Below are 72,089 nucleotides of genomic sequence, written 5' to 3'. Positions count from 1 at the left end.
CACGACTGAAGTGATTTACCAGCAGCAGCAGCAGCAACTAAGATGATTTAGTCATTTACTAACTAACACATTGCTCTAGGAACAGCCATTGGATATTGGTCATGCCAGTATCAAGAGGGTGCCAGGTGATGTGCAGTGGTGAATACTCACGGGAGAGATTTAGAACAATGGCTTTTTATTAATTATAATGAAACTATTTTAATATTTTAGTTGACAGTGTCTCTATACTAGCTGTAACTGAACATTTTCAGCCCTGTACATAGCACACAGCGGTATGCTCAGGGAAGAATGTTTGACTGCGTAAAGCTGCTCAGTACAATGTTACATGATGCACAGCCAAAGGAACCAGAGAAGTTTATTCCAGAAAAGGGAAGACTTGGGTGATGGGGGCGGGCATGAAGGCTGTCTTCAAATATCTGAAAGATTGTCAGGTGGAAGACAGACTAGACTTGTTCTGGGTGGCTCCAAAGAGTTCAATCAAGCACAATTGATGTGTGAAAGCTTTAGGGCATGAAAGTTCACCTCCACACAAGGATACGTTTTCAGAACTCAGATCAGTTTAAGCATGGCTGCCTTCATGAAGTGCTGAATTCTCCATTATTTAAAGATATTAAAAAAGAGAACAGTCAAGTGATTGGAGTGGGTGCTGTAAAAGGAAATTCAACTATTGGACAGTCAGTGTTAAAGGTTCAACTCAAAGATTCCTTCGTCCCTGAGTCACTTTGATTCTCTGACCAAGAGGCAAGAGTGTCAGTGGTAATTCTTTCATTCCTGTGAACTACTTACATACATTATGTCAAGTTTATTCCCCTCTTTAACCCCCAAAATAAAATGAGAGCAGAGAACTGCATACGTTAACTAGTGAGATAAGCTGCTGCTAAGTTTGACTACAAGTTGAATACTTCTTTACTCCTGAAGGCTACTAACCAAAGAGAGACAAATAAAAACAGAGGTGTACCATCATCAAGGTGTACACAGCAACTCAAACCTAACTAAGTTCAGCTCATTTTTAAGAAGATTGTCTAAAGCTTGGCTACTTGCCTGGCTCTTTTGCCTCTCTTTATTTCCTAACTTCTGCTTCATGAATCTATCCACTTATAGGAGGTTTGAGTTTTTCCTCTATAAATGGAATGGATTGAGTAAGATACTCTGTTTATTCATTTTGCTAGCATTTATGAAGTAGTTCCTTGGTGGCAGGCATTGCACTAGTTCTTTGTGATGCAAAAGGACACATCCTGGCTCACCCTCAGGTGCTCTGAGCCCACATCAAGAGAGCAACAAGACAGCCAAGGTCCTGGACTGCCAACACTGTCTTTAAAAAGCTCCTCACTGGACTCGGCCTGAAATGATTTGGTTCATTCATATCAAATGAATGACTGTAGAAGACTGTGAACACTGGAACTCTCTATCTATACACATACTTTTATTATCCAAAAGCCTGTGAGCAGAGTGATTAGACATGAGAAAGAAAACAAATCACTGTTGAATGTCTTCCACTTTCCCCTTAAGGATAACTATGAGTTCTGAGTCCTGTCATTTTGTTACTCAATTTTTATTTCTCTCTCAGGATTTGGGATAGAAAAAGTGGTAAGCTCCTTCTTAAAATTGGTTGCAAAAGCCAGCCTCAGGCATGAATTTTATTCTCAGCCATAATCTCCTGAGAACATAGCCTGGGAGATATTCCCCATTAAATTATGTCTTCTACTCTAGATAGTAAAATCTTTAGGCTTTTAAGTGTACATTAGCTCTTTCCCTCAAAACCAGCCTTTTATAGAGGTTGATAGAACTTTTCCACCCCTTTAGTCTTTCTGATCCTTGACTTTTAGTGAGAATGTATTGGTTTTATTAGACAGCTCTTTTTTTTTTTTTTCATTAAAAAGGCAGACAAGTGTAAAGATTGTTGCAAGTCTACCCATGAATGCCAGACTGAAGAATTTTAACAAAGGGGATTCAACATTGGAATATTGTAAAGTGAAAGAAGTAAAGCCTTTTAATTTCCCCCCTTATTCACAGCAACAGGTCTGGTCTGTTTTGAGAGCATGTATTAGACACTAGTCACTGAAATCTCTGGATAGGATCTTATTAAACCCTTGCAAGAGGCCTCTGAGAGCACATTCTATCAGGATCTTAGTTTTTCAGATCAGAATTGTGACTTTCATGGGTTAAATGATTTGCCCAAGAGCTGCTGGTGAGGAGGCACACTGAGGGATGGGATGGGGGGGTCTGTCTACTTGGCTAGAATCTGCTGCTGCTTTTAAGTCACTTCAGTCGTGTCCGACTCTGTACGACCCCACAGACGGCAGCCCACCAGGCTCCACCGTCCCTGGGATTCTCCTGCAAGAACACTGGAGCGGCTTGCCATTTCCTTCTCCAATGCACGAAAGTAAAAAGTGAAAGTGAAGTCGCTCAGTCGTATCTGACTCTTAGCGACCCCATGGACTGCAGCCTACCAGGCTCCTCCATCCGTGGGGTTTTCCAGGCAAGAGTACTGGAGTGGGGTGCCAGGTTCCTAAAAAGGTCAAACCAGTCACATCCTGTCTGATTACATGCTCCTCCTCTGTTGATGCTTTCTGCTCTGGGATATCTGACCCAAAATATTTACCCCCACACTAGTCAGAGCTGATCTATAAAACCCTCTATGTGAAGACTATATTAGCCAATGTGTATTTTACTGAGAGGTTCTGTCCAGTGAACAGCCAGAAGCGTGAAGACCAGAATGCTTAGGAAACAGTTTTTTGTGGCACCATTGAGCTTTTCATTTCATTTTCGCTTAAACTCTGCCCGTTTGCCAGTAGGTGGCGTCTTCTAAAGCAACGCTACAATCTGACACTATAGAAAACCAGACTCAGAACACCCAGCTCCTGCATCCCTAATTGTTGCTATTGTTTAGTCGTTAAGTCGTGTCAACTCTTTTGCAACCCTATGGACTGTAGCCCGCCAGACTCCTCTGTCCATGGGATTTCCCAAGCAAGAATCCGGAAGTGGGTTGCCATTTCCTCCTACAGGAGATCTTCCCAACTCAAGGATCAAACTCTTGTCTCCTGCACTAGTAGGCAGATTCTTTACCACGGAGCTACCTGGGAAGCCCTCATACTTAATTTAAATAGATAAAAACAGATTTATGAAATAAAGACAAACAAGGGATCAGAGATATATTGAAATGAATTTTTACTGTGACATTCTAATGCCAGAAACTTCTATTGCCAGCTTAAATCTTGTATATACAACATAGACCATGAACCAGGTGGTGTGCAAGGATCTGACAACGTATCATTAATAAGTAGCATTGTTGCTATTATTCAGCTCTCACTATATGTCAAGCACTGTACTGGGTGATCCACATGTATTTTGTTACGTGATTTAATCTCAAAAACTCCATGAGCTAGGCATTCTGCAGATGTTCTGAAGTTCTAAAAGTTGCAGGCATGGGGGAAAGAATAAGCTAAGAATGGAAATGGGAATCACATTTGGTAACATGGAATACTTTTCGGTGGCAAGTGTAGAAAAAAAAAAGGGACAATCTGGGTGGGACTGCCCTGGTGGCTCTGTGGTAAAGAACCCACCAGCCGATGCATGGGATGTGGGCTTGATCCTTGGGTTGGTAAGATCCCTTGGAGAAGGAAATGGCAACCCACTCCAGTATTCTTGTCTGGGAAATTCCATGGACAGAAGAACTTGGCAGGTAGAGTCTATAGATTTTTGAAGAGTTGGACATGACTTAGCAACTAAACAACAACAAGCTGGGGTGATTAATCTGAAAAGTTGTGGTGTTATTTTGCAAGGAACTGGTACTGCATATGACATGCACTGGAACAATGAGCCAAAGCTGAGTTTCTCTGTGTGTGATTGTGCAAAGAGAAAATCTTTTAAATCATGTTTCTGTTGAACCTCTACTATGAACCAGATAATGTAACTGGGATTTACTGTATTATCATTTGGAGGTGGGGGACAGGGGATTGAAAACTGGAGTTGGGGACCAGTTAGAAGACAATTATAATGGTCCACATCACTTGGTTGTAGAGATCCTGTAAACTGAGTGTCTGTTCTTCTCCTACGTATGGTTCCTGAGGTGCATTTCCCTTTTGACTTCAAGTTCTGGGGGTAAATGTACTAATCACTAAACAGAGCTTTCAAATTATTGCTCTCCTTACCTAAAGGTCAGGAGAATCTTCACAGCTGTCCGATGATCCTCATCTGGATTCAGCACAAGGCTTTACAAGAAATTCTAATCTCTCTGCAGATGCCTTTCTCTCATTGAGAGTGTGTGAAATTTTCCCGCTTACCCTGAGATAGAGTCTTCTGAGCTAAATGACCAGTAGCGTTTTAGGATAAATTATATTTTTTCCTGGTCACATCATAGCACCTTGTTACAAAAAGCAGAGATGACTTGTTTTTCCTTTTCCTGAAGAAAAAATGTGTTTAATTATTTTGTTGCCTTTCTTCTCTGAAAAAAACGAACAAACAAAATGTCATGCTGCCTTAAATTCTTAGTGACATTCAAAATAGTTCAGGAGGGATGCTGCTGACAGTAATATGAGCTTCATACAGCTCTGCTTCCCCAGGAGGATGATAAAATGATATCCAACTACCAAAGAGTGTGTATGCCTCTACGGTTAAAGTTCTCTTTCTGTGGTTTTATAAACACCTGCACAAATTACTTTTCTATCCCACTAACATATATGGAGTATATGTAAATAAAGAAATTGAATATAGAAACCATTCTTTCCATCAAAGTGCATAAAAAATCCCACTGTAAGTAACGCAGGATTATAATTGTCTGGCTAAAAGCTCTCAAGAGCCCAGCTCACTGGGGGCACTTCTTCATGTATCTAGGAGAGAATACTCTTAGAACAGGACGATAGAGTGAAATGATTTCATTTCATGGGGCTTCCCCTTCATCACCTTGTGTGATTGCTCTCCAACTCTCAAACATAATTCATTTTCTAGTGCAAGGACAGTGTGAGGGAGAGAGATCTCGGGATCAAGGTTTTCATAGTCACCTAGTATTTCACACACGTTAGGGACAGTTTTCACCAAGTCAATGTGTTGGGGTATTTGTAGTGGCCATAGTGGCTCACACACTAATCCCAATTTAAGGCAGAAAGGATGAAGCCATGGTACTCATACAGGTGTGGAACAGAAACCACTACTCTTTGCAATGACCGCCCCCCCCCCAGCCCACACATACCCCCAAGTCATTCTAAAGGGTGTTGGTGACTGAAGTCTTCCCAGGGACTATAGGAAGGGAGAAGAAGGGAGCCGCATTAGATCTAAACTAGACGTATGTGTGTCAGTCTCAGGAGCAGCCCCTGCATTGCTTCCCGAGTGAAAAAGGCCTTTCAATCATCTAATGCTACCTATCTCCAAAGCCAAATTTCAGAGTTTGGTTTGTAAAAAAAATCTGTGCATGTGTAGGTAAGATTGGCTTTCTTTCTCAGATAACAATAAAAATGACATCTCCTCTTCATGATTCTCTCTCATGTGCCTCCTTGTGCTAGGCACCTGGTACACATTAACTTGCTTTTTATTGTCACGTGACAAGGAATGTGTCATCAGTTCTATTAATATGAAGGAATAGGCTCAGGTATGTTAAGTGGCTTTTCCAAAGCTACAAGGTTAGCAGTCATAATAATAGTACCATAACTAACAGTAAAATAATAAAAAAAAAGAATGAGTATCTACTGTGCCACACTGTGCTAAACAGTTTCACTGAATTAACTCATTTAGTTTTTACAATTCTAGGATGAATATTTTATTAGAATCTATCATCTACTGATGAAAGATTGGAATCTCTTCAAGAGGTAGGCATGTGCCAGTGTCTGGCTTTTGTTTGTTCTATAGTCCTTTTCATTGATTTTACCAATTTTTCTGCTCAAGAGTGGACCCCTGATCCAGACATGGCCCGTTGGAGGATTCTATCCCCAAGTTACAACAGTTGGCTCAGGAGTTAACCTATATCCCAAAATGACACAGTGAGGGCTATCCCAGGGACTTGAGCTGGAATTATGGGAAAGAAGTGCACCCTTGTTTTACATGAATATGTATCTTGATAATGCAAGCTTAGGGTGGCCAGGGAAATATTTGTTATGAAAGCTCAACATTCAGAAAACTAAGATCATGGCATCTGGTCCTATCACTTCATGGGAAATAGATGGGGAAACAGTGGAAACAGTGTCAGACTTTATTTTGGGGGGCTCCAAAATCACTGCAGATGGTGAGTGCAGCCATGAAATTAAAAGACACTTACTCCTTGGAAGGAAAGTTATGACCAACCTAGACAGCATATTAAAAAGCAGAGACATTACTTTGCCAAAAAAACTCCATCTAGTCAAGGCTATGGTTTTTCCAGTGGTCATGTATGGATGTGAGAGTTGGACTGTGAAGAAAGCTGAGCGCTGAAGAATCGATGTTTTTGAACTGTGGTGTTGGAGAAGACTCTTAAGGGTCCCTTGGACTGCAAGGAGATCCAACCAGTCCATTCTAAAGGAGATCAATCCTGGGATTTCTTTGGAAGGAATGATGCTAAAGCTGAAGCTCCAGTACTTTGGCCACCTCATGTGAAGAGTTGACTCATTGGAAAAGACTCTGATTCTGGGAGGGACTGGGGACAGGAAGAGAAGGGGAAGACAGAAGATGAGATGGCTGGATGGCATCACCGACTTGATGGACATGAGTCTGGGTAAACTCCGGGAGTTGGTATTGACAGGCAGGCCTGGAATGCTGTGATTCATGGGGTCACAGAGTTGAACACGACTGAGAGACGGAACTGAGCTGAGGGAGTATTTACGTGAGGAATAAGAGGAAAGCAGAACAATAAAAAACACAGAAAATATTTCCGGAAGCTAGAATAATTCTTTCTGTGGAATTTGTCTTCAATTGAATCTCTTTCACTTTCCGCCAGTGAAACATTATATGTCAAAGAAATGGACACAAAGAATGAAAGGCAGATTATAGACCTTAAGATGTGGGATTGGATCACTAGGAGTGATGAGAAGCAATGAGAATTCTCTCAGTCCTGATTGGGCAACTGACCATCATCACTTCAAATTGTTCCCCTCGAATCTTGATGCAGACCATTTCCTACTAAAGACTGAATTTTAAGAGACCTGATAGAAAAATAGCAGGATGCTGGGGAGTTTGTAATTTTCTGATAGTTCTTAGAAAACTGCTTAAAAAAACAACAACAAAATCTGTACTGATGGACAGATGAGAGAGAAGAAAGTACGATCTTATTATGAGAATATGAGAGGCCTTTTCAGCCAGTATGAAGTAATCCAAGGTAACTGAGATTCAAAAATATATGCCCCATGAATAGTTGGAAAAGATGAATTTTCTGCTCAATCAATTTTTCATTTCAATCAATTAAAATAAAGGCAGAGAAAGAAGCAGCTCCATGTATTAGCTTCTTACTGTTGCTGTAACAAATTATCACAGATGTAATAGCTAAAGACAGTACAAATTTATTCTCTTTTGGTTCTGGATGTTGGAAGTCTAAATCAAGGGTTGTTTTCCTTTCAAGACTTTGTATTCCATTTCCCTGCCCATTTCAGCTTTTAGAGACTATCCATGTTTCTTAGCTCATGATCCCTTCCTTTTATAACTCCAGCCTTTTGCTTTCCTGTCACCTTCTTATGTTTGTGTGCTAAGTCACTTCAGTTGTGTGTGACTCTTTGCAACCCTATAGACTATAGCTCTCCAGGCTCCTCTGTCCATGGGATTCTCCAGGCCAGAATACTGGAGTGAGTTGCCAGGCCCTCCTCCAGGGGATCTTCCTGACCCAGGGATTGAACCCACATCTCTGATGTCACCTGCATTGGCAGGTGGGTTCTTTACCAACAGTGCCACCTGAGAAGCCCCTAAGCCTGTGTCATCTAACATTGCCTTCATTTTAGCAGACTCTTGTGATTATTACATTGGATTCAATCTGATAACCCAGGATAATCTCCTTATCTCAAGATCCTTAATTTAATTTAATTTAATTTAATTTAATCACCTCTGCAAAGTCTGTAAGGTAACAATTCACAGAGTATGGGAATTAGGGCTTGGACACAAGTAAGGGGTGGTCATCATCCATCCTATTGCACTCAGCTGGAGATCTTATGGGACCTAGAAAAAAATTTCACCTAAACACCTCCTAATAGTCACCGTTTCCTTGGAACTGAGAGAGAAAAGTTACCTGTGACATTGTTTAAATCTTCAGACTGAAACAAGTATCAGTACAAAGCCAATTCTGGACTTTCTAATGAAATGGTCTGCTAAATTCATAAAGTTGGAGATTCTTTGAATTGAATTTCTGAAATCTGCAACCTGAACACGCGTGATTTGTACACCTGCTCAGGATTACAAAAGAGCAGAGCTAGGATTTCACAGCAGGTCATTTGATGCCCAGAGTCCATCCTCTTAATCACTGCAGGGGTCACTGATGATAATGTTCATTAGCCCTTAATTTGAGTGCTATGCTGTGTATAGTCATCACTCAGTCATGTCTGACTGTGACCGCATGGACTGTAACCCGCCAGGCTCCGCTGTCCATGGGGAGTCTCTAGGCCAGGATACTGGAGTGGGTTGCCATGCCGTCCTCCAGGGAATCTTCCTAACCCAGGGATCAAACACAGGTCTCCCAGGTTGCAGGTGGATTCTTTGCCATCTGAGCCACCAAGGAAGCCTCCTTATTTACAATTCTTGGTTGGTGCTCTCCCTCCTCACCCCTACCCTGCCTGCCTTCGTCACAGGGATTTACTTTGTGGCTTCTTTGTTCAGGGATACACTCTCCTCTAATCCTCACCAAATTCCTAGCCTGTTTCTTCTGGTACTTAAAAAAAGTGATAAACAGTGACTCACTGGGAAGACCAGCCCCAGATTCTATGGCTGCAAATATATGTATCTTTCCTGGGATATAAAAAAGACTTTAATAGTTAACCATCCCCTTCCAACCTGACCCACCACCCAGACTGGAAAACATGCTCTTAGTCAGACACAGTTGAAGTTTCATATTTTGTTACTTTAAATTCTTAAACCTCAAGTACCACCCATGACTTCTTGGCTGCCTGGAAGACACCATCCTTTACTATAAGACCTTCAGTTCAGTTCAGTTCATTTCAGTTGCTCAGTCGTGTCCGACTCTTTGCGACCCCATGAATCGCAGCACGCCAGGCCTCCCTGTCCATCACCAGCTCCCAGAGTTCACTCAGACTCACGTCCATCGAGTCAGTGATGCCATCCAGCCATCTTATCCTCTGTCGTCCCCTTCTCCTCCTGCCCCTAATCCCTCCCAGCATCAGAGTCTTTTCCAGTGAGTCAACTCTTCACATGAGGTGGCCATAGTACTGGAATTTCAGCTTTAGCATCATTCCTTCCAAAAGAAATCCCAATTGCCCAAATAAACAGCTGATGCTTCACAGTAGCTGAACATGACATCTTCACATGAAGATGGCACAAGATCGTCACTTAACCTAATTTATGCTAGGTAGTAGACAATTGATTTTTGAAGTGAGATATGTGATTACTGATTTATTTTATGATGTTATGATACTTTGTACTTCTGTAACAGTTCACGTTAGCTGGGTTGTCCCTTCAATCTGGAATATTGGTCCCTTAAGTGAATCAAATTAGGTTATCCTATCTCCTTAGCTGGACCTAATATAGCCTTAACATTAATCATTTGGCATTTGACAAGTGAAATGTGGGTATTCACATAAAGTAATTTTGATATGTTTTACATTCCCATGTGAAGATTCTTTCATTATCACATTTCATTATATATTTCAGGATGGTTACATTTATATGACATCCTTTACTAAGAATAAGTAAAGAAAAAAATACTTCAGTAAATTCTTTTTTAAAAAGTTATGTTTACATATGTTTTCTAAGAGTCTCCTTTCTAAGGAAAAAAATACAGATGCAAAAGATAATTTGACCATATTTTTAAACTCAAAATGGGTGATTTTGCACTATGAAGTATACAGAATTGCTTTAGGCTTTGTTCTGACTAACATACTGGAAAAGCATCTTTTATACATCTCTTTTGAGAAACCATATAGACTTACTTTTGAAAAGCGTTATAGAAAAAAGTGTACATGGAAAAATCTCACAAGTACTTGAAACAAAAATATATTTTTCTGATTCTTAGATCAGCCGTGAAATTGGTATATTGATGTTAATTGAGGCTTGATATAATCATACTATATTCTGACTGAAGTGAATTTATTTTTCTTCACTAGTTTGTAGTTATAATCTGTTCAGCTGTGGCCTAGACCAAGCAGATTTTACTTATTACAATATATGCACAATCTAATAAAGCAATGTTGGATATACTAGGATTAAAGGGGAAAGAGAGGTAAGTCAGTTAAAACACTTGGAAATGATGCTAATAAAAACATTTGACTTTTCAAAAAAATAAAAAAGTCATGTTTCATGCAGTGAAGATTATGCAATAGTATTTGAACTGAGAATCCTTAATGTAAATTCTAACACACTTAAAATCATAGGTTGTTACAAACAATGGTGACAGCATGCGTCTTGTATAAAATACTCTACATTTTATTTGGTAGTTAGACTTGTCTTGGAGCTACATGTTTCTTCTGTTGCCAACTTCTTGTAGGAAAACTTACACGTTACCAAACATTTTAGCTTCTGTTTTATAGAGGTGAACACACTGGTTAGCTGAGGCTGATAGAGCTCTAGATCATTTTTCTATATTTATAAATCTAAAATAATGCTAATGCCAGAAGAATTAAACACAAGGTTTAGAAAATACATGATCCTTGGCCCCTAAATTTTAATCCCCATAAAAACTAAGCTATAAATTGCAAGTTGTTACAAGATCATTGAAATCTAAGAGTAAGAGAGAGAGAGACCAAAATCTGCTGTGTTCCTGAACTGAAGTGCTTAGCAGTCTCGGAACTGACAGACAGAGACAAAACTTTATGGCTAATGTGAGCAATTCTTTACTTCTGTGTTTGCTGCTGGGAATTCGGTTGAATTAGTACTGCCCTTCAGGATCTCACAATCTAATATGAACCCACATACTCCTAGCGTTAGGTCTTAATCTCTGCATCCCCTCATCTGATTCCCCTAATATTTTCTTCTTGCCCTAGATTCTGGACTGTTCTAAATTAGTGAAGGTGGGCAAACCTGGTCCTGAAGCTCTGGACTCTGATTCTTGAATTAAGAGACTAGCTCTGTCATACCTGGTGGGAGAAAATTCCCTGATCCTCCCAACCCTTCTTGAATTAAGAGACTAGCTGTGTCATACCTGGTGGGAGAAAATTCCCTGATCCTCCCAACCCTATCCTCAGCACCTGGGTGTCTGTCTCAGGAAGGTCTTGATACTACTTCAGGTCATCTGTTGCCCTTTCCAGGCTAGAACTGCTTCTGCAGCCTTGGCAGTTAATTCATTAGGTTGGTGGAGCCCAGTGGTGGAGCTCTTAGCGGCCCAAGGAAACATCAGCACCCAGACCAGAGATGGTTCTGAGCTTCATCTAAGTTCCAAACTCTCAACAGTAGGTTTACTTGAGCTGTGTGACCTTGAGCAAGTTTCTTAATCTCTCTGCACTGAATTTTTCTGTTCTGCATATTGAGGCTAAAAATAGTACCTCCCTTACAGAGCTGTTTTGAAGATCAAATGTGTTACTATTTGTGAAGCAGTTGAACAGTGCCCGCCGTATAATAAATGCTATGTGAAAGTTTGTAAATAAAAATATTAAAAAAAAGAAGAGCATTAGAATATGCCATCCCAAAATATGTCTCTTTGACATAAGTATTATTTTGAGCTAATTATTTTTGAGAAGTAACAGACACTGGAGAAGCTCAAAAAATAGAATGCTATCTTTTGTAAGGGAAATTGACACTTTTAAAGATCTCCCTTTGTAGAGGTGTCTCTATACCAGGAAGAGAAGAATGACTCTAAATCACAACAGACTCTTTGTCAATGGAGAAGGCAGCCACTTCAATCTGCACAACAAGCCATACCCCTTTTTACTGTGCCTTTCCGGGCCTCCCTGCTCCACCCCCAGCACACACCTTTCTCTCTTTTGACTTCCTCTGGAGATGGCAATTAAGGGAGTGATTTAGGTTATCTTAGGGACTAACTTGGTCTCCCTGGGTCTCTCCCACATGTCTTCATGATCATCATTGACGTGTGCACAGTCGTGTCTGACTCTTTGTGACCCTGTGGACTGTAGCCCACCAGGCTCCTCTGTCCATGGGATTCTCCAGGCAAGAATACTGGACTGGGTTGCCATTTCCTCTTCCAGGAGATCTTCCCGAACCAGGGATCAAACCCATGTCTCCTGCGTCTCTGCATTGGCAGGCAGATTCTTTACCACTGAACCACCTGGGAAGCCCATATGAGGCATTATTGTTAAAAGGCTTCCCAGGTGGCACAGTGGTAAAGAATCTGTCTGCCAGTGTAGGAGATGCAAGAAACACCAGGTCCATCCCTGGGTTGGGAAGATGCCCTGGACTAGGAAATGGTAATCCACTCCAGTATTCTTGCCTGGGAAATCCTATGGAGAGAGGAACCTGGTGAGCTACACACACAGCACATACATTGTTAAAGTAATTAAACAAGGTGGCCCTTGGACTAATGCGGGTCTAGTGTCTGGTGGCCTACATAAGCAAACCAAAGTAAAAGCGTGTAAATGCTTCAAGCCTACAAGATCAAAATGTTAAGGACAACCAGTCACAAATAGCCAAATAGGTGTGAAGCTATGAAAGTGTGAAGATGTTAGTTGCTCAGTTGTGTCCAACTCTGCGACCCCATGAAATGTAGCTTGCCAGTCTTCTCTGTCCGTGGAATTGCTATATGGCTCAGGAAACTCAAACAGGGGCTCTGTATCAACCTAGAGGGGTGGGGTGGGGAGGGAGATAGGAGGGAGTTTCAAAAGGAAGGGGATATATGTATCAGTTCAGTTCAGTTCAGTCGCTCAGTCGTGTCTGACTCTTTGCGACCCCATGAATCACAGCACCCAGGCCTCCCTGTCCATCACCAACTCCCGGAGTTCACTCAGACTAACGTCCATCAAGTCAGTGATGCCATCCAGCCATCTCATCCTCTGTTGTTCCCTTCTCCTCCTGCCCCCAATCCCTCCCAGCATCTATGGCTGATTCATGTTGAGGTTTGACAGAAAACAGCAAAATTCTGTAAAGCAATTATCCTTCAATAAAAAAAAATAAATTAAAAAAAATACTGGAGTGGGTATCCATTCTTTCTCCAAAGGATCTTCCCAAACCAGGGATTGAACCCAGGTCTCCTGCATTGCAGGCAGATAATTTACTATCTGAGCCACCAATCAATAATTTCCTTACTTCCCTTCTGCCTTTTCTCTGTAAAAGTCTCCACGTTTCCTGTCCTGTGCAGTGCTCCTAGCCACTTCCAGTTCAATTAGAATTGGAACGTTACTCAATTAGAATTTATTTTTGCTCAGAAAAACCTCTTAAAATTTTTAAAATGCCTCAATTTACTTTTTAACATGATATTTAAACCTCTATTCCCTTTTCTTATGAATCTGTCTTTTATTACAGATAGATTAATTTGATAGATTACTTGATCTCAGAGGGAAATTTATTTTCCACCTGAACAGAAACAAATGATCAGTGTGTTAGACAGAAAGCAGCTGGAAATGACAAGGGAGAGAATTCTAAAATCTCAGAGATGTCTGCCAAGTATATGGGAGAAAGGGATGAGACCAGAGTGCCTTGTACTTGTCATCCTTGATGTAAATGCTAATGGGCTTAGCCCTAGATACAGTTTTAAAGGTGAATTACCTCTAACCTCTGTTCTTCTTCCCTTTAGAAAAGATCCAAAATGTATCCTCTAGGGAGTAACATTTATTCATTTCCTCAATGGTAGTTTTTTCTTTATTGACTACCCACTTATTTCAAGGAAAATGCTACATGTTGGGGACACAGGTAAAGAAGTTAACCATGGTCCCTGTCCAGATAAAGCTCAGATTCTACTTGGTGAAAGAGACATTAAGCAGATAATTGTGCAATTACTTATTTAATCACAACTGTGAAGAGCATTCTGAAGGACAAGATAATGTGTAACAGGAGTCCCATTTTAATCCTGCGGGTCAGGAAAAGTGACTTTAAAGAAATAGTATTTCAACTGAGAGTTGAGCACTTAGAGCAGCCGGTTAGGCCAGAGGTTTTGCCTTGAGGAAGAGAAGGGCATTCCAAGCTGAGGGAGGAGCATGAACAAAGGCTCTGGAATTATTTTGCACTAGATGAAATTCAGCAAAGAAGAATTAACATAAAAATGGTGCAAATGAACTTATTTATGAAACAGAAATAGAGTTACAGATGTAGAAAACAAGTTTATGGTTACCAGGAGGGAAAGCAGGAAGGGAAAAATTGGGAGATTGGGATTCAAATATACACACTACCATATATAAAATAGGCAACCCTGTTGGCTCAGAAGGTAAAGAATCTGCCTGCAATGCAGGAGACCCAGGTTCGATCCCTGGGTTGGGAAGATCTCCTGGAGGAGGGCATGGCAACCCACTCCAGCATTCTTGCCTGAAGAACTCCATGGACAGAGGAGACTGGCCCGTTATAGTCCCTGAGGTTGCAAAGAATTGGACATGACTGAACAACTGGCTTTTCACATATAAAATGGATAACTAATAAAGACCTACTGTATAGCACTGGAAACTCTATTCAATATCCTGTAATGGCCTATATGGGGAAAGAATCTAAAAAAGAGTGGATTTACTTGTATTGATTCACTTTGATGTACAGCAGAAACTAGCACAACATTGTAAATCAACTACTCTCCAATAAAAATTAAAAAATAAAGCACCATGATGGAATTAAAACAATAATAAAAATAAGAACAGATGATTGTCTATAAGAAATCCACACACAAACTAAGAATTAATATCTTACTTTAAGAAGGAAGGAGTGGTAGGGGACAAATGTTTTATATAATCACCTGTTTCCCGCAAGGGTAGACAGTGTTGGTATCTTATTTTACAAGCATCATGCAACATCAGTAGGGGATATTGAAAGTAATTCTGATTGGGGAAAGGGAAAATTTCATGGAGGCAATTATTCTAGGGTTTTACAGGATGAATTGAGCTATTATAGAAGTGAATAAACTAAAATAAGAAGCTATAGACCAACTAAATTACTCTGAAATGTAAAATATTTGATATTAGCAAAATGGCAGAATTTGTGTTTGTTTTTTCTTGGTCTATTTCTGTGGGTTCCTGAAAGCATACTGTGGAATCTGCTGCCAGAGTGATATACAATAAAGTTGCCTTGTTTACATGTTTTTGATAAGCTGTGTTTATTCTTTAAAAAATAAGAAATGATGCCATTGTCCTTTACAAAATAGCTGAGGTTTTACTTGAGCAAAATCTGTTTGGAAATGTTAAGCTGGTTACACAGAACTAATATGCCTCAAGGTGGTCATTCTCTCTGGATTAAAGCTGTGGAACAATTGTGGCTCCTGTTACAAGGAAAATGACAAAGGACCATTATGAAAAGGGACAAAAATCTCTGTTCCCAGAGGGGGACTGACAAGCTGAAAGTCCCCCTCTACATGCCAACACAAAAGCCTGATTGCCTCGGATTGTTTGCTTATGTAAATCAAAAGACTGCCATTAATTCTGCAAGTGGAACTGCTGAGCAACAAACAAGGTGGTGATTGGCTGGACTCTTGCTCGTGGATTCGTGCAAATCTGACAAATTCTGTTACTTTTGTTCTACTCTCTATCTGGATATCTTTAGGAAAAGAAGCTTGTTATTATGCACTAAAGTAAATAATTTGTGTTCTTAGAGTAGGAGTTGGATTTGAAGGCAAGAGAACTTATCAAGGATCAAGGATCTTCCCCAAAGCTCTCTCCGACTGGGACTCAACTGTACATTATGACAGACGTACCAGTGACATTCAGTCAGGTGGAGTGTAACGGGGATACACCCCCTGAAAACGGTCAACAAAAGATTACCAAAATCACAGAAGAAGCCAGTGACGTGGATGGCACCCCACCATACTGCAGGGTAGAACCTAGACTTGATGTACCCACAGAAAGAAATCAGGAGAAAAGTGAAAAATTACAAGAGGACATACTGCTCAGCTCGTCCATGGATGAGAAGATTCTAAAAGGTAAAGCATTTTCCTTCTCTCTAATTTGCTTTGATTTGATTTGTGAACTCACTCAGGAGTCTTTGGATAAACTGTTATGAAGGAGTAAATGGCACATCCTTCCACTCTTGTCCTTGTCCAAATGTGGCCCCTTATCCTGTTGGGGCTTCAGAGCATAAGGACTAAACCTCTGCCTTGGGTCAAATCCAAGCTCATTTATTTGAGAGTTCTGTCATCCTGGACAACTTTCCTGGCCTTCTGAAGCATTAGTTGTCTCATTAGAAGAAGGCAGATAATAGTACTGATAGTTGTAGAGTTATTGTGAAAATTATTGTTTGTTAAATGTTAACTTCTGTTATTTATCATTATGTGGGCAGCTCCATTATTATTTGGTTAAAGGGAATTCGTAAATTCAATTTTTCTTTCTAAATCTATCTGTAAGTATCAGAATTCATGGTACTATACCTTATACAGACATTGAAGAAAAAATTATCATTATGTTTACAAGTAAAGAACTCAGTGAAGAAATGAGTTCAAAGAGTGAAATAGTTATTTTAGTGACCACAAAAAAAGTCTACCTCATTAGGGTCTAAATTGGTAATTTATTTATCTTAAACTACTTAAATGTTAAAATATTTATCTTATGGGGTTTTTCCCTCCAGAAAAACCAGAAGAGAAGCTCTATGTTGTTCATAAGGCTATCACAGATCTTTCTCTCCAAGAAACAAGTGTTGATGAAATGGCATTGAGAGAAGGTAAGAAGAACTTCCATTTTGTACACAGAAATTGTTTGACTGGATATGGAGGGCAGTTTTTGCATGGGATGTTGTATGAGTGTGGTATTAAAAAAGGACTCCAGAAGTCATTTTGAAGTCATGCTGTTTTAGGCAGATAAGGGAGTCTGGACTTATCTGTGGGTTCTACCTTAGAAAGCATTATAGACTCTTCAAGACTGAAACTGCATGGATCTGTATAATTGCATGGCACACTTTGACTTGATGATATGACATCTGCATCTTAATAAATTAGTCAACAGTATCAACCTTTCCTTTTGATTTAGTGTCTTCAAGTCTGTGTCAGGCACCTTGCAAATTGTAAATGTTTCAAAAATTGATTTATCCTAAAAGTTTACCATTGGCATACAGTTTAAAATAATCTTATAAATTTATTTGATCTATAGGAAAATTCTAGGCCTCTGAGGTAAGTACAAAATGGTTACCTAATTCTTGTCAAAGAAATCTTCCGAGTGATGAAGTTAATTCTAATTGTGTCCTTTCAGAAAACGCCTGAGTAAGAAGAACATGGATTTTTAAATAATTATATTATTTTACAAATAAACTCAAGAGTCTAAGAGACACAAAGTGTTTCAGACTTCTAAGGAAACACTTACATTCAAATAATTTCCAAATAAAGTGCAAGATAAAAATCTATTAATTAATTATTCATATCATCTCTTGCAGGCATAAATATCTTATCTCAAAATTGAAACCAGCTTGGTAGACCTAAGTGACTTAGTTTATTTAGGACCTTAACAAGCAAAACATTGAAGAATTATTGATTGAAATATTAGAACACTATATAAAATAGTAGATGCCAAGGTTGTTGGCAGTTTCCTGAGTTTGTCCACCTTGTCTGGACACCTCTCAGTCTGTCTGCTGACTGCATACAGTGGTCCACTGCATAGTCCCTCATGGAATCATGTCATAAGCCGCAGTCATTGTCATGTTCTTACATTATCACAGTTAATTTATTAAGACCTAAACCCTATGAAATGAACTAAATAATCTCTTGCCCTAACCCTTCTGCTGCCAATGAGCAAGCAAACTGTCAAAGACAGAGATCTCAACTTTTATCTAGAGTCCCTTTCAAGTTTCTGACCAGAAGGTCAGCTGGAGACAATAGTTCTCTAAGATCTTCCATTTTCTTTAAATAAAGAATAAAAGCAGTCTTGAGTTTTAAAAGTGGGTAGTTTCAGGGTGAATTTTTCCCGGCATGAATCCTTTTGTGTTTGGTGGAACATATGTTTCTGCTGTAGGGTTAGAAGGACACATTTTGGTATCTTTTATTTTCACAGTGGCAAACAGCTAAAAAGTCTCTGGAGCAAATACTCTTGGGTTGAAAACTAGGAAAATGTTAAAAATACTGAGAAAAATACTATACTTTAAAGACAGAAGTAATTTCACGCATGACAACTCTATGCCTGAGTCATGAATAAGAGACAAAAGATCAGTTTCTTTGGTTCTTGTGAAAAAAAGAAAACCAAACAAGATTATAGTAAACATTATAATGTGTATTTATAATGTAAAGAATACTGACTGGATGCCAGTGGCCCGATAGGAGCTGAGCACAAGTAATGAGGAGTGATGATCCATCTTTACTTCTATCTGTTTGTATAACTTTACAATTATAGTTGGGAAAATAAAATGAGAAGAGAATGAAAAATCTTCGATGGAAATGGACTTGTTAACATCTTTCCGTGAAAATAGGAAGCTGTGGAGGAGAAAGGCAAACAGAAACAGTGCCTCTCATTTTATTTAAAGACTCTACTATTCTTGTCTGGGCAATCCCATGGACAGAGGAGCCTGGCGGGCTACAGTCCATGGGGTTGTAAAGGAATTGGACATGACTTAGCAAATAAACAACAATGGTGTTGAAAGAGAATAGTAAACATAACCTTGAGTCAGGCACACTGCAGGCTGAAGCTTCTCACTGAAGTCCTTTAGGGGTGAAAGCTCTGAAAACAATCTCTACGCTCTCCTTATTAATTGGTTTTTGCATGCTCAATAAATGTTATTGAGGATATGCTGATAGGATCTGTTTGAAAAGTGAAAATTGCAGTGAATTAAATGAGCCTTTTTAAAGTCACTACATACTACCAAACCACTTGAGTCAATTAGTTGTTCGCTGAGGACGTGTCTAAAACAGTAGGCTAATCTAGCATTAGCTAGATATGACCTCAGTGTGATTTTTAAATCTTGACTCGCTAGCAGTCAGTGGCAGATCCTAGACTATACTGTGTGTCCTTTGGTGGACTTGGTGCCTTGATTAGCCCAGCACCTGTCTCTTGGCCATCTGTGGTTGCCTGCTCCTTCTCTACACCTTGCTATTTTAGGACAGCTCTGAGAAGCATGGTGGCAAATACTGAATTTGCTATTCTGAGTGAGAACAGTCATTGGCAGTCATTATTTCATTATTTTTACTGTCGGAAGGAAGTCTTTTTTCACTGTGAGATATTTTTCTAATTTTCTTTGAGGAATATCCATGTGTGTTTAGGAAACAGGTCCCTGTGTGTGTGTGTTTTAACATATTCATATACCCAGTCATGATAAGCTAGACAGGATTTTTAAAAGTGTCTTATGGAATACCAGTCTCACTAGATATAGTTGTTGTTCAGTCGCTAGTTGTTGTTCAGTTGCTAAGTCGTGTCTGACACACCAGCCTCCTCCATTGGCTCCTCCATTAGCTCCCCGAGTTTGCTCGCATTCATGACCATTGAACCAATAATGCTGTCTAACCATCTCATCCTCTGCCAATCCATTTTCCTTTTGCCTTCAATCTTTCCCAGCACCAGGGGTCTTTTCCAATGAGACAGCTCTTAGGATCAGGTAGCCAAAGGACTGGAACTTCAGCTTTAGCAACAGTCCTTCCAAAGAATATCCAGGGTTGATTTCCTTTAGGACTGACTGGTTTGATCACCTTGCAACAGTCATCCATAACAAAAATTTCCATAGTAAAATGAGGTTGGGTTGCTGGATCCTAATATTCATTAGCATTTTAAAGGTTCAGATAAATTCTGAGGAAGCTTACTTGTGTTTAATGCAGTGTTTTCTGAGATAATTTGATGGGGTAGCCTGTTCCATTGTGTAAAACATATTAATAACCCACAGAACAATATGTCATAAAATATATGCTGGAAAATGGTTGTACAGAAATATAATCTGGAGAATATGTGGGTATTTTGAAATCTCTACACATATCAACTACCAATTGATTTTGCTACAGGGTATCAGTGGGAGAAGATTCCTTTGAGCAGCAGCAACCAAGAAATAAGCAGACAAAAGGAGAGTATTTCTGAACAACCTCTAGAGGAGAGAGAAGATGAGGAGCTGGAGAACACAGCTCTTCAGGCAACTGAAATTGAATGGTTAGGATTTCAGAAACCTAGCCAGGTTGATGCCTCACATTCTAAGCAGGATGAAGAGCAAGAGGTTTGGGATGAAGAAACTAATAACGATGATGATGATGATTGCAAAGATGATGAAGATGAAGTTCGCGTGATAGGATTTAAGAAAAAAAATGAAGAGGATACTCAATTAAAAGAAGAGGGTGATGCAAGTGAGGACTCCCCACTGAGTAGCCCCAGTTCCCAACCTGTCACACCTGATGAGCAGCCGACCTTCGGGAAGAAGGGTGATTTCTCCAGAAATGCTTATTCAAGATACAATACGATATCCTATAGGAAAATCAGAAAGGGGAACACCAAGCAAAGAATTGATGAATTCGAGTCTATGATAAACTAACTGGAACTGAGACATTCTCATGCCCACTAAAGCAAAAGCTAATTTGGTTTTCCTGATATATATCTTTGTTGCCTTATATGAGTTGTTGTCTTTAAAGAAATGGAAGCTGAATCTCTGTTTCACTGTAGAGTAATGTGGAAATAACCCTAGTAAAAATTCAGTCTGGTAATCTCAAGTCAAAAAGCTTTAGGCTCGTTCTTGGACATTTGTTTTTAAAACTTCACTAATATAGCCTTATGTGCTAAGCACTAAACAGCAAGCACCACCAGGAAATCCAACATTTATAAAAGTTTGGCTTTAAAAGTAGCAATGCTGGGAAATGTAGTCATCAAATGAAAGAGTACTATTTGAAATGAAATGTAGTTCTTTTTTGTGTCTTTCTTCCTGAACATTGAGGGGGATAGAAAGTCTGGTATCAAATCTCTCTTTATTTAAGATGTGATTTTATAGACTCTGGCAATAAACTTTCCAGAATACTTTGCCTTTCTTATTACCTTCAGATTTTAAGTTGTTTCTTTTGGTATCCATGGAGTGAAATTCTGTATAGGTCGCCTTCCTAGGTGTTACCATTCACTAAATTTTCTCACTAGAGGGGCTGAGCAATTGTCAGTCAGGAAAATTCTGTTTACTAAACGTTGGCTTTATGCTCTCCAGATGAATTAAACCCATTGTGAGATTGCTGGAAGGAGGGGTTGGAAGATTTTTGGGCAATTGACTAAAGAGTTATATCAGATAGTTTATTTCTGAAACTGAAAACAAAATCTTGTCTAGCACAGTTAAAGTCATTAAACATGAAAATGACAGCTTTAGCACAATTTTAAGAAAATACCCCTCTCTATTACTACACTTTCTCTTATTAACAGAATCTCAGAATAATTTTCTTTCCTTAGAAACCTGAGACAACTCTAGTCATAACTGTACTAGTTACTATGAAAATGGAAATAATTATCTTAGAATATTTTCAAAGTAGAGTGTGAGTGTGTATTTTTAGTGAGAAAGCTCTGATGGTTGTTGGGAATATATAATTTACTGGACCTCAGCCCAAATCAAGATGCTTAAAACTGTGCTTGTGAAGCTTCACTCAAACCAATGTGTCAAATAATGTATTGAATATTTATGAAAAGGGAGAATCTATATTTATATTTTTAGATCCATAATTTTTCATTTCATGCTTCTATATATATTACCCTCAACTTTCTGTCACCACAGATAAAGACATTTTTTTGGCCCTGGGAATAAAAAGACAATTCCTTATTGTCTGAATGTAATACAGTCTTCATTGTACTATTCAACCCTTTGTTTACTTATTTTCATTTTGTGAAAAACCCTGGGTTAGTCCTTCTCAGATTATTGCTTATTTATGTGTAACAAATCCCACACATTCTAAAGGCACTTTCTTTAATTCTCTATTGTCATATAATATGTTTCCATAGTATCATACACTATTATTTAGTGTTTATGAGACTCAATTTTGAATTTTTCTTTTTGTTTTTTTCCAAGCAGATACTTTATAACCTGACCATATCAAAGTCTGTCATGCTTAGTCTATAGAATCTATACATTTTATTCTCAACAATGTAAGTGTTCAGAATAAAGTCAGGAAAATCAGGTCTTTATTGATAAATTTAAGTAGAAGATTGATGCACTAGGACAGTTACCTGTTTATTTAGTGCCTTTAAATCTTTTTACCTGGACAACCTATTTTCTTATTTGGATTACTGGTGACCCCTATAATTTTCTACTTAACTTCAAAGCACAGTATTGTATTATCCACCACAGGACAGGACCAATTGTTAACCTACAATCAACAGGGCCTGCATTTTGAATTATTTCAGCAGAGGTGGCAACTTCCAGTGGAACTTGAGTGAGGTGTATGGTCTGTGGTCATTCGATGTGGCCAATCAACTATCTCTGATTGGGCTCCAAAATATAGTAACTCTGGCCCTTTTAGCTTTGTGATATCTTATCAGATGATTAACCAGCTATGAAAGATTACCACAAGACTATTGCAGGGTATGTTCAATGAGTAAATGCTTAATGCTCACGGAGGAGGCAATGTAGTTGCAGAGCATTAAACTATCATTTGGCATCAGTGCTAATTGCCCCGTGCTGCATGTTGCTGTATACCCCAGAATTAAGGAACCAGAAGCACATAACAGTGATAGGTGGCTCTGTGATTCTTTCTAACTTAGGAAAGACAAAGGTCTGGTTCCAATTGTAGTGGGTGGGTCTTTGACATTTGAAAAGCATATAGGACACATTAAGAATACAAATTGGGAGCGACATGTGAAGGCTTACTGCCTTTGGGATCCAAGGTTCAGGGATGGAAGAAGGACTCTGGTAGCTGTTAGGAGGGAGACCTGATTTATTATGAAAATGCTGATATTCCTTGCCTGGCTTTTTATCTTCCTTAGATGCTGGGTGAACAGGAAGTAATAACAGCTCTATTTCTCTGTCAATATAAAACTTACCCTTCATATAATGCTACCTTTAAAGACACAGCATGTACATCAGACTCTATCGATCTACCTATTAACAGTTTAAACAAAGAACTTCTGTGTTTGCTTGTTCTCAATAAAAGTTTGTATCCTTGTTTTTTTTGGTGTCTAGATTTTACTTTCTCTAGTTGCCTTTTAAAATTTAGAAGGACCCTTGCACATCAGCAGCTATTAAGACCATCAATAAATGCTTTTTCAAAAATCAAGACAACACCTTATTTTAACTCATTTGCATTATTTATTTCAAAAAGGTCTTAAAATACTTGTATATGAAATTGCAAAAACAATTTCTGATGGGTAGATATGTAATGTTCATCAAACATTTCTATTATTTTTACAGGAATTGAACTATTGTTTTAGATGCATCTTAATTCCAACAACTTGAAACATATATACATATATCTTTGAAGTCTCTAAGGTAAAACATTGCTGTAAACTATGCGGACGTTTTTATAGTAATTGTTTTATGTATTTACATGGTGTAGTACTTTTGGAACATTTTCAAATGGAGAATGGGCATTTAAGTTTTTCAAAATGATAAGAAAACATTTAAAATAAGTAATAATAGAGAATTACAGAAAAAGAAGAAACACCAGCATATCATAAAGAAGAAATATGTCTGACCATATGAGAAAGGCACTAGTTCTTTTAAAGCCTAAACTTTCACTGCTCCATAAAATTAAGAGGGCTATAAAAAGTAATGTCAAAAGTATAGCAAACATTTGCTAATATTATAGAGCATCAGACAGTAACATAATAAATATGAATGCCAAAATGTGTGAAGAACACAAGGTAAGTAGAACATCCAATCAGCATAAACACATGGGTAGTAATGAGCAGTGGAAATCACCCAAATATATGCAAAACTATAAAATCAAAGAGCTTTGTAATTAACTACTAGTTTGAAAGAGTTTTGGATATGATTTTGAAAGGTAATTGAACTTTTACTTAGAAACTTAGGTAATCAATAACAAAATTCACTAATTTAACCTTTGTCTTCTCTTTTTCTATGCCAGCCTCTTAGAGCTAATATGCATAAAACTAGGAACATTCCATACAGTAGTCATGTACGAATGTGAGAGTTGGACTATAAAGAAAGCTGAGCACCGAAGAATTGATGCTTTTGAACTGTGGTGTTGGAGAAGACTCTTGAGAGTCCCTTGGACTTCAAGGAGATCCAACAAGTCCAACCTAAAGGAAATCAGTCCTGAGTATTCACTGGAAGGACTGATGCTGAAGCTGAAACTTCAATACTTTGGCCTCCTGATGTGCAGAACTGACTTGTAGGAAAAGACCCTGATGCTGGGAAATATTGAAAGCAGCAGGAGAAGGGGACGACAGAGGATGAGAAGGTTGAATGACATCACTGACTCAATGGACTTGAGTTTGAGCAAGCTCTGGGAGTTGGTGATGGGCAGAGAAGCTTGGTGTGCTGCAGTCCATGGGGTCGCAAAGAGTCGGACATGGTTGAGCCACTGAACTGAGCAACATTCAGGCAGTTGTTTGAAGGAGAATTAAGACATATGTATAAACCTAAACTGAATAACAAGGATCCTGATAATTTAGTTTGTTTACTCCTCACATCTGGAAAATAATAGCCAGAGTAAAAGTCCACAAGAGATTCTTTCGTACAGAAGGCCAGATGCAGACAAAGCTGTGTACTTGAAAGAAACTTAAAAATATCCCAAACATTTAAAAATGTTTCTTTCTTTGTAGAAACTCTTGGTTTTACTTTCTGTCAATTCAAAGTATAAAATATAGAAGCATCAGTTCAGTTCAGTTCAGTCGCTCAGTCGTGTCCGACTCTTTGTGACCCCATGAATCATAACATGCCAGGCCTCCTTGTCCATCACCAACTCCTGGAGTTTACCCAAACTCATGTCCATTGAGTTGTGATACGATCTAGCCATCTCATCCTCTGTTGTCTCCTTCTCCTCCTACCACCAATCCCTCCCAGCATCAGAGCCTTTTCCAATGAGTCAACTCTTCACATGAGGTGGCCAAAGTATTGGAATTTCAGCTTCAGCATCAGTTCATCCAATGAACACCAAGGACTGATCTCCTTTAGGATGGACTGGTTGGATCTCCTTGCAGTCCAAGGGACTCTCAAGAGTCTTCTCCAACACCACACTTCAAAAGCATCAATTCTTCAGTGCTCAGCTTTCTTCACAGTGCAACTCTCACATCCATACATGACCACTGGAAAAACCATAGCCTTGACTAGACAGACCTTTGTTGGCAAAGTAATGTCTCTGCTTTTCAATATGCTATCTAGGTTGGCCATAACTTTCCTTCCAAGGAGTAGGTGACTTTTAATTTCATGGCTGCAGTCATCATCTGCAGTGATTTTGGAGCCCCCCCCCCAAAAAAATAAAGTCTGACACGCTGTTTCCACTGTTTCCCCATCTATTTGCCATGAAGTGATGGGACCAGATGCCATGCTCTTCATTTTCTGAATGTTGAGCTTTAAGCCAACTTTTTCACTCTCCTCTTTTACTTTCATCTAGAGGCTTTTGAGTTCCTCTTCACTTTCTGCCATAAAGGTGGTGCCATCTGCATATCTGAGGTTATTGATATTTCTCCCGGCAATCTTGATTCCAGCTTGTGCTTCTTCCAGCCCATCGTTTCTCATGATGTACTCTGCATATAAGTTATATAAACAGGGTCACAATATACAGCCTTGAAGTACTCCTTTTCCTATTTGAAACCAGTCTGTTGTTCCATGTCTAGTTCTAACTGTTGCTTACTGACCTACATATAGGTTTCTCAAGAGGCAGGTCAGGTGGTCTGATATTTCCATCTCTTTCAGAATTTTCCAGTTTGTTTTGATCCACCCAGTCAAAGGCTTTGGCATAGTCAATAAAGCAGAAATACGTGTTTTTCTGGAACTCTCTTGCTTTTTCCATGATCCAGCGGATGTTGGCAATTTGATCCCTGGTTCCTCCACCTTTTCTAAAACCAGCTTGAACATCTGGAAGTTCACAGTTCATGTATTGTTGAAGTCTGGCTTAGAGAATTTTGAGCATTACTTTACTAGCGTGTGAGATGAGTGCAATTGTGCAGTAGTTTGAGCATTCTTTGACATTGCCTTTCTTTGGGATTGGAATGAAAACTGACCTTTTCCAGTCTTGTGGCCACTGCTGATTTTTCCAAATTTGCTGGCATATTGAGTGTAGCACTTTCACAGCATCATCTTTCAGGATTTGAAATAGCTCAACTGGAATTCCATCACCTCCACTAGCTTTGTTCGTAGTGATGCTTTCTAAGGCCCACTTGACTTCACATTCCAGGATGTCTGACTCTAGGTAAGTGATCACACCATCATGATTATCTGGGTTGTGAAGATCTTTTTTTGTACAGTTCTTCTGTGTATTCTTGCAGCCATTTATATATATATATGTTTTAGTTTCAATATCTACTATAAAGACTTTATATAGATATTTAGGACCGATATCCTTGACTGGGAAAAATCCATCCATCAATAACAAAATAGGAAAGCCTCGTTTTCAAAGAAATTATTTGTTACTACTTATTCGATGTCAAACGTTGTCATTAGAAACTCAGTATATTAGAAGTTGCTCTATTTGTTGGAAAATAAGAGTTCTGTGTTTTTGGAAAGCAAGACTCACATAAACTTTCAAAGAGACCCAAATCATAGTGATAGCTGCCAGTTGACTCTTCAGGTTGAAAGCAGGGGCATTAAATCTACTTAGTGTAATGGTATTTTTTTCCCCTTTATTTTAGACACAAATACCAGAAACACTGAAATTCCATCCTTTCAACTTCACCAGGAGTTTGATATTTTTGATGTTGTTCCGTTGTTAAGTCATGTTCGATTCTTTAAGACCCCATGGACTGCAGCATGTCAGGCTCCCCTGTCCTTCACTATCACTAGTTTACTCAGAGTCATGTCCATTGAGTTGACGATGCTATCTAACCATCTCATCCTCTGTTGTCCCCTTTTCCTTTTGCATTCAATCTTTCCTAGCTTCAGGGTCTTTTCCAATGAGTTGGCTATTTGCATCAGGTGGCCAAAGGTTTGGAGATACTCTTTTACATGATTTGTTCAAGCTGTCTGTGGAATGACTATTTGTCCAAAATAAATATTTATGTATATAAGCTGTAGTTCGTGTCTTTTTCTCATGTCAAGGTATCTTGGCTTCTAGCAATTGTTGAATACGCTCATGCAAAGGTTTCTGTAAAAGCACTTTGGTGACAATCTACACAGTGAAGTGAAAGTTACAAGACTTGGTTTTTGTCTTAAATTTAAGGACTCTGATTTTCCACTTCCCACCTGCACTCAAATTAAGCAATCTGTCAGCTTTGATTAATGGTTAAGGGAACAAAGAGTTGGTAATATCACTCACAGAGAAGCAATCTCTCTATGTCCACTTCTCTCTCTCTCATACTTGTTCTAGGAAATGGAAAGGAATAAGTCTTGCATGAAGTCAGGAGATAAGACCACTGAGAAATGTGTGTATAACTATCCTTAAGCCTACACTTCAGTTGTTTAACAGTAAGGAGTGAAGCCTCTATTTCCTGTTGGTTCAACATCCAAAAAGATTTGACCAAAATGTCACATCAAATCACCAAAAATCACATCTCACCATCAAAAAGACTCTGTACCGTAGGATTTTAACTGAGCCCACCTAGGTTGCCTGCCCTACTTATAAAAGAAGAAATAGGAAGAAAAAGAGAAGAAGAAGAAGAAAAAGAAGGAGAGGAGGTAGAGGAAGAAGAGGAAAAAGAATAAAAAAAATCATAGAAGAATGGTTTTGTGAAAGAGGCTCACTTTTTTTTTTTTTTGAGCCTGATAGAATGGAATCTGGATTTTAACTCTTTCTAGTGTGATGCCTTTAGACAATCCCTCTCAATCATCTTCGTCTGCATAATGAGGAGGAGACTCACCTCACTGAGTTGTGCAGACTGAGATGAGGCACAAACAATGCCTAGCACATAGTAGATACTCAAGGTAATTAGTCCCATCTCTTTTCTCTTTATTTCTTGTAATGTCCTTGTTTTTATTCAAGATCGTGGACTTTCTTTTGAGATGGAATTTGTTTTCTACGTTTGAATGTGGAAGATAAAGATATTAAAACAAAAACTGTACCATCTGGTGTACCTCAGCTCTCTTCTCATGCATGGTAGCCTCTTGAAAATCATTCTAAGCCATCCATAAAATCAAGATTGCTGGGGAAATTGAATTCCTACACTATAACTGGTCTATTTTCCCCTGTACAATCTTGAAGGTTATTATTCTAAAGGAAAGATGCTTTATTATTCAAGAAAGTATTTCCAAATTAGTTGAAAGCTAATGACACTTTATGATCATGGTGCATAGTAGTTTTTGCCCTTGTGAATGACAGTTGATTGAACATCAACAAGCAGAACTGAGCAAAGTTGATGCTGGTGATAAAACACAGTTGTACCAGCAACAGCTGTGCCATCCTTCAAGAGTAGCGGTTGAAAATGAGAAAAGAACCGTGCAAAGTGGAAGACTCAGAAGTACTCAAACGGTTTGGTAAGTTAGGTTTTGAGCCAATAAGACCTGTAAAATATTATCAACTATGCTTGTGTTCAAGGTACTGAGATGCATATATATTTTTCTAGGAAAAGGTAATAAATAGCTTAAGCTAATCCAGGGAAAACTCTATAAAGGCCCTAAGAACAGAACCCCTTTCGAAGAACTCAGGGCTGATAAAGACCCTAATATGTCTCATCCAAGGGTTTACCATTAGAAGTACCAGAATATCTAGAGGCATTTATACCTTTATTACAGTCTTCAGAAAACAAAAATTTAGAGCACATTGCTCAAAAGAACGTTGGTAGTAGTTTTCACAATTAGTCAATACTCTTTTAAGGGAGATCCATATGATTTCTAACCATTGATTATTGCCTTGCTTCTTAGAATAAGTGGGAAAAACATGGTAAAAGCTGTTTCAAAAATTCTACCCAAGAACAAACATGTGATGTATGAAAATATTTCTTTGCTATACTGACAATATGGATTCAAATACAGCTTCACATAATAAGTATGTCAAGGCAAAGGCAGGAGGAGAATACACCAAACAGGTCACAGAGGGTTCTTTTGAGCAAAAACATTTGAATTTCTTCAGCTGGTATATCCAAAGATAAACCTATCCAAAACATAACTCATCTTTTTCTGAATAGAGTTGACAATTTTGGTGGAAACTGTTTTTGAATAAAAAGAGATTCATTAGACTGGCAGAAAACCTTTCAACATTTTTTCACTCATACAAAGAATTGCATAGGGCATCCAGCACACTGAGTTTGGTCAGCAACTCAACTAGTGCTTTGGCAACTAACTTATGTTTTATCCCCTACATGGCGCTCTTTTGAAAAGAATTATCTCATTTTCTAGTCATTTTCTCATCTCATCTGCAATATCAATTATTTACATAAAATATCTTAAATATGATACAAATGTTCAAAACTATTTCCCCTTCCAGTTCATAGTTATTGCTCTGCTTTTGTGTAATTAATTGGGAATTAAAATTAAAGTTTTAATAGGAAATCAGAACTAAGGACACCAAGTTTCACTGTCAACTCAATTGCACAGGTTTCTTTCTTTTTTTTTTTAAATATTAACAAGCATGTAGCATGATTATTTTCCAGACACCCAACCTCAACCGGAAAATTTATGCTTTTTTTTTTTTTTTTAAGAGTGTCATGGAGCAATTTTGGTTAGGCTGGTGGCCTCAGCTCTGGAGATCCTGATTCCAGATATTTAATTTAATCTAATCCTGATTCTAATTCTGATCCTGATTCTCTTACTAACTGGCCTGGGATTTTTAGATAGGTTATGTGTCTGCTGAACATCAAATTTCTACAAAATGAATGCAAAGGTTATCAGAATTTCTAAGGTATCTTTCAGTATGACTAAGTTTTGGCATACCTAAGATTAGGTACTCAGTTTGGATCAAAGTAATATTGGGATTGTCTCCAGATTTATCAGTGTAATCTTTAGGTCTACATCTAGGCATTTATTCTTTTCTCCTTCACAGAGGTGCAAGATCCCTTTCCTTATTTTGGCTAAATCTAGGACATTTTTCTCTTAACTCTCTTCTTCACTGTGGTTATCATTCTCTTCCCCTTTCTTTATGTCTCCTTCACTTTATTTCTACCTTGAAAACTTGGAAAGCCTATTTTAGCATACTTCATCTGTGTGAATGCTACTGAATATAAAGTAGTATTTTCACATAAGAGAACTTTCATATTTTTAGTGCTCTATTTCTGCTTTATTCATTTTAACTCCTCTTATTTGGTTCTATATTAGAGTAGGTTCAATGATGAAATTTATTTTCAGTTACTACTGTGTGAAGTGATGCAGTCTGTATTTCTTTGCGTTTTTTTTTTTTTTTTCTTGTTTAATATCCACATACATCTAGAAGCTACTTGTATGGCCATTTTTTAAAGTGCAGTTTAAAAGTACATAATGAATGGAAACATCCATGTCTAGAATTGAATAAGCATTTGACTTCCTCACTTAGAAATTTTCCACTGACTCAGAGTAAGAAAAACATTATACAGTCATCTAGATCAAAACCCTGCCATCAAGGAGTATTATATTAATATTATTTCTAACATTAGGTAAACATGTGTGCGGTTGGGTGAGATTTCACCAAGGTGAAGGCTCTGTGTTTCTGAGGTCTTTTAGTCTAGGAACTCAAGTAATTTTCTCTCTTTCCTTCTACCTCTTTTATTTTTGACGAAAAACTGGCAACTAAAGGACCAGGTTCTTATTAATTATACCTACTTGTGGGTCAAAAGAGCTGGTTTTGATCAGCCATCATTGAATATCATTGTGCTTTTCCAAGTTCTTCTGTCTTCATTTCTAGTTACCTGTTAGATGGCATGGGATAACTAGCAGGCTTTGTTCCAGCAGAGTGGAAAGCAGGCAATTCAAAAGGCCACCTAGTGCTGAAGAAGGACTCCAATCCAATGTTGAATTGTCTCCCTGAGTTAAATTTTGGTATCTCAAATATTGTGATTAAAAAAAAACCTTCCATTTAAATGTTATTAATTTTGAAAATTTTAAACTAGCATGGAGAAATATGGTCACCAAGTTCACTGTCAAATTCACAGTGTCTAGTGGGTTTACTAGATAAAAATATTACTTCCTCTTCAGTCTTCATAATAGTTTTCAAATTTCCACTTTTGATTTGGCTTTGCTGGGTCACAAGGAGCAGCTTTCAGGGTCTTCTGAGTAAAACTTCCTTCCAAGCATAACAACTGATGATAGTTTCCGAAAACAATGTGGTTCACCTGGAGAGAAAGGGGATCTGATAATGAGCCATAGGCTGAATTTAACAATTGTGATGTAAAGAAATTAAAACCAATTACCAATTTTTAAAAAAGGTGATTTCAATTTTTATGTTTTAGGAATTCCCCTGAAATAAATTAATAACATAGACAAGACTTTAGACAGTATTAAATTTGTCTTTATCTTAAACTAAATTCTCACACTCTCCAAGCTACAACTTTTAGTTCTTCATGAAGCAAAAGATGAATTTTCTGATGATATGGCTGATAACTGTATTATTAAAGGAAATAGCTCCAGATGGTGTTTACTGTATATGGTGACCGGCTCCCTCATGGATGGTAGTAAAGAAAAACAAAAACAAAAAACACCATCACAAAAAATGAGTTAATTTCTTAAGTTCATGCCTTAGAATGCAAATTTAGAATAAAATGTGTTAAAAATCATGTATTTTATTTATGAGTTCCTTACCATGTTCTCTGATAGAATGCCCAGTGTCCAGAAAGTCCAGATATAACTAGAAGTCACAGGCATTTCAGAGGGTTCTGTTATTGATTAATACTTATTAAACATCCTAGAAATTGTCGATAACCTGCTTACAACTTGCTCATGAGTTTACAATTTTTTCACCTATCAATCCTCTCAAATATCCATAACTGTGACAAAGGTCATCTTAATCATTCTTGCCTGGAGAATTCTATAGATAGAGGAGCCTGGTAGACTACAGTCCATGGGGCTGCAAAGAGTTGAACACAGCTGAACCACTAACACACACACAGAGGTTTTGAAATGCTCTAAAATTTTATCAAATAGAGGTGACTTTATAATAATTTATTTTAAAGATACTCTTACAAAAACATTGTCACCCTTGGACTTCCCTGGTGGTCCAGTGGCTGAGAATCTGCCTGCCATTGCAAGAGACACAGGTTCGATCCATGATCTGGGAAGATTGCCGTGGGGCAACTAGGCCCAGGTGCCACAACTGCTGAAGTCTTTATTCCCCAGCACCTGTGCTCCACGGCGAGAGAAGCCACCTCAATGAGAAGCCCATGCACAGCAACTAGAGAGTGATCCCTGCTTGCTGCAACTAGACAAAGCCCCTGTAGCAGAGAAGACCCAGCACAGCCAAAGAAAAAACCCAGAATATTGTCACCCTTTTAGAATTTTAGAAATATGATGTTTGAGTAACCTCAAGGATTTGTAAAAAGATGACATTGAGAAGATCTGGATTAGCTATGATAATCCGCTGGTGAGTTGTAAAGAGATCCCTCAAGTATAATAGGGATGAGGTATGAAAAGGAAGATTGGAGAGTGTGATGCTTAGGTCCTAATTTTATCTTGAGCAGGGCAAAAAAATGTCATGAAGAGAGCAATCACTGGCTGTGACATCAGAAAGAATGGAGACACTCCAAGGAAAAAAGTGTGCATGCTTTGGGGTCATCCCTGAGCAAAATGATGGTCTTCAATCAAAACGATACTCACTACTCATTCAGTGGGTTTGGTGGCTACCTGCTAGTGAGACAGAAAAAAATTTGAGAAGGCAGGCCTGAAATTATTCCTGCCATTCAAAGATCCTACAGAAAACTTAGGACTTTGTATCTTACTAAAATATGATTGGGGAAAGCAGAGTACTTGGGCAGTGAATAGGATAGGGCATGGTTGTTCTGGTTAATATCTACAACCTGACCTCTGGAAAACCATCCCTTGATTTCTAGCATGGGGTTTTGTAAATACTCCTGTCATGGTTGGTTTCAATCACCAATGTGACATCACTGAGTGTGAAGTTGGCAAGAGCTGCACACGGTCAGCACCTGCAAGCTGGTTGGAACTGACTCCAGCACCCAGAGACTCCAGCACCCTTAGACTCTCCAGAGCCTAAGTCTTGAGGAACCAGAGGACATGAGAAAATCTCTCTAAGGAAAGGAGGCAGAAACTGGAGACAGATTCATACTAAGCGCAGGGCTTGGGGAAACACACTGCTTCTTGCTTTCCCCATCTACTCTCCCTATAAACTTTTCTGATAATCAATGAGAACCAGTTCTAAGCCATAAGCCTGACTTTTGGCATTGCTAACTGACTTTCAGAAGCAAATGACTTTCAGAAACAAAGATGATAACAGAAATATAACCAACAGAACTGATTTGAAGTAAATTTTGTTAAAAGAATAAAAAAGGACTCAACAATTTATAAAAAAAAATCTGTTTATCTCTGTGTAAGACTTTACACTGCCTCTATTGTCCCTTATACATTTAAAGCCTCTGACTGAGGAAGCTGACGAGGAGGGTTTATGTCGCATTTAATGGAAAGTTGGATTTGTGGTAAGGAAGAGGTACAAATATTTTGCTTACCAGTTCTGGACGGACCACTGATGTTGATTTATGCAGCCATCTTAGCCCTTTGTTTCTGTTATCACAAAGCTGCAGCCTCAGGGCCCCGTTATCAGGCACAGGAGCTAAGCACCACGCTCTGTGTTTAATAAGCCTTAACCAGGTGTAATTAAATTGTTGAAGCTGTGGGGAAAATGTATAAGGAGAAGGTGACTTTCGGCAGCAAACTCTTTGCTAAACATTTTTATTAGTAATGCTTAAGAATATAGGCACTCTATTCAAATGTTCAAAATCCTGGTATTGCCACTTTCAATTCTGACAGTATGGCTCTATTATTTACCCTGTCTAACCTCATGCAAAGAGTTGACTCATTGGAAAAGGCTCTGATGCTGGGAGGGGTTGAGGGTAGGAGGAAAAGGGGACAACAGAGGATGAGATGGCTGGATGGCCTCACCGACTCGATGGATGTGAGTTTGAGTGAACTCTGGGAGTTGATGATGGACAGGGAGGCCTGGCATGCTGCAATTCATGGGGTCACAAAGAGTCGGACACGACTGAGTGACTGAACTGAACTGAATGGAACTGAATCTCATTTTTCTAATTTTTAAGTTGGATAGCAATAGTGTCTATCTCAAAAACATGGAGTAATGTCTGACAAGTGTTGAGCACACAGTAAGACATCAATAAGTGTTAGCTGCAATAATAAAACAAAATTTAGTACAATTAGTACATGTCTGTGAATGGGTGCCCCTTTAGGTGTTCTGAGTGCCAGGCTAACCTGGTACTTGAAGTATTGGAGCATTCAAACCACCACACAATTCAGGCCCCTAGCCACTGGGGCTAGAGGGAGAGCCAAGTCCCAGACCTAAATGATTTCGATGGGAATTACTATGCTTGTTTTTTTTAATACTAATTAGACATTTGAATTTTATTTAATAGTTTACTTTCATATAATTTGAACTATTTATGGTTTTGTCTTATACTTTATGACTTGATTTCCTCTTTGAATTCTTAATGCATGAAAATTATTTCTTTCAATTAATTTTTGACACTTTTCTCTTCCCTTCTGTCTCCTCTTTTCTAATTAAGAAAGAATTCCATTAACTTCAAGTTTACAATCCATGGCTGAATTATATCAACAGAGATGACAAAAATGTCTTTTTATTTTCCTAGCAGCAGCTTTGAATTAAGAGGTAAACATGGGTTGTATTTGAAAATAAAGTAATATCTCTAACAAAAGGCAAAGCAAGCCTAGATTCCCATCATAAAATAATTTCTCTGGCAAAGAGTTATCTTCAGTTTTAGGGGGCTGAGTTCAACTCCTGAATCCATGTTCCTGTGAGAACAAGCTGATAACTGTCCGAACAGAATGAGAGTGGGTAGGAGCATATGTTGGAGAGGGAGGTGCCATCGCTCAGAGTCAGGGCTCTATTTTCCCAGGCCCTACTCCTCCCCTAAATACTGTGCTCAGATCTGTTGAAGTTTGGCTGTAGAGTTTTCCACCATGGATCATGAACTGTGCTATTTGCATTACTTCCTTAGGAGTACCTGGGTAGGGGAGGGGGAAGGACGGGTGGAATCAGAGAATAAAACTGCTCCCTTAGATTAATTATTTAAGAATTTGTATGACTTTATTTTTATCATCTTGTCTTTATATGCGATGTGTTACTTTTCTCATTTTTGTTTTTATTACTACAGCAGTGAATATTTATAGAGCACCAAATGTTTGATATAGGCTTCCTGTGTAGTATCTAATTCCATCCTCACAACAGCTTTGGGGCCAGCACTATTATCATTGCCATTCACCTAAGGGTTAAGGAATTTGTAGTTAATGCATTTTTACGAATGGTGGAACCAGAACTGGGTCCATGGTGGGTTGACTAGAGTATCCACCCTTATTCCCTTTGTCACTCTCTTTTACATGTAGAGGTGGACCCTAAATGTCACCAACCTTATGATGATACAAAAATGTGAAAATTAATTATTGTTTCCATAGGCAAAAAGAACATCTCAAGCGAGTGATGAAGGTGTTATACCTTCACCTGTCAACCTCACTAGCACTATCAGCTATACCGACCATGAGAGAGAAAACCCCAGCTCAGTGTACCTTGCTGCTCCCATCACAGTCTTCCAGAATGGCTGTGGTGTTTCTGATGGAAATGCATTTACCCAAGGCCACATTAATAACCTAGGAAGCAAAACATAAAATACGCATTAAGAACAAAATATTTTAAAGTAGAACAAGACATTCAGAAAACACAGAATATAAAACAATAATAAGGTTAAAGATAGTTAAGTTAATAGCTTAGCATTACTTAGTACTATACGATTTTATTGGTTGCTATCTCTAACAGGGACATAATGTAATCTTGCTGAAGTACAGCTTCAATCTGTCAATTTAGGCCTGTGATTCAGCCACAGAGCCAACACACAGAAGCTTTTAATTAACCCTTTCCTGGAATGCTGAACAGGAAAAGAGCAAAAGGTGGCATGAAAAGCAGTTATTTTCTTGTCTCAAGTTTGTCTGATGCATATATTAAAAGTCAGTGCACATACTTGCAATTTAATCAGAGCAGTGGTTATGGGCTCTGTTCCCTGGCTGACCCCTCCAAGCTATCTGACTGCTTAGGCAGTGAATCATAGATAAATTGAGTCTTTCAAAAACAGCACATTCCAGCTGACTCCTGGTCAGAATCTTCCTAATGACTCAGGCAAGCTACAATTCATTACAGGGAAGTCACGAACGCTAGTATGGAGCCAAGCTTAAAGACACTTTCTGGCAGGCCCCCAGGTTTTTAATGGATTTGCAGGGTCCAACATGGAGGCAGCTGCCTGTAAGTCACCATTTAACGCAGAGAAATGTTGATTCCCTTGCTCCCTCTGACATTCTGGGCAGGTCTAAAGAGAAGGTGGGTTAATAGTATAACACAATTTGAACTTTTCAGACTTCTGGAAGAGCTGCGTAGAGCTCAGTCTATACTCAGGGAAGCACCCTGTGCTGGCAAGTGGTGTGGTCTCTGTGGCTAGGGACACTATTTGTGTCCCCTCTTATTCCAGGGTAACTAACCAAAAGCTCTAACTAGGGAGCACTGTAGGATGTAAGTTGGGGGTGCTCACAGAGTTGTCAGATTTCATAACACAGTGCTCAGTGGGTTGGTTTGCACTTTTACATGCTTAATTTTTCCTACAAGAAAGTGGGGGGCATCTTTAGGGTCCAGAAAGTGAAGAACAAAACCTAAAAACAAGAGGTAAAATGGCTGATACAGGTAAGCAGGGGACTGAGACTGAATATGAAAAACCTGGAGTTGAGGTCTTCCACACATGATGGAAAGCTAAAACGTTAGGCCCTGGCTGCAATGGTGTACAGGGAAAAACAGTTTATTCATTAGCACTGGGAGACAAAGGGGAAGCTTCTCCCAAGGGAATCTGAAACCTTACATCAACTGTCATTTGAGTTTGAGATGCACACACCACTTGCATTGAGTAGGAACCCTAACAGAACCTTCAAATCACTGAAGAAAAAAAAAGAAAAACCATTAAAATCTACCAGTTTTGTTGTTTCTGGGGTGACCTGCATGCAAAACAATTCTAGAAGAACAGACTCTCCAACAGAAATCCTCAAAGGGAGCTCCATTCACAATTTAAAGTGCCGGATTTGGGAGGAGACAATTGGCTTCCCAGGTGGCACAGTGGTAAAGAATCAGCCTGCCAATGCAGGAGGCGCAAGAGATGCAAGTTCAATCCCTGGGCTGGGAAGATGCCCTGGAGAAGGAAATGGCAACCCACTCTAGCATGCTTGCCTGGAAAAGTCCAGGGACAGAGGCGCCTGGTGGGCTACAGTCCACGGGGTTGCAAAGGATCAGACATGAGTGGGTGACTGAGTGTGTGCACACATGCACACACACACGCACACTCCATCATTAGTGGGAGCAGCCAGAACCCACAGGAGGAATCCACCACCAGGAACTTCAGGGAAGAGAGTAAACAGTCATGTGTGGAGGTAGAATAATCCTGGAGTTGAAAGAAAGGAAATGGTGTCCCAGTTGATCTTAACAGAAAACAAACAAACAAACAAAAACTCCTGTACCTGTAGATTATGCAGAAAATATCTTCAAGTGAGTTTGGAAAACTCTGGCTTCAGGACAGCTGACCAGGCTGCCCTACTCCAGAACCTCTCAGAACCTCCAGTATGAGTGCAGAGGGAATGTGATACAAGAGTTTGCCAAATACATGTGACCACAGAATCCTCTTTGACAGCATAACTTTGCCCAGAACAGTGTTTGGGAACCCCTGGTTAATTGATTGCTTTGTATTTATTTCTCACAATCCCTTCTTCCAAGCACTAAAAGGCACGAGAAAGAGAGAAACCTTTTCTATTCCTTGCCTCCCTCTCCCCCACTTCATTTGAAGATATGTTTCTCTTCCCTCTGTTCGGAAATTACTATATAGAAATGGTCCATGAAGTGCTAAGGAATTGATATTCTTTCATTAGGAATAGTTTTGAAAACTGGGCTCTCACTTAAAAAAATACATCTATGTTTTTATTGTAAACCATATCAATCTTATTTTAAAATCAGGAAGTATGTATACATTTTACATTATCCATTTTGAATTATTTCATTTTCCAATTTAGGAGGTTGGAGTTCTCTGTGGTTTATCCCAGAATTTGTAAACACCAGACTAGAAGCTGTTTGCTGAGTTAAATCCAATATAAGTTCAAATTATTGCCTAAGGTTCTTTTATTATTTTCAAATATTTTTGTTTCAGTGAGAAAAGAGTTATTCTTATTTTTAAAAAGTCAAACTTTCGTAGGTGTGTAGGTTAAAAGAAGGAATGATACGGAGCAAGTAACAAAAAGTTGGGGATTTCAGTTTCTTGGAAATTTACAAGATTATCTATCCAAAACAATGATTTAGTTAACCTTCCTCTGACTTTCCTGGAGAAAGGTCCTTTTTTTTTTAATGGTAATAATGCTCCCTACTCATTGCTTCAGAGGGAACCAATGTCATCTTTATTAAAATTTGTCTAAGGAAGACAACAAATAAGGAGGAAAACAGAAAGAAAGAATTTATTAAAATCATTTTTGCATTTTGTTGTATTGTAGCTCAGGCATCAAAAGAAAGCACTTTCAGTAGAAGAGTTCTTCAAAATTCGAATGGAAACTATTAGACAAGCTAACCTCAAAGAAGAGGCAAAAGATAGTTTTTTAGTTCCCTCTGGTGGTCAAATTCCAGTAATGCTCTTACTGAGATTCTGTGTTTTTAGGACAGGAACAAATTACTATGATGAGAATTTCTTTTTCTTTTATCCTGCTTAAGAAATAGAGTTAAAAAATGTAAATTTATTTTACAGGCATATCACTTGAACAGTATATAAACTCAGGGTATTCTTCCTACAGAATTATCTAAGATAAAATAATCAAGCTGAACCTCTGAAATAGCAGTTATTGCATTTTGACCTACAAAGATGAACAATTATGTTATGTATAAACCGGTTACATATACTTATGTGTCAGTTGAATTTTATGAAAGCAGAACAAATTCTTAGACTGTTTTTCTCTCTTTTGCACTTTTTCAGAATTCCCTTATGCCATTAAGGGAAATTGCTTAAGTGTTCATCAGGAAATTTGGTAGGCAGAGAAAGATTGGTTTATACAATCCACTTGCTAGGGAGAACTGAAAAAAAAAATGATGTAAAAAGAGCAGGCTTACTGAGGGCCAAGTCTGAACATTTTGCAAGAAGAGAAAGAAAATAGTACTGGGAATGTATATAGGTAAAAATTAAATGAGAAATAAAATAGTAAAAGAGATTAAAAATTTGCATGACCAGGGAAGACCTCTAGGTCAAGGCTTAACTAATCATCTCTAAACTTAGTGTATGGTAAAGATCCTCATCTCTTGCCATCCTATTCAAATTAAGTCTGAGGCTTAGAATGGGTTTGAAATGGCTTTTTCTTAAAAGAGTTTTTCTCCTTCCTTAATTTTTTCTTAGCTTTGTACTCTATCAAACCTATCAAGTTTGACTTCTTTCGTTTTAGTATGTTATTTTGTGCCCTGGAATTTTCTCTGCTGTTGTCTGACAGTTTCTGTTATTTTCAATCCCTCTTTGAAATCTATAAAACTCTAAATAAACCATGTCATCCCATTGCTTAACCCTACTCAGTAACTTCCAATTGCATCCTGAAAAAAGAAAGAGACAGATAAAGATGAGAGAGAGAAAATCCTTACTCTGCCCATAAGGACCTGCGGGATCCAGCTCCTTCTCTCTCTTGAACTTCATCTGATGCCATTCCTCCTGCCTCTTCAAACCTTGATAACAACATCCACCTTCTTTCCAGTTCCTCAATGCCTCAAACTGTCACATGTCAGAGTTTTTGCATACGTGACATCCTTTGCCTGAGGCTCTCTTCTTTACAGCATGGTGGACTCTTGGTCTTTCAGACCTGGCCTTCAATGTCTTCATAGATTTGACTACTCTTAAGAAAAATTCATCACTTGTGGCCAATTCCCTGATTAAAAGTTACTATATTTTTTATTTATACTTTACTTGCTTATTTCTTTATTATCTTTCTATCCTACCCAGCTTTAAGTTCCACAGAGAAGGGATCAATCTACTTTATTCACTACCCTATAGTCCAGCTCTTAAATAATGCCTGGTTTCTTGACACTTGGTAGGTGTTTCCTGAATTAATCAATAAACATGCCTTCCTGGAAGCCTTCCTCAGGTTTACTTAATATGGGCAGTCAAAACAAACCACACTTTGTCTCCTCTGCACTCACACTTGGTGCTTATTTATAAAGTAATAATTCATTCTTTCCCACACATTTTCAAAAATGTTTTTACCTTGTATTTTCACAAAGTCAGATTTGAAGTTGCTGCTTGAACTTACCACACCACTCGCCCTCACAATGGGAGCCTTCAAGTCTGGAAAAACATTCTCCAAGTACCACTTGAAGCTTTTGCATTTTAGCTTCTTTCGAAGTTCCCGCTGCTGGGTAAGGTTTCCGACGTCTAACCCTTGGTCTATGAGGTGATCCCCGTGGCCATAGAAGAGCTCCTTGTACTCATCGAGCCAGACCTCAGCCACCCGCCCCAAGTTCCGCTCCACCGTCTTCATCCGGTCTTTGGGGAAGGAGTAGGGATTGTCATTTCGGAATATGTGTCCCACTCGGGAACAGGGAATGATCTCAATTTCACCACCACACATCCACACCTGGAACAGTTTAAAAATATGTACCAGTTATCAAATGATTGTCCACAAATCATGAGCAATTAACAATAACGAAAAAGCCACCTGGCGACGATTTCCCCCTGTTGGAGCAATACTTTTCTAATATCCTTTTCAACAGAAAATTAAACTCAACAGGTATATTTAATTTTATTCTGTTGCTGTGAACCATTTTAGCATTATTAAATTACATATTTTCTCTTTTCCTCTCCTGAATTGTAAATCTTTCCCCCCCACCCCGCTAAAGAAAATCCTCACAGAATCCCAGTGTATGAAATGTGTAACATAAGTTCCTGCTTTAGTAGAATCAAGGGAAAGAGTATATGTTTCAATTTTCTCAATATCTCCTTCTCACGTTTGGGATGATCTACCTGATTTGTGGAATACAACTTGAAGGCCATCCTTCCTGATCAAGGGTTCAAAGTCACACCCTATTACTATATAAACCCAACTCCATAGGAAAACAGGTAATGTGGGATACTCTCCACTATGGCTGCTGCCATTGGTTTCTCAGATATTAATCAATGGTTATATAAATACCCAGCATTATCTGAGCTTCCCTAAATTGCTGTAGTATGGCCTTTTGGTGGCCTGCTCTAGCGGCTCTTTTTATTCTTCTGTCTTGTGCTCTCCAAGATGGCCTATTACTAAATAATATCATTACTTCTAATATATTAGAAAAATATACGAGTTATTTGCATCAAATATTCATCCTACAGCCTTTACATGAAATGGCAGACAATTATTTCCCTCACATTCAGATGCAAAAACTGTGTTGTGAAATATGAGGGAATGGTAATAAATTTCATGAGGGTTATTGATTCTTCCAAATTCAATCTGGGATATGAAGACATTAATCCAGAGGCCCTAATATTTCTGTGAAGTTTCCTCCCAGAGGCAGTCACATATCTGATTGTATTAGTAAAATGAAACCATTTTAAAGTGCTAGACTCTTAATTGTAAAGATAATTTGAGAAACACTCAGCGATACCTTGAAAGAGAGCTCCATATTTTCTCCACCCCAAACATCGAGCCCAGGATCATATGTTCCAAGTTCAAAAAAGTAATTTTTATCAATAGAAAATAATCCACCTGCCATGACGGGACATCTACAAAAAGAAAAGTTGGCTTTTAAATCTTGCATGTCAGGGGACCTCAACTTTTAAGAGTGTTCCCTAACAAGAGGCATTTCATAATAGTTACCACATGCGGGTAGGTCTTGGATAAAGTCACAAAGAACACCTAAGTGACAAGTTCCCTGGATCTTGTGGCAGAACTTGATTAGAGGCAACAAAGACAGGGTCTGGAACTAGGATTCTTACTTGGCCTGGACACTTCAACACAAATTCTCCAGAGATGTTATTTTTAATAAGTTATTTAGTGCTATTTAGGAAAGATGAGTTAGGCATTGTTTTAAATGTTATAGATGTATTAATTCAGGCCTCACAAAAATCCTTTGAGTATGTACCCCTAAGAAACTACAGCCCCAAAAGGCAAGAAAATTTTCCAAGTTCACAGACCAACCCATCTGTGGGATGTACACCTAGGGTTCAAATTTAGGGGGTCTGGCTTGACTCTAAGATCTCTTCTCCACTATACTGCCTCAACAATACAGAAACTTTACAACAGCTTGTTATGTGGCAAACACTTATATATACATATATTTTCTTTTTTTTTTCTTGGCTGGGCTGCAGAACTGTGGCTCTTAGTTCCCTGACGAGGGATGGAATCGTGCACTGGGAGCTCAGAGGCTTAACCACTGGACCATCAGGGAAGTTCTTGGCAAGTACTTTTTAAAGCACTTTATATATAGTATTATCTGATTTAATTCTCAAAACAATCCAAGAGGTAGCTACTTCTGTTTAGTGTTAATATAAAAATGAAGAAACAGAGACAGAAAGAGGTTAAGTAACTTTTTAAAGCTCACACCACTAGTACATAGTAGAGTTGAGATTTAAACCCAAGGAGTCTGACTCTAGAGTCTTCACTCCTGTTATTAATCATGGGGAAGAGAAACTACACTTGAGTCAGCAGTTAGAAAAGGCAGTAATCACGTCCCATGGTGGTTCCCATGGAGCCAGCTGAAAGAGGTTTGTATGGAAGCTCTGCAGCAATCTCAAAGGTAATATAAACCTCACCCCACACCTAGCTCTCTTCCCTCATGATTTATGTGTATTTTTTTATCTGAATCTCAAATGCCCTTTCCAGACTATCCAGAACTCATTCTGTTTCTAACATTATGTTGAATAAATCTGAACTCAATCACTACACTGATTCTCAGAATTGGAGTCTAAAACAGACAAAGAGGTTCTTTAGGTGTAGGATCAGAGCAAGTATATTATATCCAGGCAGATTTGGATTTGAATTCCAATTTCTTCTTTTGCAAGCTGTATATCCCTTGGACTGCAGGGAGATCATACCAGTCAGTCCTAAAGGAAATCAACCCTGCATATTCACTGGAAGGACTGAGGCTGAAGCTGAAGCTCCAATACTTTGGCCACCTGATGTGAAGAGTCAACTTATTGGAAAAGGCCCCAGTTCTGGGAAAGATTGAAGGCAAAAGGAGAAGAGGGTGGCAGAAGATGACATGGTTGGATGGCATCACCAACTCAATGGACATGAGTTTGAGCAAACTCTGGGAGACAGTGATGAATAGGGAAGCCTGGTGTACTGCAGTCCATGGGGTTGCAAAGAGTTGGACATAACTTAGCTACTGAACAACAGCAACAAATATTCCCAGAAACATTACTTAACTCTCTTAGGTCTCTATTTCCTTATCTCTATAATGGAAAAACCACAATCTTTCTCTGAGAGTTATAGAGAGGTTGCACAGTGCTTAATAATTGGTCGTACTTTTCCTTCACTTGTTAGGAGTATCAGTTGTGAAACATCACATTTGGAAGAATATAAGGCAGTGTTTGGAGGGGTGAGTTCAGAGAAAAGATGCTGCAATGTACAGGCTGGGCTCAAACTTTCTTTTGGGACTTTCTGGCTTAAGTCTGCTCAAGTTCTTTCTCCAATAAGGAAAGCTCCAGGGATCCTGCTGCTCTGCCTGTGGCTGGCAGAGTGCTCGTCCTACAGGTCTCGACTTTGGGGGAGGAGTTAGGAGGCCCCCACTTTAGCTTCCGGTCTAAAATCTGTTCTTTAATCCAGTTTCTCCGACAATAAAGCCCCAACTTTAATTCACATCTAGCTTCTGTGTCTGTTTCTCACTTTATTTACAGAATTTGGCACTCCTCCCAGGGAAAGTATAGGATTAGACTCAAAAAGAATTAGAATGATATTTTTGTTACTATTATTTATTCTTAATTTTCATTCATGTTTACTTCAGTGTTATATGTGTTTATACAGAATTTAGGCAGCACGTTTAAGTGGCTTATGTTTCTTAGTCTGCAAATCCCAGAGAACAGAAATAGTGAATTTCTCAGGTTGAGGGGTGAATAAGATATAATTACCCACTTAAAAGGTGAGTTTTGGCTGTGAGAAAGTAATTTCCAGGGAAAAATTTTTGCTTTTGGTCATCTGTTGGCTAGAACTGTAATTCTTGGTGTTCTATAAATGACAGCTAATACCTGTTTTGTGGAATTGGTTCCTATGCCTTTGTAAGAAGATACATGACTCCTTCCTAGTCTTAAGTTTCACACACTTACCTTATTATATCAGTTTCTTTAATTTTGTTTTTTGCAACAACGTCTGGAGGAATTGTTCTCCAACCAAAGTTCATTGGCCACACAAATATGCCTCTTTGAAAGTTGTCCACTGTCATGTAACTAGTCAAGGGAAACAAGAATGGTACCTGAGATCATTCACATAATCAACCTGACACCATGTGTTGTGCATGGGAATGAAACAAGCACTTATGAAGATGATTTTAGATCACCACAAAGCATTTAATAACATTTCAATGAAAGATATGAATATAAATAGAAATAGTGCTGGATTGCTTGCTTTTAACATACTTTTCTTTTAATAATATTCTGGCCATTTTGAGGGAAAAAAACCCTATTTAAGAATATACATGTGTATGTATATATACATACTACAAAAAGAAGAACTAATCTTAAGAAAAATAAATATTTGGGTGTTCAGCTGAATAGAAAGAGGAAAGTCCTGGACACTGAGTATTAGTATTTATTGACATTTAGGGTTGAGAATTTGTGATGATCAAATAAACAATTGGATAGATCCGCTTTGATCTCATGATATATATCAAGTATTTCAATTTATTTAAACAGATAAACCATGTACTACTTAGATCTGCAAAGTTGTACATTTTACGAGTATGACCACTACCTTCTGCTGCTGGTTAAAAAGTCACTTAGAAGTATCCCGTGGAATATGACAATATTACCTCATATCCTTATCATTGATGACTTCAATTACTGGACAGGCTACTTTTTTTCTGCTTAAGTAAACTCTTTCCAGGAGAGGTTCCAACCAGCCAATGTTACATTCCACGTGAGAATCTAAGAATGTCAACACATCACCTAGAGAGTCAAAAAGACAAAAAAACAAAAAACCAATTTGAAAATGCAATATATTTAGTGTGTGTATTTTGTGTTCATAGGTTCTGGAGATTGTTCCAGAAATGTGGTAGTAAGCATAGTAGTCTTTTCTTCTTACTGAATTTTGTAGTTTTTTCTTCTTACTAATTTTTCTTCGTCTCTCTAATTTAATTCTATAGTGAAATGAAAAAAAAAAGTTGGTTTCTAGTAGTCTTTTGGGGCAAGTATCATTTATGGTTGAAAAAAAAATTGATAAGCCACTTAGAATGGTGAGTCAAGGCTCTGAAGGGAATATTTAGTATTAAAGGTAGTCGCTTTTGTCTTTTCTAAGGAGGGTAAATCCCATTAACTCTTGGGGGTAGAGGACTGAAACTTTGTTTTGTGGAAGATGAGGAAGAATCTGAGATTCCAACTTTGCCTTAGAAATGATGAAGAGGAAAAATCATTCCACATTATAACAGTGAAAAGAAATTAAAGTGGGGGAACTAGTAAGAGCAGGAGGTAGTTTTAAAAGTGTTACAGAGGGGAAACAAGGAATTGTTTAATGGGTATAGAGTTTAGTTTCACAAGATAAGAGGAGTGCTGGAGATTGGTTGCTCAACAATGTGAAAGTACTTCACAGTGAACTGTACACTTGAAAAATGGCTCAGATAGTAAATTTTATATATGTATTTTACCATAATTAAAAAAAAGAGTTACAGGAGAAGAGAAAAGAAACTTGGAAGACAGGAATAATTATGAATTCTTTTTGTTTTATTAGTTGTGTGAAGTAACACTCTCTCTTTCCAAAGAAAATTTTAGCAATGGTCTACATTGTTCTAAATGATTCTGTACAAGTGGATTGCATGTGTGTGTGTAAGTAATAACCAGAGGAATCTGAGTTCTGGCCAGAATCCTATGTGTAATCTCAGACCCAGTTGTGTATGCATGCATGCTAAATTGCTTCAGTTGTGTCCAACTCTGTGCAATCCTATGGACTGAAACCCACCAGGCTCCTCTGTCCATGGATTCTTCAGGCAAGAATACTGGAGTGGGTTGCTATGCCCTTCTCCAGGGAATCTTCCTGACCCAGGGACCAAATTCATGTCTCTTATTGTCTCCTGCTTTAGCCAGCAGGTTCTTAACCACTAGCGCCACCTGGGAAGCCCAGGCCCAAAGCTATTACAAAAGCTTTACCTGGCAGGCCTCTTGAGGGAAAGCTGCCATCTCTACACCAGACTCGGTTCACAGTTTGTACCCTAGAGTCTCTGAACGAAGATATAGTCAAGGACTCAGGTCCTCCAGTCCCCTAGCTGGACATGCACTTATAAGGAACTGCATTCCTGACCCAGGTTCACCCAGTTGGAGACTGTCTCATGCCAAGACTTCTTTCTTACCTTGTGGGTGATGGGTAGATCTTCAAGACATTTTTTTCTTACTACTGGCCCTTCCCCCTTTCTTTCATCCTGGGCCCTAGGCTCCAAAAGAAGAGGAACCTTATTTCAGGCTCTTTGGTCAGTAAGATGATGTACACATCTGCTCTGATCCACCAGCCCATTCTTCCATGGGAAAATACGGAGCACTGAGGGAGTCAGTGCTGTCTTTTGTCTGGCTTCCTATCCATACTTTTCACTTATGTGATTGCAGGAAGTGCTTGAAGACTTGACTGTTACTTTTATTTTGGTTTATTGTTTTAATTGACCACTCTGATGCTTAGCTACACCCCTCAGCATCTGAAAAACCTACAATAACATCACTGATTTTTGATCTGATGCTTACTCTGTGTCAGATACTGTTCTGAACATTCTGAATGATTGTCTTATTGTCCTATTTAAGATTTATCCTTGTGACAAACCTGAAGTATAGGTCTAAGTTTTATCCGCATTTAAGAGGAATGAAACACTTAGGCAACTTTGCCAAGTTTGCAAAACTACTTGCAGCCCGATACTAGAAAATATCTGCATACACCCTCTTGCCTCTCCCCTCTCCCCCCCCCCCGCCCCCGCAAATGAGAAAGAGACAGAGATATGAGTATGGGAAAGCTTAAAGTAAAAGCAGAAGACAGCAGCAGGCAAAGAAAAAGGTGCAAATAAATACCTGGATAATAGATTATTATCCACTGAAATCTCTAAACTACTTCTTAATGAATAGATCTTACTAATTACCTGATTAACAATGGAATGTTTGCATAAAGGTGAAGGGACTAACCTTAGCCAAAGTCTTGATGGGAAGTGGTCTTGAGATGTCTCTTTAAATAGGAATAGGCTGTGCTAGCCAGAAGCCCCCTCCCGACCTCATCCACTACTCTTGGAGGTGCAGTTACATCTCCTGATCATGCTGGGATTGAGGGGGATTTCCTGTTTTCCAGGAGTTACGGATTGCTTGATAATGGAAGCTATTGTTTCCTAAGGGTGCCCTGTTGCATAGACCTCTCCCTATCCTGGGAAGGCTTTTAGGGTTCATCTAGGTGTACAGGGCATACAAGTATGTTTGCTAGGTCCTATTGGGCTTCCTTGGTGGCCCAGATGGGAAAGAATCTGCCTGCAATGCAGGAGACCTGGGTTTGATCCCTGGGTTGAGAAGATCCCCTGGAGGAGGGCATGGCAACCCACGCTAGTATTCTTACCTGGAGAATTCCCATATACAGAGGAGCCTGGCAGGGACTATAGTCCATGGCATAGCAAAGAGTCAAACAAGATTGAGCAACTAAACACAAATGGTCTAGCTGTATAGAATGTATAAAAGACAGTCTTCTTTCTCACCACTCCTACTCCTGGTCCATTCAGTCCGGGCGTTTAGAGTCTAGTCTCTACTAGATTGCCTTTCTCTATCTCCATGGCGGTTTACTGGGTCAAAGGGTCTGGATCTACTTCTTCAGTCCTCAGTGGCAGCAAGAGGGATCCTCAAACGTGCATTTATTTCCCCACTTGTGGGCATGGTGAAATAACATAGGATTGAATTTCCCCAGAACTGCCTTCATCATAGCTCTGCTAGTCTTGGCCACATTGGATAAATTACTTAATCTCTTTGAGCTTTACCTTATGGAGATATTTCTAAAGTATACTTAATACCTAGATTCCTGATAGATAGCTATTACGATGACAGGTTTTCAATGATTGTTCAGGCTAGAGCTCAAAATAACTAACTCCATATTGATAACTACCTGGAAGGTTGTTCTGAGAGTAGATTCCAGACATACTGGATTGTTTGCAGATGTGTTTGCTTGTAACTTACTTAGCTTTCAATTTTTTGTGCCAACTCAGACATGCTCATTGTGCCGAATAGCTTTGGCTCCTTGTTGAGCTTTGATCCCTGTTAGATTTAGCTGACCAGCTTAGGATACTGCTGTTAGCACCAGTTGGTGATACTGTTGTGTCTAGAGTTCCTTGACGAATGTGGACCTGCTGCCCGCTTAAGTTTAAAGAATGATGTATAAGTGATGCTAAAGAAGCTACCTGTTTGACCTGCAGAAGAAATGAGCTGCAGAAATTTATAAAAGGACTGTTGCTCTTCAGGGAATGTCAGCATTGGCCACAAGTTAGATGTCACTTGTTGTCCACATATTTAAAATTAGCCAACTGACTCTTTGGAATGCTCACAGCATTACAGCTATTTTGCTAACTGCCATGTTATATAGGAAATGAGAATCTGATCTCTACTGTGACCCTCCAGAATCAGAGCACTATTAAACCTGTCCACCTGCAGGCTGCTCTAGTCAGGGTTATAACTGGCTTGGTGTGTTCAACACTATCATGATATCTGGCTTGTTTTTTGTATCCAAATTACCTCTTTTCTTTTTACTTCTGTTGCCTTTATGTAAAAGACTTTCCCTTGAGACCCACTGACCAAGGTCTGTCTTTTAATTTTTGAAATCCAGCTTGACCTAATTCCTAATTCACAGTAAACAACTGATGACCGAACCAGAGAGAAAAATCTATCATGCCCTGGAGCCTGAATGTGGAGTGGACATTGCTTGAAGTTAGAAAGTTACAGATTTGTCCTTATTTCTTTGTAGAATACTCTAAAAGACTCTCAGAGAGCCTGATAGTACTCTGAGAACAAAATGGGGCCACCTCGACTTCTGCTTCTGCATGTCCTTGACTGCTGCTACTGCTACTGCTGCTAAGTTGCTTCAGTCATGTCTGATTCTGTGCGACCCTGTAGACAGCAGCCCACCAGGCTCCCCCATCCCTGGGATTCTCCAGGCAAGAACACTGTAGTGGGTTGCCATTTCCTTCTCCAATGCATGAAAGTAAAAAGTGAAAGTGAAGTCGGTCAGTTGTGTCCGACTCTTTGCGACCCCATGGACTGCAGCCCACCAGGCTCCTCTGTCTATGGGAGTTTCCAGGCAAGAGTACTGGAGTGGGGTGCCATTGCCTTCTCCCATGTCCTTGACTAGCTGATCTCAACCTTGCGTGTGGTTCCTCTTCTTTTTTCCCTGAATCCTAAGGGATAAATCAGTAGCTCAAGGCCTATCAGATTCTGGATTCAGATTCTTATCTTTGATCTCTTTGTTTGGTTATGCATTCTAGAAAAGATTCTGCAGTGGCATCAATGCAGATCTCTGATTACAGAGACTCTTCAGACCCAGAGCCATCTGCTGCCTGTACTCTACCTGTGAGAGCTGGGGAGTGCTCCAGGGGAGTTTGGGAGGACTCACTAGGCTGGTCAGCCCTGCTCAATGAGGGCCCTGAACAGTCCCTGAATTATAGCCTTGGCTAACATTGCACTAGAGATAAGGATGAAGACCATATCCAAGAAAAAGAAATGCAAAAAGGCAAAATGGCTGTCTGAGGAGGCCTAACAAATAGCTGTGAAAAGAAGAGAAACAAAAAGTAAAGAAGAAAGGGAAAGATATAAGCATCTGAATGCAGAGTTCCAAGGAGTAGCCAGGAGAGATAAGAAAGCCTTCCTCATCGATCAATGCAAAGAAATAGAGGAAAACAATAGAATGGGAAAGGCTAGAGATCTCTTCAAGAAAATTAGAGATACCAAGGGAACATTTCACACAAAGATGGGCTCAATAAAGGACAGAAATGGTATGGACTAACAGAAGCAGAAGATATTAAGAAGAGGTGGCAAGAATACACAGAAGAACTATACAAAAAAGATCTTCAAGACCTAGATAACCACGATGGTGTGATCAATCACCTAGAGTCAGATATCCTGGAATGTGAAGTCAAGTGGGCCTTAGGAAGAATCACTACAAACAAAGCTAATGGAGGTAATGAAATTCCAGTTGAGCTATTTCAGATCCTAAAAGATGATGCTGTGAAAGTGCTGCACTCAATATGTCAGCAAATTTGGAAAACCCAGCAGTGGCCACAGAACTAGAAATGGTCAGTTTTCATTCCGATTCCAAAGAAAGGCAATGCCAAAGAATGCTCAAACTACCGCACAATTGCACTCATCTCACATACTAGTAAAGTAATGCTCAAAGTTATCCAAGCCAGGCTTCAGCAATACGTGAACCTTGAACTTCCAGATGTTCAAGCTGGTTTTAGAAATGTAGAGGAACCAGAGATCAAATTGCCAACATCCACTGGATCATGGAAAAAGCAAGAGACTTCCAGAAAAACGTCTATTTCTGCTTTATTGACTATGCCAAAGCCTTTGACTGTGTGGATCACAAGAAACTGTGGAAAATTCTGAAAGAGATGGGAATACCAGACCACCTGACCTGCCTCTTGAGAAACGTGTATGCAGGTCAGGAAGCAACAGCTAGAATTGGACATGGAACAACAGACCGGTTCCAAATAGGAAAAGGAGTATGTCAAGGCTGTATATTGTCACTCTTTTTATTTAAATTATATGAAGAGTACATCATGAGAAATGCTGGGCTGGAAGAAGCACAAGCTGGAATCAAGATTGCCAGGAGAAATATCAATAACCTCAGATATGCAGATAACACCACCCTTATGGCAGAAAGCAAAGAAGAACTAAAGGGCCTCTTGATGAACGTGAAAGAGGAGAGTGAAAAAGTTGGCTTAAATCTCAACATTCAGAAAACTAAGATCATGGCATCCGATCCCATCACTTCATGGCAAATAGATGGGGAAACAGTGGAAATAGTGGCTGACTTTATTTTTTGGGGCTCCAAAATGACTGCAGATGGTGATTGCAGCCATGAAATTAAAAGATGCTTACTGCTTGGAAGAAAATTTATGACCAGCCTAGACAGCATATTAAAAAGCAGAGACATTACTATGTCAGCAAAGGTCTGTCTAGACAAAGCTATGGTTTTTCCAGTAGTCATGTATGGATGTGAGAGTTGGACTGTGAAGAAAGCTGGGCACTGAAGAACTGATGCTTTTGAACTGTGGTGTTGGAGAAGACTCTTGAGAGTCCCCTGGACTTCAAGGAGATCCAATCAATCCATCCTAAAGGAGATCAGTCCTGGGTGTTCATTGGAAGGAGAGATGTTGAAGCTGAAACTCCAATACTCTGGCCACCTGATGCGAAGAGCTGACTCATTTGCAAAGCTCCTGATGTTGGGAAAGATTGAGGGCCAGAGGAGAAGGGGATGACAGAGGATGAGATGGCTGGATGGCATCACCGACTCAATGGACATGAGTCTGAGTGAACTCCAGGAGTTGGTGATGGACAGGGAGGCCTGGCATGCTGTAGTTCATGGGGTTGCAAAGAGTTGGACACAACTGAGCAACTGAACTGAACTGAACTAAAGCTGGTGCAGGACCCTGAATTTCCCTAAACTCCCCACAGGGTTCAGGCGCACTTTAGGGCCACTGAATTTATCCTTAGATGAGTCTATTACTAATTCCATTCAAATAGATCTTTCTGCCTCTTTCCACACTCAGAAATCAGCCCTCCATTATTGCTGCTTTAGGTGTGGGTCATAGACACTGCCATCCATAGGGAGACAGGGACAGAAATTGAGAACACATGCTTTGAAACGTCACAGTAGTTTGCCAGAGTAATTGTTAATTTGTTGTCTACTTCATATATATGAGTGTTAAAATAGACACACACCCACATATATGTAATTATGCATATATCTAGATATATGTATATATAATTGTGTATATAGTTATATATTTTTCCCATTTCTTTTTTAGGTAATTCATTTTTATTATCATTCATAAAGGGGTCCACAACAATGTTAATTAGGAAAAAGAATGTCCTTCTGTGATAGCTTGGGAATATGCCCTCTACTGAACAGTGACAAGTAATTAAAATGTACCTAGCTGGAGTTTTTCAGAGTTGTGACCCCTCAGTGTGTCATTAAAACAGTTTAGTGGGATACATATTGCAAAAAGTTAGAAACTGCTGGAATGAAATGATGGACATAGGAGTGCTCATTGTACTATTATTTCAAATTTGATATGTATTTGGAAAAGATCAAACTAAAATAAAGATGTAGCCTAAACAAAAAATTAGCAGCTTCTTACCTGTTGCCTTTTGTGCCCCTGCCAGCCTGGCTCTTATTAAGCCATGTCTCTCTTTGAGGCGAAGAATCCGAACTTTTGGAAACTGAGACATGTATTTATCCAAGTTATCTTTTAGGTAGTCTATATCAGGGAGAAATTAGACAAGGAAATACTTAAAAAATTGGATCTGGATAAGACCAGATCAGATAACCAAAACTATGATATTTACCATAGTCACTATATTTTTTCCTTTGAGCCATGATGTCATTTTCTTAGATGGATTTTTGTCTGGGTTCAATATTCTAAGTTTCTGTTTTCCTAAAACTCAAATCCACCTTTCAGTGTAGGTGAGTTACCAAGAGGAGGGCTTACTTTTTCTGAGCATTTGTCAGGACAGGTACAAATTTACCTTGAAATAAATGAAGCTCGGTTTCTGCACAAACTTTTCTGCTTGTAAAGGCCTCTTCTAAGACCTAGGAGAGACGCTATACATGGTATGCAAATGGAAAAATTTGCAAAAGAAAGATATTGCAACTGCAATTGGCTAAGACGATTGTCACTTCCTATTATGACACCCTCTCCATCACACCTCTGCTCTCTTGCTCTTTGTAGGGGGGTGGTATATTTATGTAGTTTACAGTTACTTCTATGTATGATTAAGCTATTGACATATCCCAGGTAGGAATGACTTCTGTGAATACTTCTGCTGCTCGCTTTCCTACCAATTGTGTCATCTTTCTCTTAAAGAGGACTTCACAGATCCTTCACCCACTCCAGTGTTCTTACCTGGAGAATCCCAGGGATGGGGGAGCCTTGTGGGCTGCTGTCTATGGGGTTGCACAGAGTCGTACACAACTGAAGTGACTTAGCAGCAGTAGCAGCAGCATAGATCCTTCAGGGCCACAAAATCTGAATAGGCCATTCCTAAAGGGACTGTTATCTGCTTGGTAACTAGATTTTATTTCTGTTGATGCTTTCAAGACTACTTCTCAAAGTTTTCAACCAGTTTTCCTTATATATCTCCCTGCTCCTGGAGCTCAGTGTGACCCTGGTAGGCACTCTAAGAGAGAGAAGTGAGAACTGGCTCATGTCCTTGTTGTCATGACCAAGACTAAAGTGTTCTATTAAGGTTGCTGTTTCTTTGCTACTTTTTAAGTTTTTCTGAATTGTGTTGCATTTGGGGATTTTTATACTGTGGTCTAGGACCTTTGGCAGTCATGGGACCACTTACATACCCAGTTTTTTACAGTCCAAAGAGAGAGATTCTTCACTGTAAGAAACAAAAAAGTAAAGACAGTGGTGAATTCTGCCTTTAAACTCGGTTGGAACCTCATTTTTCTGGTCCCATTGGCAACTTGTCTTCTCAACCCTTAGCTGAACATATAATAAAGCAGAAGCCGTAGGGCTTACATTTCATTGTCTTCCATAACTAACTCTGTTAATTGTGGCATCTTTGCTTGTTAGATTTCATTAAAAGGTTTTTATGCAATTTTAGAGAACATCTTCGGTCTCCAGAACCTCAAAGTACCCATCTCCAAAGACCTGTAATTAGAAAATCACTCCTACACAGCAGAGAAGTCACAGCTGAAGGAGAGTCTGCGGTGACTAGCTGGACAAGGCAATGGATGGTTGAGCTGACTTTCTGTAATCCACAGATGTTTGGACTTAGGCCTCTAAGCCACAATATCAAACAATGATTGGGCGTTTATAAAACATTCATTCCTTATCAAATTATCCTGCAATTTTTGTATCTGAACAGTCATTGCCTCACATCAAACTTTGATTTTCCAGGGGGTAGTTTTCTTACCTTTGGTGCTGAAGTCATCCACTAGCAGAATCTCCTTGATGAGGTGGGGAGGAGAGCGGTTGAGGACGCTATGCACAGACCTCAGGAGAGTGGACCACACCTCGTCCACAAAGCACATGATGACGCTGGTGGTTGGGAGGTTATTGTGAACAAGTTGCTCTGCACACCTGGGCCAGAACACAAGCAGAGCACAAAAAGTATGCCAAGATCCACAAGGTACAGGAAGAAAAGACGGCAGAAATGGAGCTCCTTCTCTCTCTCTATGAGGACACAGAGAGAGGTGACTGTCTACAAGTTGAGGAAAGAGGCTTCACAGAAACCCAACCCGCTGGTGCCCTTCCAGGCTCTAGAACTATGAGAAAAGAAATGTTTCTTGTTGTAAGTCCTCTAAAAAAAATCCATAAGGTGCAATTGTGTGTAAATACACATACACTCAAGTTATCTGTCTATCAATCATCTATCTACCCACCTATCTATCCATCCATCCATCTACAATCTATCTATTTCTTTATGTTTATCTATCATCTATCTTGGAGAAGGGCATGGCAACCAACTCCAGTATTCTTGCCTGGAGAATTCCATGGACAGAGGAGCATGGCTGGCCACTGTCCATAGGGTTGCGAAAAGTCCGACGTGACTGAAGTGACTTAGCATGCACACACCATCTATCTATCAGTCCATCTATCTATATGATGATTTTCTTGTGCACTTTTGTTGGAAAGAGTTACAAATAAAGAGCAGAGGAAGGATTTTTGGTTTTGTTTAGTTGCGAAGTTATTTCTGTCTTTTTGGCAAACCCATGGACTGTAGCCTGCCAGGCTCTTATGCCCATGGGATTTCTCAGGCAAGAATTCTGAAGTGGGTAGCCATTTCCTTCTCCAGAGGATCTTCTCCACTGAGGGATCAAACCTGTTGCTTCGGGCATTGGCCCAATGAAAATTGTGGCTAAGAGGCCTAACCGTGCAAGGCATGAGAACTTCCTGTGAAGACATCACCCTGTCGTGGAAAGGACACTGGCATTATAGGTGGTTAAGACACTATTTTGAAGCTCACCAACAAAATTTTTCAAATTGTCATCTAGATTCTTTACTTAATCTTTCTGTGCCTCAGTTTCTTCATCTGGAAATGAGGTAACATGTCTTATTGAAAAGAGATTTATAGCTTAGTGAGAATGCACATAAATAAAATATCTAGCCCAGTTTCTAGGCCCAGGAATTCACCAAATGGTAGCTACTGCTTTCCTAATTAAGTTATAGACCACAAGAGAACATTCCTATTCTCTTATTTAATGTTACTTAATTAACATTAATTCACTTAATGCTACAAAGCAGTTTATGATTGCCTTCTCAATTGGCCTTTTGCCAAGTGCCAAAGGAAATATTCTTTCCCACTGCATGTGAATGTATTTATGGATATATATAATATGTATTATATACTACTTAAACTCTTAAATAGATAGCTTCTGTATCTATTTAAGGGGTCCTTTCTGAGACTCTTTTTGCTCCAGGGTAGCCACAGTTGAAATAATTTTGCTGGCATGGAAATGAGAACATGACTATAGTGGGAGTTGGTATTCAGGTGGGTTGTAATTGGTCTTGGGTTTTCTCCATACCCTGAAGTGCATCAAGCCTCACTACTGGCAGTCTTCCATCTCCTGCCTGGGTAACTCTTCACATGATGGTACCCAGTGGACACTCATAAAGAGTATTTGCCATTTTTCTAACTCAGATACTCTCTGTAATGCAATAATTAAATTATGATGATCATAAATAAATATTATCAGCCTTCTGCATTATTTCATTTAAACCTCAAACCAACAGCATCTCTTCTTCCCTCTTTATAGAAGAACAATTGAAATCATGGGGAGACTATGCCATGACTATACTGCTAGTCAATGGTGGAGTTGGGACTCAAGCTCTAGTCCAGTTTGGCTCCAGTAATAGCTATTCAGGAAGTCATAAGTCCACAAGAATAAAAGCAGCTGGCAGTAGATAGCTGGCGTTTTGTGGAAGCAGACATTTCTGTGAGACAACATAATGGCACTGTGCCTAGTCCACAAATAAACAATAGACGAGTAAAAACCATAGAAAAAACACATTTGCATGGCACTTTACAGTTGGTATATTTTGGGGGGCTCCAAAATCACTGCAGATGGTGATTGCAGCCATGAAATTAAAAGACATTTACTTCTTGGAAGAAAAGTTATGACCAACCTAGACAGTATATTCAAAAGCAGAGACATTACTCAATCGACTAAGGTCCGTCCAGTCAAGGCTATGGCTTTTCCTGTGGTCACATGTGGGTGTGAGAGTTGGACTGTGAAGAAGGCAGAGCAATGAAGAATTGATGCTTTTGAACTGTGGTGTTGTAGAAGACTCTTGAGAGTCCCTTGGACTGCAAGGAGATCCAACCAGTCCATTCTGAAGGAGATCAGCCCTGGGATTTCTTTGGAGGGAATGATGCTAAAGCTGAAACTCCAGTACTTTGGCCACCTCAGGTGAAGAGTTGACTCATTGGAAAAGACTCTGATGCTGGGAGGGATTGGGGGCAGGAGGAGAAGGGGACGACCGAGGATGAGATGGCTGGATGGCATCACTGACTCAATGGACGTGAGTCTGAGTGAACTCCAGGAGTTGGTGATGGACAAGGAGGCCTGGCGTGCTGCGATTCATGGGGTCACAAGGAGTCAGACACGACTGAGCGACTGAACTGAACTGAACTTACAGCGGTAAAATACTATTATGTACATAAATTCAATCTTTTTAACAACTACTTGAAATGCATACTATTATATTGTTCTTCAAATAGAGCAGACTGAAGCTTGAGAAGTTAAATGACCTACCCAGCACCATTCATTAGGAAGGCTGTGTATGGAAATGTGAACAGATGGTTTAATCCAGATCTAGGGATCATCAGAGAAAATAAGGTAGAAACAAAAGTGGTGGAAGATTTTGAAGGTACTAGTGTAGCATGGTTAAATAGTCCACCTTAGGCTCTAGGTTGGGTAAGAGAAAGTAAAGTGAAGACGAGTTGATTAGCCTGAATGAAGGAAGAGTATAGAAAACATCAGTGACCTCCTGTGACTCCCTAATCTCTAATTTTATAGTGTAAATGAATGGGAAATACTCATTTCACACCTAAATATTCTTTACAACATTTGTCCCTGAAAAAAAATAAATCAGTTCTAAAAAGGAAGGGTCAGCTGCATAAATTCTGCCTGAGCTATGTGAATCAACAAGGCTTAGTTGTGAAGTCCCAAAGTTGTCTTATCATTAAAATGTGGTTGACTTCAGAAACATCTAATTACAAATGAAAATACATTGGGGAGAGTTAAGCAAGCAGGCTAAAGTCGATGGATCTTTTCACAGTATAATTCAGTAGAGGTTTGGTCTCTTTTAGAAGAAAGTTCTAGGAGGTAATGTGAACCACTCTGAAATTAGAAGTTGACAGAACCCTCAGAAATTTGAGAGGTTTGGGAAAGGCAGCACTCTTCATCAAATAATCTGTCCTTCCTCACCTCTCAACCTTAGGTGATGCTTTAATTTCCCCATCAGGACTGATCATGAAGAATTTCAATAGATGAATATGTAGATTTCTATCCCAGAAGATGGCCCCTCTGCCGGTTATGAACGAGAATATATTTTAGACGCATTTGGGGAATTACATTGAGGGTGATCCTGTGGAAGATTATGTTTACAGGTCATACGGTGCCTGGAAAAGAGGGTGACATTCAAGATGTGGAAGAGGGACACAGAAGGCAATGTCGGGGGGGGGGGTGTTCAAATACAAAGCTTTGTAGCGTGTCTTGGTTTGGGTGGCTGAGATGGTGGGCCACTCTACGTATAAAGCTACCTGGTTTTCTGCATTACTAAACAGGTTAAACATGTTTCTAGGTGTCTAGAAAACCCAACATGCTCGTTTTGTTGAAAGGCACAATGTGTCAAACTAGAAAGTCTTTAGGTCTTATTAACTCACATCATTCTTACACACTGACAGTCATCGATTTTCCATAGGTGGTGAAACTATTTAAATGTTGTCCTACACTGACCCAACTGAAGCAAATTTCCTTTCCTCCAATTTGCCCGTTGGAAACCTTTCTGCTATATTGGAAGGAAGAGTTGCAGCCCAGGTAAAGTGTAAGTTAATACAAGATACTTCTGAGTTTAAAATCTTTTATGAGGTTAAGAAATCATATTTGTTTCCTATATGCCCATGCATGGCACAAGTGAGGTGTTTAGAGTCTGCAGACCTTGTGCTAGACTTACAAATTGACCCAAAGATTGCTATCGTCAATTCAAGTACTCAGAACAAATGGAGACTAATGTGGGGACTCCACTGTCCTGCCCACTGTGGACACACTACTGTGGTGAGACAGACACACCCTGAACTTGAGAAGGATGACAAGGAATTCAGGATTTAGACCTTTCTGATCCTGACTGCATGACTATAGGCAAGTCAGAACTTTTCAGAACCTCAGTTCCCTCATTTTCAGGATGAAATTACAGTGTCTTCATCACAGCCTGTCTGTGAAAAATTGATGAGACAATGGAGATAAAAATACTTTATAAAAAGAAAGTACATGGTAAAAGAAAAGGTAAAATACATGGTACAAAGAAAAAACAAAAACAGCAAGGTCATATGATTATCCACAAAACATGCACACATTTTGACTGGGTGCACTGCCCTTTTCCCAGGCAGTCCTTTAATCCAAATCCATCTAGGACCCGTCATTTACCAAGAGACTCAGAAAGTGATGTGTTTTGCCTTCTTGCCTTGTGTGTGCCGAAGGCTCAGCCATTAAACTGCTTTGAATGTATCCTATTGAATAAAGGTTTTAAATCAGATGATTGAGAGGATGATAATATTCCCTCATGTCTATGAATTTTTCATTTTTATTCCAAAACAGTCAAAATGGACTATGTGGGTCAAGTCTCAGTGTTCACAGGTTTGAACAGAAGGTTGAGGAGAATATTCTCTCAGCTTCTATTTGCAATTCAACTACTGCCTCAGTGTGAGCGTTCTGGGGCCTTCCCTCCCCAAGCTCTGGTATCTTCGGGAGGATCAGAAAGAGAATAGAGCATCTATCTGAGGAGCTCTGTCCAGAATTATATTCTTTTCTGTAAGACCTTAGAATTATTCAGGCTTCTTCTATTCTTCTCACTGATAAGGAGGTACAGTTGTTCTATAAAACTTTTACTTTCAGGTTTTGTTCTTTCAAGGGTAGACTGTGCTGTGCTTAGTCACTTAGTTATGTCCAACTCTTTGTGACCCCATGATCTGTAGCCCACCAGGCTCCTCTGCCTACAGGTTTCTCTAAGCAAGAATACTGGAGTGGTTTGCCATGCCCTCCCCCAGGGGATCGTCACAACCCAGGGATAGAACCCAGGTCTCCCACACTGCAGGCAGTTTCTTTACCATCTGAGCCACCAGGGAAGCCCAGCCCTGACATTTAATCAGAATCGCCTGTGATTACTAAGTGAGAAGACTTTACTCACACTCCAAAGGCTGAATCTGTAGTCCTGAGGCAACCGTCTACCTGTCAAAACTACTGGACTCAGGCTTAGAAATAGAAGTCACCAGCCACAGCATTCTCCACTTTGACAATAGTCTATTGAGCAGGCAGCTGTCAGAGTGGGGATGGATGGGAGGGGGGAGAGCAGGAGGTGGCATGATGTAACAGAAATAGTTCTAGGTTGAGGTTAGGGCACCTTGAAGGTAGTTCTGTCTCTCCTGGAGGGTCCTAGGACCTTGGGCAAGTCACTTCCCTCCCCAGCCTTCTCTGTAATGTAAGGGGTGGGATTCGAGATCTTTTGAAGGAAGTTTTATCTAATGTTAATATTCTGTGATGCTCTATGCAATTTTAGCCTCATTCACCCATTAGCGCTTCCCTTTGGGTCAGAAGACATCTGAGAAAAGGTAAATTAAATTGTTGTTTGGGGTTTTAAGTCTTTGGGTATTTTCCCATCGGTCCTTGAAGCACTTTAACAAGGTCCTACTTGATCTGGACTCATGGTTATTTCTATGATCTCATTTCCACCCTCTCTGCTCTCCCCAGTCTCAGGTCAGATTTCCCTCAGTTTCTCAATGGATCACTCTTTTTACCCCCTCCCCTTATGTCTTTAACTCCCTTCAGTTTGCAGCTCAAACACTTGTGCCCTGTCTCAGGCCAGGCTCAGCCTTTCCCATCCTTGCCCGAGTAGCTCACTCTACTTCCAAGGAACATTTTGTTCTATTTGGCTTGAAGGCAGGATCTATGCTCAGATGTGAGATGGCAGAGTAGAAAGGAGCTCAGAGGTATTTGTTCATTGCTAAGCTGTGGTTGTTGGGCAGTTTTAAATAATCATCTTTGCTTAATGCTGAATAGAAGCTGATTTCCTATAAATTTTCTCCCTGACAAGATAACTGATGTGTGAAACTAATTCTCTTCAAATACTTCTGACTCTGTTCCCCCACCCCCTCCCAAGTATAATGAAGACAGCTGTTTTAATTTCTGCTCAAGTCATATGATTATAGGGAAACAAAGGAGAGAGGAGCTGTATCCAATGGAAAGAGTATTAGAATTAGACAGAAAACTTTCTTTTAAACTGCGAATCTGCTATTAGGTTGCTGGGACAGCAGATCTATCATTTATTCTTTCGGAGTCTCACTTTTCTGACCTGTAAATCCCGTACGAAAGTATGTCTTTCATAATGTGGCTGTGAGGATTGGTTAGAATAAACACACACATATAAAACACACAAATGCACACACACACACATTACACAATCACTGCATGGAACAAAATAGGCACCATTTTGGTGAGGCTTAGCAAGGGAGAGATTCCTTATTGACAGAGACCTGGACAGCCTCGGGAGAGGTGGAGATAGGACGGTTGCCGTGAGGGCAGAGCAGGTGTCGCCGTGAGTGCCAGCCTGGGGTATAGAATTATTGCTGAGTGAGGAGAACCAGAAGACTAAGGGTTGGGTCCCAAGCTTGTCATACGTGAGCTGTGAGCCCCTGGGCAAGCTACCCTTCTCTGTGCTTTGTTTGCTCATCTGTATCACTTTATCAATCTGGTATGGCTGTTTTAAGGATCAGATGAGATGATGTGCGTGGAAGGTGAAAGGTCCCAGCTGCCCAGGTTATGACAAGCAGTGAGCAAACAGATGTGGAATAGAATGAACTGCCCCAACCACCTCACCTGCCGCCATCTGAGACCTCGGCCTCCTCCCTAAGTCTCAGCTTCTCTTTAGGTGAAGCTGGGCTGGTGACAGTACCTGTCTTGAGGAATGGGTTTAAGGAGCAAATGAGAAGGCAAGCAGTAAAACCCTTTATGAATACTCTGCTTCTCTCTCTATAGCTCCTTCTCACACATATCCATACACTAATGTTTTAGAAGTGGGGCCAATTTAGAATGCATTTTAGTGTAGAATAATATAGATTGTTTTTTTTTTTTAACATAGAGAAGATTCTAAAATGCTCCCTTTCTTCTGAAAGCAAACAACAAAACAGAGATTCTAAACATTGCTGTTTTCCCCCAATTTTCTGAGCCTTGACCTGAAACTGTTCTCTTTTTAGGAAACTCTGCTCTGAATGGTTCACCCAGAACAGCCCAAAAGAAAGCTATTTTATGGGACAAGAGTACTCACTGCAATATCACTGTAAGAATTCGATGAATTATTTTATGATGGTTAAGCTGGGCCTTAGATGAGGTCTGTACAAAGAAGTATGCTGTTAAGTCGCTTCAGTTGTGTCCGATTCTGTGCGAACCCATAGACGGCAGCCCTCCAGGCTCCCCCGTCCCTGGGATTCTCCTGGCAAGAGCGCTGGAGTGGGTTCCCATTGCCTTCTCCAATGCATAAAAGTGAAAAAAGAAAGTGAAGTCGCTCAGTCGTGTCTGACTCTTAGCGACCCCATGGACCACAGCCTACCAGGTTCCTCTGTCCATGGGATTTTCCAGGCAAGAGAACTGGAGTGGGGTGCCATTGCCTTCTCTGACAAAGAAGTGTACACAGGTTCAAATTTCTACATTTACTAATTCCTTTCTCCCATAAATATTTCTAGGTCTTTGGCTGTATTTAGGAGACAAAGTCATTGAGTTGCTTTACTATTTCTCAGTTTTACACTAATTAGTCATTTTTCACCTGTTTTCTTCTCTTCAAGTCAGTAGCAGAAGTATGTTTTATACCTTCTGATCTTTCTCTCCTTATCACCCCCCTAATTGTGACGAGAGTGTGATAACTAAAAACATCAAAAACTCTATAGTCATCTTTTGGCCACATTTAACCTTTGTTTTGTTATGGTCTATCTTGCACCTTTTAAACAAACTCTGCTGTGTATTTCCAGCTTTCAGATACAGCTTTTTAGTGAAATGGCACACTGGCCTCTAACACACGCACAGACACACAATTCAAAAGCAACGTGCAGCACTGTTTTGTGTACATTTATAGAAGAAAAAGCAGGAAACAACCTATTAAAATCCATCTTCTGAGATTTTCTTCTCCCCTGCCCTTGTTTGGTTTCTTAGGGAGATCTCATAGCTTTTCCAGTCAGTTTTACATAATGTTCTCCTATCACTGAAATCACAAAAGCTATCTCATTTCACCAATGGAAATTTTAATCCAATGTAAAATTAAGGATATTGAGCTTCATTTCGCTGTTACGTTTCTTTTTCTTCCAGCCTGATACACACATTTAGAAGCCGGAAGTGTGCAAAGCTATGTGATCGGTGTATTGTCTCTCTTCAAGCTCCTCCTCTAGTAATTCATTAGTTGTGGGTTTTGACCACACTAGGATTGGAAGAACAGGGGGGACAAAAATTAAGGATCTAGAAAGGTTTTTCTTTTCCCTCCATATTAGACTGGTTTGTGGCAAATACACGGTGCTATCTTTTGCTTTTCATATGTGCCAAAAGAAAACTCTCTTTAGCTGTGTAGGAAGGAATCAAATTATTGGTTGACAGTCCCAGCTCTGGGCTAAGAGAATAGTCCCATTTTAATTGCTTTATTGAGGGGTTTGCCAGAATACTGTAGGAAAAGCAAAGAATTAAATTAAACAATCGACTAACATCATGACATCGCAGCAGCGCTAGAGGAGCATGCTATAATTCTTACTGTCCTCTAAAAAACTAAATGTTGGCAGCAAACGTGTCCTTGAGTCATTTTTCTCTAAATGCAGATTCAGGAAGTGCACTCTTAAAATAGGTTCCTTTTTGGAGTTTCATCTTCCCTCTAGCTGCAGGCCACAGGACAGACCTCTTAAGGAGAATTGGCTTGCATTTCCAGTAGGCAGGACCCTGTCTTAGTAAATCTTGTGTGGGTGTATTGATTATTGCTGGCTAAACCAAGCTTCAATATGAGTAGGAACTGCAAGGATTGTCTTTTTATAAAGAAAGGGTTAAATATGGAAATGTGAAATGACTGTCAAAAAAGTATTTTATTTGAAGCATATTTTATAGGCAAAAATTCTAGGCAAAAATGAAATTGCATTTTACTGACGGACAGAAAACTTTCTTATGAATGAAGCAAGGAGATTTTCATCTACTGAAAATCAAAAGATTAAAATGCAAGACAAACAACAACAGAAATATGAATTAGTAAATAAACATGACAATGAATAGATCATAGTGTTAGAAGAGGACATATTTACCTTAAACAAAACACTAACATATTCTATATATCCAAAATGAAAAATTAGGAAGTTACTATTAAGTCATTATTACTAATTTGTAAAATGACTTCTCACAAACCTAATTTGAATAGATATCTATCATTCATTTTTTTAGAAATAGCATCAATTTTCAAAATTCATTTAAGAGAAACTTGTCTTTAAAACCACATTGCATAAACTTGAATCTTTTGAGTGCCCAGCCCTGTGCTCAGTTCTGTTGTTGTTTAGGCACTAAGTCGTGTCTGACTATTTTGAGAACCCGTGGATGGAACCTGGAGGGTTCCTTCTGTCCATGGGATTTCCCAGGCAAGAATGCTGGAGCGCATTGCCATTTCCTCCTCCAGGGGCTCTTCTCAACGTAGCGGTCAGACCCCCATCTCCTGTACTGGCAGGTGGGTTCTTCACCACTGGTGCTCTGTGCTAAGGGGATGCAAAATGAAGTAAGTGACAGAGTTTCTTCCTGAAGCTTTGCATTTCACTGACAAGGTGAAACAGATTCTCAAGGCTCTGGCTACTGAAGAGCACTTAGTAAGGAGTGTTTTAGTAACAACAAGAGCATTAAGGGTCACTGAAGCACAGAGCTGCTGCTGCTGCTGCTAAGTCGCTTCAGTCGTGTCCAACTGTGTGTGACCCCATAGACAGCAGCCCACCAGGCTCCCTCGTCCCTGAAGCACAGAGGTTATAGTCAAATCACGGTACAGGTGGAGATGAGATACAGTTAGATGTTAAGCAATGTCAGGATAAGATGTTTGGGGAGAATGGTGAAGACTGCAAGGTGAGGACAGTAGGAAGCTGTGGAAGGGACCAGTTAAGAAAAACATCAGTGGGCAGTAATGACTTGATGTGTAGAAAAAGATCACGAGACTAAGTATCCTTATGCTGAAGGCCCACATTGGAGAGATTGGCACACACCATAAGTGATAGCCACAGGGCAAGGGGTGGAAATCTGGGTGGCACTAAAAAGGACAGTAAAATAATGCTGATGACAGAAAGGGGCTTGTGCTTTTGAAAAAGGCCATTACTGCGTCTCAACACCTTAGAATGGTTCTTTAGGACTCAGGAGAAAAGGAGGGAAGAGCAGGTTTTAAGAAGAGTCTGATTTTAGAACAGGAGCAGAAGTTGTCCTAGAAATCCTGCTTCTCTCTTCTCTATGTCACTCTCATCCTAGCATATCAGTTAAATCATCATTCTTGAGAACTAGTAACTACTTACTGTCCTTACCAGGGGACAACTAAATCAAAACAAACATACCAGCAAACCTACAGTTTTTAATCCTTGTTTTGATTCAATGTATATTCAATAGCCAGTTATGATACAAATTTGGGGGAAATGAGACAGGCAGTAAGGGAGATAGTCCCCAGATCTCTTAAACTTTGAAGGTTTCAGTGGATTGTTACTGTAACTAATTTTAAGCCCAGTTCTTCTGCATTCTTATAGATTTCTTTCTTTTTCTTTCTTTTCTCTTCTCCTCCCCTTCTCTTTCACACACACATACATATATTCTTACTATATTCTATAGCAATTTCCCCCATGCAGACTTTTAAAAATTATTATCTCAAAAAATCTTGTAAGTGTGTACTTACAAGCATCTCATATACCTTTTGAGCAAAGCTGGAAAAAAAAAATCAAAATAAGAAAACTTTAAATCATGCCAACCTGAAGAATCAAATGTTTTTCGCTTATATTTTCTTCCAACCTTTATCCATTTGAATACATAATTTGCACATAGTTGTAGTCAGTGTTTGCATAAAAGAAAAGAAAAATAATCTATTCTCTTTCCTGAAAGAATGGCACAAAAGGGGCTCTGTACATAGGATCCCTGTTGGTTAAACTGTCACCTCCATCCTGTTGGAAAAGTAGAGCATCAGATAGGCAGCTTGCTAGGGGCACCTATATTTAGCCAAGGTAGGTTGTGTGATAAGAGGGAGGGGCCCTGGCCACACGCTGTCTGACTCATGCTCTCAAGCACACGTGTCACTTTCTCCTACAGTTGGGACAGCCTCCTTCAGAAAAGAGAGCCTGACTGTGACTTTCCTGGGCAGCAACCCTTAGCTTCCAGAGATCAAATTTTAGAAAATAACAAGCACTGAAAGCCATTGAGCCTCCAATAAATCACATGCACGATAACATCATTATTGCTTGCTTTGGCTCTCATACAATTGCCCTTTCTCTGGTTTGGAACTGAAGCCTGGACTTCTGTGCAGTGTCTGATTTTTTTCCCCAAGCTCCATAGCAGTCTGCCAGACCACAGAAGGGATATTAAAATAAAGCTACTTTACTACTTCATTCCCTGGCATTTTGTATTGAAAGTTGCCATGGATAGTATATGGCCATATAGTATATGCTACATAGGGTATGTATAGTAATATGCCATTCATAGTGGCATATATAGTATATGCTGTATACTGGCATATGTGAATTTGCCATATGTAGTGAATATACGTAGTAATTTAGTGATATGTGTGTGTGTGTTCAGTTGCTCAGCTGTGTCCGACTCTTTGGGGCCCCATGGACTCTTCTGTCCATGTCCATGTCCACCAGGCTCTTCTGTCCATGAGATTTCCCAGGCAGGAATCCTGGAGTGGGTAGCCACTTCCTACTCCAGGGAACTTCCTGACCTAGGGATCAAACCTGCCTTTTCTGTCTCCTGCGTTGGCAGGCAGATTCTTTATCACTGTGCCACATGCAAAGCCCCAATATAGTGATATAGTATATCACAAATATATGTGATATATTTGACATGTGATATACAGGATTTCAGATCAGAGCTGGTCCAACACAATTTGGGGGATTTTTTGTAGTAGTAATTAGCAAAAGATGGGCAATCAATAGCACAACATAATTTTGAGCATGTATTTAAATCATTTCTCTACAATTACTAGCTCTATGAACACAGACAATACAGCCTCCCAGGGCCTCAGTTTCTTCATTTTTATTTTGGGATGTTAGGTATATTTGAGTTCTCCTCAAGGTTGTGAGTTTCACCAGGGAGAGGAACATGAATGGCAGAGTGCTTGTTCTAAACAGGTGATTAATGCATGGCCGATAGACATCTGTCAATGGCTAAGAGCTGAAAATGATTAACATCACAACAACGAGGCCCTTCCTAGCAGTATGAATGCAGGCACATCTCTGTCTGCCTTCTTCCTAGTAACACTGATATCCAGATCACAAAGAAGAGTTGTTTACTTTTACAGAGGCCAAACAAGGGCATTATTTACATACTACATATTGTAAGCCTGAATCTTGACACTCCCTAATTTCAACTTCTTGGCAAACATTGTTTGGCTCAGGAATTGAATATCAAGGCATGTATGGAGCTGTATTAACAATTAATGGGAATTAAACATGTGGCTATAACATATGGCTCATACCTTCACTTATGAGTGAGCTGAAAAGAGCCAGGAACCAACTATGTTTGAATCAGATCAGGTTCTGTGATCTACCTTTTCGTTACAGGAATTTAATTCTTTAAAACCTGGTTCATGAAGACTCATTGGGCAGCAGTAGAGCTCGATTACTTCGGGAAAGCGACTTAGTCTCTGAGTATTCTCATTTGCTCATTTGAACCCATAATATGTGCCACCTCCTTTGTAGGGCTCTTATGAAGTCCATGTGATTTGTATGCAGTTGCTTCATAAATAGCGAAACTCTAGAAATATAAAATATATTCTTTGTGTCTTGCAGGTGTTTGCTACTTATTAGCTGATGGACTTTTTCCAACATTATTATTCCTGCATCACCGAGCTCCTGAGCTATCTACCATCCTCATCTCTAAAGGCTATTAAATTCTAGGGAGTAGAGTCACTTCTTTACTTGCTATTATGATAATCATTACTCACAATTAGGCAGAATTCTGCTGCTTAAAATATGATTCCAGAGAGGCCTAGAAGGCTCCTTTTCCACGCCCCTTTTCCAAATAGACTCCTGACAAACGTGCTAGTAATAAAAAGTTCCAAAATTGAGAATTCACTTCATTGTCACTGTTTTAATGAAATTACATTTTAAGCTCTACCATTCATACACACCTTATTAGGAATTGAGTTCCTCTCATCATTTTAGTAGGTTTTAAATATAGAAAAGGGAACAGAACCATGAGCTAACAGGGATGAGGACCAAGGTCTCAGAGAAGCAAAGGAATAAAGAGAGTTCATTGGGTCTGCTGATGGCAGAACTTTTCTCTGGGAGCATGGGAGACTATCTGAACTCTGCCTAGTGATTACTATTTCTCTAACTCTCTAGGCAACCAAAAATCACACAGAGTTATCTAAAAATAAATCTTTTCTGTATAAGACCCAAAATACCTGGGGCTGAGGAAAGAGAAGAGAAATGGATCTTACCCAGCAGGCCTTGTGTCTTCAATGGATCTGTCCACTGGGATCAAATCACTGAGGTAGACATTGAAGTTTCCTTCTTTCCATCTTCTTTCCACCTCCTTCTCTTTTCCGTGGGGAACAACGACTGGACGTCCAAACTGACCTGGAGCTTTGGGGTCCCTTGGAGAAAGCGTCACATCAATTCTTAACACACGGTGCATTCCGTCATCTTCAGGTGAAAGGGCTTTTGTCTGACTTTGGTTGAGTCGTGCAGGCCGGGTCTTGGCAGTTAAGTTGGTCCTTCCTAGCTCCTGTCCCTGAGTTAAGGCTTGACTGGTTTGAGACACTGCTGCTCTCTGTAGAGCTAGTGAAGAGAAAGATGCCTCATTGCTCTTCATGCCAATGCGTTTCTCTTGGCTTTTGCCCGATACTATAGTAGATGTAGTTGTGGTATTGGAATTGGGGACATCTTTGGTGTCTGTTTTTAGCTCCTCCTCCTTGGTTATAATTACAACATGGCTTTCAGACAAATTGAGTTTCTTCCCATCAGCCACCTTGCCTCCATCATCCTTCAGCAAGCCTCCCCACTGTATCTTATTAATAGATGGCTTCTTTAAGCGATCTGCATTGGCAATGAACTTGGAAAAGGTAAGGTTCTTATTGGCTTTGTGTTTATTTGCATTCAGTTCTTTGCTCTGAGTCTCAGTTTTATTTAAGGCTATGGCTTCCCTGGGTCTTGGCACTGGTGGGCTGGCAGAGTAGGTCCTTTTATTTACTCCTGCCTGGTACTGCTGCTTTGATCTACTACGACTGGTGGTCACATCCGGGTACCTCTCAGCTGCTTGCTTTGATGTGTCACTGTTGAGACCATGGCTCTTCGGGCCCTGCTTGTTCATACTGACAGGTTCTGTGTGCACAGATATTTTGGCCAGTGGAGTTCCCCTTGCTGCGATGAATGGAGTTTTCTCAAGCCCCTGAGCTGTCGTTTGCTCTGGTGTCATGGGGTGAGAGGAAACTGCAGGTTGGATGTCTCGCCCCTCTGTCTCCCACTTGGTAAAAGTCACTGGGTGAGTCTGCCTATATGCAGGATGCCACAAAGGCGCAACCTTGCCTCTTCCCGGGGCGTTCTGTACTTTTCTTTCCTTCTGGGTTTGGTCCAAATCATCCTCGACCTTGAGCTTACTCTCCACAGTCTTCCTAAAATTCTCTTTGCCCCACATGCCCTTCCCGTGTCCCTTTGGTGGGGGCTTCATCTCCGTCCTGCTGCTGTCAAGGCTCTTTACCTGGTCTGACTGAACTCTGAACCCTACCCGCTCCCTCCGAACAATGTCTTCCTTCAGGATCTGAGTGTTGATCTCGCTGAATGAGAGGCGGAGAGCTGCCATGTCAAAGAGCAGCCAGATGACAGAAGCTGCAAATATAAATGCCAGGACTCTCCCACTTCCTCGGAAAAACTTTCGGATCTTGTTCATGGTACAAAGGCTTCCCTTGCAGCCTGCCCTCCCTCTGAGCCTGCTTACCTTGAGTGGATAGGGAGCTGAAGTAGTAGCAGTAGCAGTAGCTGCAGCAGCCAAGTTGCCAGAAAGCGCCCCCCTCCCGTGAACACAGCAGGAAGCAGCCGTCCAAGGGGAGAGCTCAGCTCCTACTGCTTGTCAGTCTCTGCCTGCGTGGCATTTCACAGCAGAGCATCCGTGCCTGCTCAGCTGGCCCCTGGAGAAGCCCTGCTCGATACTGCCCTTTGGTCACTCTGGGAGCAGTCGATTCCAGCCACCAGACAGTTCAACAGATCACTCATCTCATCTCCACGAGCACACGTCCACCTCCCTACAAGCCCCAGGAAAGGTGGGGGCCCGGATGGGGCTGCGGCTTCTCTCCTCCCAGTTCTTGGTCTGCACACTGTAACTCAACACCACTTCTCATAAGGAAAACATTTCAAGCCATTACCCAGAAAACTTCATTCAGCTCTCACCTTCTGTGTTATGTGAGAGTGTGTTTGTTTTCAGAGCAATTAAAGAAAGCTATCTAACTTGGAGGGCATGTGTTCCTGGTTTGTAACCCCACCTACCACAGTCCTGTTTATTAACCCTGTTGTACCCAGCTCTCCAAGCAATTTGCCCCAGCAATTATTGGCCTCCATGTTTCAGCTTTGAGAGGCAACAGCTTAGAGAAGGGTCCGGGCAATCCTCCTTACCAGAGAACGGTGTTTGATTACTCAGAATGCTTCTTTGGGGCCGGGTAATCAAAATGTTTCTTTGGAAGTCAGCTTTTTGTTTTAAGCAAATTCATCTATGTTATTGTTAGATTCAGTAGACATAAACTTAATTTGTCACATTGCTGTAAAATGTCTAAACTCTTACTCAGTTTGGGTGCTTATCTTGTCACAGGTGCAACAGTTTGCAGACTGAATCGGAAGTTTGGATCAGCCCCTTGAGTGGCGCTGGTGGACTGGTAGGTAGAATCCTGGTTCCCACAGCTTTGTAATGGAATCTCACTGAGGAATCTTCCCAAATTCTGATCGATTGATGCGGGGAAGGAGTAAAGATGACCACTGGTCTGCACCGTGTTTTCAGAAGCTTCCTGCATCTTTCTAATGCACAGCCAAAGTTGAGCAACACTGTGCTGTGCTGTGCTTAGTCATGTCTGACTCTTTGTGACTCCATGGACTGTAGCCTGACAGGTTCCTCTGTTTATGGGGATTCTCCAGGCAAAAATACTGGAGTTGGTTGCCCTAGAATAAAATGCCTCACTGTAATTTTTTGGGTTTTTGAACACTGCCCACAATTTTTGTGAAATTTTTCCCAGACAGAGTAAAACCTAATAAAAACTATACATCCCCAGAACCATTCAATCAGAATCTGCCATTTTATAAGTTTAACTTTTATTTTATATTAGAGTATAGGTGATTTATATTGGAGTATATGTGATTTACAATGCTGTGTTAGTTTCAGGGATGCAGCAAAGTGATTCAGTTCTACATATACATATACCTGTTCTTTTTCAAGAGTCTGCATTTTAACCTCACCTGCAATAAATGCTGTCCCTAAAGTTTGAGAGGCACTGCCCAGGAGCGCTGTTCTCCAAGTGCCTCTGGATGATCTACAGATGGTGATGCCACGTATTACTGCAGTCTTAGGAGCAGTATAGTGTCCCTGCTTTGAGATAAACTTAGGCTCCCATAGACTTGGGATTATAGGAAGGAAAGATTGTGAATTTTTTTATACTTACACATTGTCTTTCATAGACAAAATAAGGTTGTATTTTACCCCATGGGAAGGAACCAGATAAATGCAGGCATGGCAATGTGTTTCTTGAATCTCCGATTGTTCTTTTCACTCAGCGCCTACCGTCCAGTTTGGAATGCACCCATGGCAGCTGTTGGTGGCTTAGGCATTTCTTCCATGCATCCATGCCTCCATTTACCCATCCTTCCAACGTTTTGTTGAGTCTCTCCCATCACTCAGGCCCTGTTTTGAGTGTTGAAAGATATTGAGTAAGAAGGACC

The 72,089-nt window shown here is 39.8% G+C and overlaps 2 protein-coding genes across 2 annotated transcripts; one reads left to right on the top strand and one right to left on the bottom strand.

The window, feature by feature from the left end:
• Nucleotides 15,541-23,207, top strand: ERMN (ermin). The gene is made up of 3 exons (XM_005676116.3): nt 15,541-16,111; nt 16,753-16,845; nt 20,093-23,207. The coding sequence occupies exons 1-3, from the start codon at nt 15,874-15,876 to the stop codon at nt 20,608-20,610; spliced, it is 849 nt and encodes a 282-aa protein (XP_005676173.2). The 5' UTR covers nt 15,541-15,873; the 3' UTR covers nt 20,611-23,207.
• Nucleotides 28,860-70,544, bottom strand: GALNT5 (polypeptide N-acetylgalactosaminyltransferase 5). The gene is made up of 10 exons (XM_005676117.3): nt 68,612-70,544; nt 54,624-54,790; nt 52,838-52,957; nt 45,296-45,431; nt 44,595-44,714; nt 41,936-42,053; nt 40,606-40,929; nt 35,824-35,904; nt 33,738-33,899; nt 28,860-31,394 (listed from the first exon to the last, which is right to left on the bottom strand). The coding sequence occupies exons 1-10, from the start codon at nt 70,057-70,059 to the stop codon at nt 31,254-31,256; spliced, it is 2,817 nt and encodes a 938-aa protein (XP_005676174.2). The 5' UTR covers nt 70,060-70,544; the 3' UTR covers nt 28,860-31,253.

The sequence above is a fragment of the Capra hircus genome, chromosome 2 (assembly GCF_001704415.2).
Source record: "Capra hircus breed San Clemente chromosome 2, ASM170441v1, whole genome shotgun sequence".
NCBI lineage: Eukaryota > Metazoa > Chordata > Mammalia > Artiodactyla > Bovidae > Capra > Capra hircus.
Note: the sequence above shows the minus strand (reverse complement) of the source record. Positions and strands in the feature narration are given on the sequence as shown.

Coding starts and splice junctions, on each gene's coding strand:
- ERMN (XM_005676116.3), top strand. CDS start 15,874: ATGACAGACGTACCAGTGACATTCAGTCAGGTGGAGTGTAACGGGGAT. Junction 16,112..16,752: donor GGATGAGAAGATTCTAAAAG/GTAAAGCATTTT, acceptor TTTTCCCTCCAG/AAAAACCAGAAGAGAAGCTC. Junction 16,846..20,092: donor TGAAATGGCATTGAGAGAAG/GTAAGAAGAACT, acceptor ATTTTGCTACAG/GGTATCAGTGGGAGAAGATT.
- GALNT5 (XM_005676117.3), bottom strand. CDS start 70,059: ATGAACAAGATCCGAAAGTTTTTCCGAGGAAGTGGGAGAGTCCTGGCA. Junction 54,791..68,611: donor GAAGACACAAGGCCTGCTGG/GTAAGATCCATT, acceptor GTTCTGGCCCAG/GTGTGCAGAGCAACTTGTTC. Junction 33,900..35,823: donor ACTGTGATGGGAGCAGCAAG/GTACACTGAGCT, acceptor TTTTCCCCACAG/CTTCAACAATTTAATTACAC.